This window comes from Aethalodelphis obliquidens, unplaced genomic scaffold, assembly GCF_003676395.1.
Source record: "Aethalodelphis obliquidens isolate GAN/ISIS:26980383/991018 unplaced genomic scaffold, ASM367639v1 scaffold63, whole genome shotgun sequence".
Taxonomy (NCBI): Eukaryota; Metazoa; Chordata; class Mammalia; order Artiodactyla; family Delphinidae; genus Aethalodelphis; species Aethalodelphis obliquidens.
The window spans coordinates 4,436,495-4,497,442 of NW_020838007.1; the positions used below are offsets into that span (position 1 = coordinate 4,436,495).

Genomic DNA, 60,948 nt, shown 5'->3' on the forward strand with positions numbered 1-60,948 from the left:
TGGGGAGCCAGGGACCGGGAGGTGGTGAGCATTCAGTCAGATGTAAGAGGCACCAGTGAGAAAAGGCAAAGGATGGAAACACAGGGAGAAGCAAGCATGCAGGAAGTGCGCCGTGTGTTATAAAGCATGCCATTGTCTTGCCAACGGTCCATCATTCCTGTCCTCCCCTTATGGATCTGGGTTCAACTGAGAGTAGAGTGTATCTTGGCTAAGACCTGCGGACCCAGCCAGCTGAGGCTTCTCGTTTCCGTGAGCACCTTTCTTTAAAATCCATACACTGGGAGGTGAGCTGTGCTCACTGTGTCTTGATTGGAAATAAACACCAGGCCCCGTGGCTGGGAAGCTTGATGGGATTGAAAACCTCTGCTCAGGAGGCTTTAGCGCCCTGGGAGCCGCAGCCCAGCCCACCATCTCTGCGGACCAGACAGATTATCCAGACGGAGCAAAGCCGATGGAACACGGGGGAGCGAGGGGGCGTTTCCCCCCACGTGCCTGGATGCGTGGCTGTGGGTGCCCTCGGGAGGGCGGGGAGTGGGATGCTGAGACCAGGCGGTGCCCGTCCCTGTGTCCCGACAGTGAGCCCACGCAGTGCACGATGCTGTACTCGCGCCAGGGGACCACAGAGACCATAGAGGAGGTGGAGGCCGAGCAGGATGAGGAGGTGCCTGAGGACACCCAGTCCCCGCAGGACCCCACGCAGGACGGCGAAGTGGAGGCCCCGCCGTCCTACAGCAAGGCCGTCAGCTTGGAGCGCCTGTCTTTTGACTCCCGGGACGACTCGGGGGGCCAGACCCACATGGCGGTCAGCCCCGACGACAGCCGCTCAGACCGCCTGGAGGCCAGCATTCTGCCACCCCTGACCCATGAGCTGACAGCCAGCGAGCTACTGCTGAACAAGTAAGAGCCTCGGCCACAGCGAAGGCCACAGCCGTGAGTGTCCCTTAGTGCCCGCTGGGCTGCTGGGCGCAGAGACCCACGTGCAGGACGTCCACTCGGATGCTTAGAGTCCACGTGCTGCTTTCAGTACTTCCTGCACCGCAAGTAGGAGCCAACTTGGTGCTTCTACCACTGAATCGTACAACCAGCAACGCGTCTGTAACAGACATGAGTGCTCACGTCTCTCTTTTATTTATTTATTTATTTATTTATTTTTGGCTGCATTGGGTCTTCATTGCTCCATGTGGGCTTTCTCTAGCTGCGGCGAGTGGGGGCCACTCTTCTTTGCGGTGCACGGGCTTCTCATTGTGGTGGCTTCTCTTGTTGCAGAGCACAGGCTCTAGGCACCTGGGCTTCAGTAGTTGTGGCTCACGAGCTTAGTTGCTCCGCGGCATGTGGGATCCTCCCGGACCAGGGCTCGAACCCGTGTCCCCTGCATTGGCAGGCGGATTCTTAACCACTGCGCCACCAGGGAAGCGTCTCATGTCTCTTTCTGTAGCACGATATGAGGTTGACGCCACAAGACACCTGGGGACCCGGGAAGCAGGGAGGGACACCAGGGTCGCACCAAGAGGAAATCAGTCATCTGCGGGAATTAAGACCCACGTAGTGTCACGCTGCTTATTCTAACAGGATGTTCCATGACGATGAGCTGGAAGAGTCAGAGAAGTTCTACGTTGGGCAGCCCCGCTTCCTGCTGCTGTTCTACGCCATGTACAACACGCTGGTGGCCCGCTCGGAGATGGTGTGCTACTTCGTCATCATCCTCAACCACATGGTCTCTGCCTCCGTGATCACACTCGTGCTGCCCATCCTGATCTTCCTCTGGGCCATGCTGTCCGTCCCCCGGCCCAGCAGACGCTTCTGGATGATGGCCATCGTCTACACAGAGGTAGGCCTCGGGCGGAACTGGCCTGCCCGTCACAGGGCGTCACTCTGGGTGGGCCTGCCCGGCTCCAGACAATTTCACATAAACAGTCAGTGAAACTGATGTTCTTAGTGGACACATGATTATAACCAACAGTTGCCTGGTGCCGGTAATTATATTTATCATTTCACACCTCACACCGCATAGGGGCTAACATCATTCCATCTAACAGATAAGGAAATAGCCTCAGTGAGGTTAAATAATTGCCCCGAAGTTACCCAACTAGCGAGTGGTGGGGGAGGCCTTTGAGGTCTGGTGTCTGCCCTGTGGTTTCAGCCACCAGGACGGTAAGTGAAAGGCAGACACAAGCGCGGCCCAGGGGCCGGTGCACAGTCAGTGATGGACATTGCATCAGACAGTACAGTGAGCACCTTGAACAGTTTGACGCAGCATGCGTTTCTCCCATTTTTAAACCTAAAGGCAATTTCCACACATCAAAACACAAAGTCACATACCCACCTCCTTAAAAGTCTGAATAACAGAAAAGGAGAATTGCCACCCTGTTTTCATCACCCGTGAGGGGACAAGAGGCACTCTGCCCAAATATATGAACCTGCCTTTCTGCCCTGCCCTGTTGTGTACGTAGCAGTTCACAAATTCCCATGGCAACCGTAAAACTGGGAGTAGAAGGGAGGCTCTTACGGACATTGCTCCTCGGGCCGTCACGGTTCTTTGTCATCTTAGATTTGTGAAGAAGCCCCATTTTCTTACCTGGCTCAGAAGGAAAGTTTTCACTAACAGTGGAGCTGTAACTGCTTCTTCAAGGATAGTACTCATCATGGTGTAGAGTTAGAGTCTAGAAATTTTATAGGTTTACAAGTAATTCAACAGCAAAATTAAAACAAAGTTATGTATTAAATCATCTCCAAAGTATTCATTTTAAAGTATTGCTATCATGCATCTTATTTCCATAATAAAAATAAAAGATGTGAAGCCAAATACATACCCATGACTTTAATTAGTCTGTCTAAATAATGGCTCTTAAATATTACTTCCATTGCATAACTTGGTGATCGGGGCATAAGTGACTCCCTGTTTGGGGCCTGGAGATTCTCCCCAGCGCCTCTGCAGGAGGAGCTTCTTACCTGACTTGAGGTAAGGGCAGGTTCTAGGAATGTGGAGAAGGGAGAAAGAGCCGCTGGTGCACAGCTTTCGTCTTGAAATGAGATCTTCCCGATTCAAAGTGGGGCTCTCCATTTTCTCTGTCACACTGAGGCGTTGTTGACGTTAATTCCCTCCACAACCCAGACTTTGGGCCACAGCTGGGGGCTATGCTGGGCAAGAGGAAACAACAGAAAGTTTTAAAAAAATGGTCGTTCCTGTTTCTCAGTGGTTGCAGGTTCCTGTAGCGAACTGATGAGTGTAAACGGAGAATTGCCTACAGTTCAAAACCACACGGCATGGGTGGGCACTGGTGCAGAGCGCGGCAGGCGTGTGGCCTCTTGTAGCCGGGGTGGGGGGACTTGTCAGCACAAGGGGGTACGTGGGAAGGAGAGAAGTTTGGCAAAGGACGAAAGCAAAGTGAGTCCAGTCCTTGCGAAGAAACGAAGGCGTAAGACAGCCCGGCGAGCGCAGGACGGACGGGCCGTGATGGGGCTGCAAGGAGGCTGGAGGGGCGGGCAGCAGAGGCGCCCAGGGATGCCTGTCCACGGGGTGTGAGCTCAGCACTCGGTCCCTTGGGTTGAAGGAGTTGAATGGGACATGACTCCGGCAAGTGTGTGTTTTAGCAAGTTTTCATAAAGTGGAGGCTTGGAAAACAGCCGGGGTGAGAAATATCACGGTCCGGACCAATGTCACCGCATGGGGGGCTGAGAGGAGGGGGCAGAGGAGCAGGTTCAGGAAGGGACACTGGGTGGGGTGCAAGGGGGGTGTGGCTGGACTCTGGCTTCTGTGTGGGTACCCAGCGCTGGGTGCAAGCACCAGGGTAAGGGACGCAGGGCTGCTCTTCACAGAGGCTCGACTTTGGGAAGAAGTGTGAGAGGAGGAGGGCTGAAGGGGGACTCTAGGTCAATGGAGGACTTGTAAAACTATTTTTATTGATGGATTATGTGTAATGAATTAACCCCTGATGACGCAGACGTTGGACGATGTTTCAGTGTCCATCTCTGCAAACATCTCCACGTTTGCACCGTGAGCTAGTTACCAGCACAATTGGCAAGATTTTGTTTCATTCACTTTTATTTCTTGAGCACTTCCAATGAGCAATAAAATGGTGAGAAGAGAGAGATGAGAATAAAGTAATATCGTGTACAGCGAGCCTGTGTGGTTTGCTCCTAAAGATTACAAATTAAAGCAATACCCTAAAGTATAAAGATAAAGATCTTCCTGTTCTTGTTGGTTCTAATTACCATAGTTAATAGCTGAATACTTGTGTAAATATCTAATTGAATCAGTAGAAATTAGCCAATTCCTCAACAGTAGCAGAAGTCATTTAAGCCGAGTCAGAAGTAACATAAGTGGCCCTGATGTATCCGTAGTCACAGGCCCTGGAGGTGGGCTTCCCTGGTGGCGCAGTGGTTGAGAGTCCGCCTGCCGTTGCAGGGGACACGGGTTCGTGCCCCGGTCCGGGAAGATCCCACATACCGCGGAGCGGCTGGGCCCGTGAGCCATGGCCGCTGAGCCTGTGCTCCGCAATGGGAGAGGCCACAGCAGTGAGAGGCCCACGTACCGCAAAAAAAAAGGCCCTGGAGGTGAGATTCTGCGCTTGTCCTAAAGTCAGAGTCTGAGAATGAGAATTTGTTATTCCACATGGTGTGTGCATTCCCAGCAACAAAACTGAGACTTTTTCCCCTTAATTTTTTTGTGTCACTGTTTCTCCTATAGAACTATTCTTAAAAGGACTCGTTTTTTAAAAATTTCTATCATCTGTGTGCAGGTGGCAATTGTGGTCAAGTATTTCTTCCAGTTTGGGTTCTTTCCCTGGAACAAGAATGTGGAATTGAACAAAGACAAGCCTTACCACCCACCCAATATCATCGGGGTGGAGAAGAAGGAGGGCTACGTTCTCTACGACCTCATCCAGCTGCTGGCCCTCTTCTTCCACCGGTCCATCCTGAAGGTACTGCCCGTTCACAGCCCCTGAAAGATTCCTGAGAACCCGAGCATTGCGATCGGCATGGGGCCGAGGGTCCGTGGGGTGGGGTCTGTGTGTGTGCTCTTTTTTTCCTTGTTAACAGACAGTTGTGTTCATTTCATTCATTTTCTCCAACACTGTGTGCTCAATAATGGAGTTTGTAATAAGGGGAAATTTTCCCGTCTCTACCCTGGGTTGAACACAGCCTAATTAACCCAACACCCGAACGGTGAGCAGTTCTTACCTCCTGATCCACGGCAGATCATCAGGGAGCCGCAGTTTGGGGTCTCCTCTGCATCCTGACCTCGGCCCACCCCCTTCTAGTAGCATTGCTTCTCTTGTAGTTTCTTGTCGTGAAACCACCGGCTTTAGTGAGAGACCGTCTACGTGATGGGCCCGGGAAGCCCAGGGCTGTGCTCCCAGAGAGCACAGGCTGAGAAAGCCATTCCCTCGTTGCTCTGGGAAGACCTGTCTACAGAGTGACCTTCTCGGGATCAGTAACTCCTGTCATCCCGCTGAGCGTCTGTGGGGCTTTTTCTTCTCACACACTGTGAATTATAAGCTAAACTTGTAATATGCCACTCAACTCTAAAAATTAGATATTGATGTGCCTGTGGTCACACTCTTACTTTCCTTCTCTTATTTTAACCTTGTCTCGTATAACGTATTTTAAATTCACTTTATCAAGTAGTATCTTTATTCGTTCCTTTTGAGAACAAGCTTGGCCTCAGTTAATGCATACACACACATACATGCACACGTACATGTAACAGTATGTTCAACTTCTGTCCTATTCAGTGGGCTGTTTCAAACAGGCTTTCATTGGTGTACCATGACCAAGACCTTTACTCTGCCTTTTGTCACCTTGCAAACTGCAAGTCCCTAACCCTTCACTTGGCGGGGGGTGGCTTACCTGAGTCGTTGGGGTGGGGTGAGTTTGCAAAGGTATTTATCCACAGGCACCCATTAGCCAAAATAAAATTTGCTTAATTTTTCCAGTTCTTCTGATGAATACGGTAATTACCTGAATGTAGCCAATTTACTAATTCTTGACGAACATATTAATAGATGTTTAACCTTATCTTTTTAGTTCTAGAAATTAAAGTTTTAAATTTCAGCATTTAGTATAATTTTGGCCGCTTCCAGTTTCTCTTGCAAATTCTGAATCCTTTTGCATGTCATTTTAAGAAAATTATAAAACTTTAGATATTTTTATTACTTTTTCATCAACATTCAGATGGTTTAACAGCTATGATTTTATATTTAAAGCACACAATAAATGAAATTTTGGTGTTTCATATTGGTACACTTACTCTGATTTCTTCTTTGAAAATGTCTTATATACAGTGAATATATTTGAGGTACTGTAATGCTGAAATTTTGGCTAATGGTATGAAAAATGCTTTTTGTAATGATAAATCCTTTCATAAAAAGACAAAACTATCCTACAGCTTTTGAAAAAATCATTTTTTTCAACCTTTTAACAATGCTGCTTTGAAATCCAAACAATTAAAAACTGCAAATTTCAAAAGTGGTTAAAATTATCCTATTTATATGAATCACTATAATTTTATAAACAATTGGAAGAATTAACAAACCTAAATAAATATGCTACTGAGAAAGCAGTGAAAGAATCCAAATATGTTAATAAAATGTTAACAAAAGACAAAGCCACTTTCAAAATGATTTGAAAGAAATCAGTATAAACTGAAAAATCCCATTACGAGCATCTAAAATGTCTGTTATAAGAATACATTCATTGAATGTGTTTAAGAAATAATATATCTGTACATAAATATTTAAGAATAATCTGTAAATTACGTGACTCTGTCTTTGGATGAATGGGTCGTTCTCCGAGTTGGTTTGGCAAATGGGCCTGGAGCTCTTATTCTCTACAGAGTCAGACGGAGGACTGGACGGGGTCCTGGGGATAAATGCTAGCCTGGCAGCCAGGGCGCTCAGGGGGCGGACAGCTCACTGGGCAGCTTCGTCCAAGGTCAACACCAGGGCCACTTGTGGTCCACGTAGCATCTCATTCCAGGAAAGTCCTGCTTCCTCAGCCTCTCTTCTGCAATCCTCCCTCCTGTCCTTACCGGCCCCCTTTATCCCACTTCCTTGAAGCAAAAACCAGGCTCTGCAGGACGCATCACAGACTCTCACACGTGGGCCAGCATTGTTGGAGTAGAGAATTTGCAGGTCTGTTCCTGGGTCAGCCGTGGTGATCCCAGGTGATCCCAGGATTCAGGTCTTGTGGTGCGGGCTGGGGGAGGAGCAGCACCGTAATTCCAGTACAGATATTAGGTGAGCACGGGGCGGGGATCAGTTCACCCATGGTCACTTCAGCTCGGTACTGCCGGTGCACGCTGTCAGCACAGCAGTGTGTGCTGGAAAGCACTTCCGCTCAGGGAACCAGCTGCGTTGATTCTGTTTGACTTCCACCCCATCATCTGTTTGCATCTCCACTGAAGAGCCAAATGCTATGGTCTATGCCCACCGCCTCCACTCTGCTGGGACCGTTGGAAAATTATAGATGATGCTCTTTTCTTAGAATCCTTTGCACTGCTTTGGGTTTCTAATCTTTTTTTAAATTTCAGTTTTATTGACGTATAATTGATGTATAATTGACAAAGTTTTATTGACGTATAATTGACAAATGAAATTGTAAGGTATTCAAGGTGTACATGTAGTGATTCGATAAACGTATACATGGAGCAAAGGCTCTCTCCCTCTGGTTAATTAGTGCATCCAACACCTCCTCACCTGCCTCTCTGTCTTTGTTTGGTGACAGCATTTAAGTTGCACTCTCCTAGCCAGTTTCCGCTGTACAACAGTGTTGTCAGCTACAGTCGCCCTGTTTTACGTTTATCCTGAGGGACGCTCTGGTGGCTGGGATGTCATAGGGCAGAATCCCAGCCCCCTCCCCGGAACGGCGAGCTGAGCTGTCCCTTCCTTGCCTTCTCAGTGCCACGGCCTGTGGGACGAAGATGACATCGCAGACAGTGGCTCTGACGAGGTGGGCTCAGACGACGCGCTGTCCCTCAGCCACGATAGGAGGGGTTCCTCCGACTCCCTGAAGTCCATCAACCTGGCCGCGTCCGTGGAGTCGGTGCACGTGACCTTCCCCGAGCAGCCGGCCGCCATCAGGAGGAAGCGCTCCAGCAGCGGCTCCCAGACGTCCCAGGACTCCAGCTTTTCCTCCAATAGGTCCAAGAGAGGTATCTGTCACACGGTGTCCCCAGGCTGAACCATTTCCCTGGTTCCAGTGGGTCCGGGGCAGGGGAGTTTGTTGGGTGCTGTCGAGGAGACAGATATTGTGATGTGAAAAGAATGTACTTTGCAACCAGACAGACGGAATTCCGAGTCCGGGCTGAGCTGTTTGTGTGGCCCGGGGCGATCACATCACTGTCCAGGGTGTCTGTCTGAGTCGTCCCCGGGACGAGGATTCCAGGTCGTGGAGAAAAGTGGCCAGCACGCCGCCTCGTACCTAGTGGGTGTTGGATACAGGGTAGTTATAAATCATATCCAGAGATTCTGCTGAGTATACATCACGATTTATTTTGAAAATACATTTTAATCAATGGGAACTTTTAGCCAAACCTTCTTAGTTATTTCCTAAGCTAGTTATTAATTTCTTACTCAACGGCCAGTAGTAGGAAAGTACATATGCGTTCCAGTTGCCCCTCTTGGGGTAAGTGGGCTTTTGTGTTGGTAGTGCTTCTGTCTGAAGCCTTCCAGACACTCTGTATTCATCAGCAGAAGACATTTTTCAGGCAAGCACTGGCAGGTCATCTCATATTTGTTTTACAGTTAGAGAAATTTGGACCTGAAAAAAGGCATGGGTCCTGGACCCAATCTAGAAAACCCGCAACAAAAACCTGGGACCCCACTGAGCACGATAAGAACTGTTCTCAGTCTACTTCCTCCTGGGACAGAGGTCCCACCGCGGCCGAGGAAAGAGCCAGCAGTGGGTGTGAAAACCCACGGATGCCTTTGGCTATGGAAGCAGAGTTGAGGCTGCAGATTCCAAGTTCTCCGCCTCTGTTCTTACGGGCATCTGTGTGTCTCACCTTCTAAACAGCTTCAGACCATCCTCTGTCCTGGGGGCGGCGGGGCTTCTGCAATATTTACGTCGACAAACCTGCAACTCACGGTGCATCTCGGTTTCTTTTTACTTTCAGGCAGCACAAGCACCCGAAACAGCAGCCAGAAAGGAAGCAGTGTTGTGAGCGGCAAGCAAAAAAGCAGACGGGAACTTTACGTGGAGAAGCTTCGAGAACACTTAATCAAAGCAAAAGCGTTTACCATAAAGAAGTGAGTGCGTGAGAACGCCTTGGGGCTGGGGAGCTGGTGTCACTTACTCCACATCAGCCAGAGGTGACGAGTGAAGTGACTTGTCCCACCACAAACATAATCTGCTTCAGGCAGAACGAAATAGCCCATCGTGATACTGCTTTTAAAAATCACTTTCCAATAAGGATGATTTATTTTTACATCCACTGCATTTCTAAACACACTTTTTCTATTTGAACACGGGCTCACCGTGTGTATTTCCAGGCATATGAAAGAGTCCAACCAGACAGAGAGGGAATGAAGTCAAAGCTGGAAGGTCCTTAGAGATACACTTACCCCATAGAGGGAAACCGAGGTGCACGCGGGAAGTGGTTGGTCTGTCACGCCGCCCAAGTTCACCAGCCGAGTTCACAGGCCCCTCCCCCAGGTGACAGGGATGCAGAGACAGGAGTGGAAACGGGGGAGGTGCAACAGGGCTGGCCCTGAGTCTGGGCTCTGAGACCGAGGGCGCTGCTCACCTGAACGTGGCCTTGATTGAAGGTGGAACCCAGAGCACAGTGAAGATAGGGGGACAGGGGCTGTGCAGACAAGCCAGGGCCAGGGCACAGGGCCATGAAGGATGGAGCGAGGTGAGCTCCAAAGCCCAGGGCGCTGCCCGGGACCCGGGGGACACATGGGGTCGGAAACGGGAGGAGCAGGGGCTGCGTGGCATTTCCTGGGTCTCAGGCAGGACCACAGGCCCCGTTTGCTCTCACCGCAGCCCGGGCCTCCCGCCTCATTAGTTATCACACCTTTTACAGAAGCGCAGAGGGCTGGGTAGCAGGATCAGGGCCTCACAGGTGGAGAGTAATCGAATCAGGGGATAAACCGGCCCCTCATTTCCGGGGCTACCGCTCCATTATGCTTCAAGGAGAGAAGAGGTCTGTGGTCCCGTCAGCCATGAACTAGTGCACAGTCTCTGTTGGGGCAGGAGCCCCCCTTCCCCCAGCAGACTGTCCTGAGGTCGGGGGCAGGGGCTGAGAGCTGGTGGGAGGAGGGAAGCAGAGGATGGAATGCTCTGATCACTGTATCCAGCGGCTCCTGCATCCCCCTCTCCGGGTGTCTGTCTGGCAGGACCCTGCAGCTCTACGTGCCCATCAGACAGTTCTTCTACGACCTCATCCACCCCGACTACAGCGCCGTGACCGACGTGTACGTGCTCATGTTCCTGGCAGACACCGTCGACTTCGTCATCATCGTCTTCGGCTTCTGGGCCTTTGGGGTAGGTCGGGGACCAAGGCCACTGCACACCAGGGACTAGCGCTGCTGTCCTGTGGGTGCCACCGGGCCTGAACCTGTGGTCTCCCCCCCAGAAACATTCAGCCGCGGCCGACATCACCTCCTCGCTGTCGGAGGACCAGGTCCCGGGGCCCTTCTTGGTGATGGTCCTCATTCAGTTCGGCACCATGGTGGTGGACCGGGCACTGTACCTCAGGAAGACGGTGCTGGGGAAGGTCATCTTCCAGGTCATCCTGGTGTTCGGGATTCACTTCTGGATGTTCTTCATCTTGCCTGGTGTGACCGAGAGGTAAGGCCTTCGGAAGCTAGAGCCGTGCGGGCCGCTTTCACGCAGACATTTGCATAAGGATCAGCCCGTAGGAGAAGGGAAAGTTAGGGAGTTTAATCAATGCTAAACTCAGTGTGAAGCCAAGGTGTGAGCTGATTCCTCAGAAACGTTATCACTGCATTTTATACGCATTCTCAGACCTAGTGCTCTCAGATAGGGAGGGGACGGGCTGAGCGGTCAGCGCACACCTGGGGTCCTCGTGCTGTGACCTGAGCAGTTAGAGAGACGGACTGGAGTGCGGTGTGAAGAGCGTAAGGGGATGAGAGGACGCAAAAGTGGGTCCTTCTGAGGGGTAAACACAGCAGCCCCCGTGCCGCTGCTGCTGCAGTTAATACAGCTGTTGCTGTGAAGGTGCCTTGGAGGCCGAGGACTTGGGTAGGGAAGGGCTGGCGCTGTCCCAGGAGGGGGCTGGAGGCCATCTGTCCCTTGAGCCCCCAGCTCTGGCCATGCTGACCCTCGTCGGTGCCTCCTGACAGCCTCTCCCCTCCCCTGGCAGGGCTCCCCTCCCCAAGGTCAGATCTCAGACCAGAGGGCACGCCTCCACCCAGAACAGTGCTGGGGCCAAGTTGGTGCTTCACGCATGAGCAGATGAATGAGTCAGTCCAGGAAAGAAAAACCAGGGAGACCCCTATCAACAGGAAATGCAGGCAGACCTTGGGGATACGGCGGGTTCGGTTCTGACCACCACCACAAATCGGGTGGCAGGAACTTTCTGGTTTCCCGGTGCCTATAAAAGTTACGTTTACACCAAACTGTAGTCTATTAAGTGTGCAATAGCATTATGTATTAACAACACAATGTTTATACCTTAATCTAAAAATACTTTATTGCTAAAAAATGCTACCCATCACCTGGGCGTTCAGTGAGTTATAGTAGTAACATCAAAGATCACTGACCACAGGTCACCACAACAAATACAATCGTAATGAAAAAGCCTGAACTATTGCAAGAATTACCCAATTGTGACACAGAGACACGAAGGGAGCAAATGCTGTTGGAAAAATGGTGCTGACAGACTTGCTGGATGCAGGGTGGCCACAAACTTTCCATTTGTAAAAATCACAGTATCTGTGAAGCACAGTAAAAGGAGGTGTGCCTGGTATCGGCTCTGGTAGACGATGAAAGCAAAGGGTCTGCAGAAGGGGAGCAGGGAACTGTCCATATAACATGAGAGGAGTGACCTTTTTAAGAACATGTCATGAAAAGTTCTTCATGTGTACCATCAGTTTGATCTCTTTATCAGACCTCATGAGTCATTCACAGCCAAGCCTTAGGAATAACCTGTCCGTCAAGCTGGTGAGCACCGTTTCTGGAGTAGCAAGTAATGCAAATGGATTTTCCTAATGTTGTTCAGAAACCGACTCAAATGTAATTCTCCACGAGGAAACCAAGTCTCTTCTACCAGTGGCTAGACTGACGTCTGCCCCCACCTGAACGTTCAGGCTGACTTTTTGACCTCAGTCTAGGGAATCATTGCTTTGTGATAATAAATGGTGGCAATGAAAATATTTTAAAAGGAAAATTGGAATTAGGATAATCTTTCCTGAGTCTAAAGTAGAACTAACTATATAAAGGGTTGTTACTCAGAAGACACCCAGTAGCTCCGTAAGCCTTCCATTCCACGCCGCAAACTAGGGGAGGAAAGGTAGCTCACATGATAAAGATAATTCAGAATAGGGCAAGCCGTTTGTAAAAATACTAGAATTTGGTCATAAGAACATTGTGAATCTTATTTTTTTTTGAAGAGTTGTTTTTTTTTTTTAATTTATTTTTGGCTGCGTTGGGTCTTCGTTGCTGTGCGCAGGCCTTTTCTAGTTGCAGCGAGCGGGGGGCGACTCCTCGTTGCGGTGCGCGGGCTTCTCATTGCGGTGGCTTCTCTTGTTGTGGATCATGGGCTCTAGGTGCGTGGGCTTCCGTAGTTGTGGCACGTGGGCTCTGTAGTTGTGGCACACGGGATTAGTTGCTCTGTGGCTTGTGGGATCTTCCCAGACCAGGGCTAGAACCCGTGTCCCCAGCATTGGCAGGCGGATTCTTAACCACTATGCCACCAGGGAACTCCCTTATTTGTTAGTCTTTAAAATAGAATAAGTACAATTTTCTCTGTAAATATTTAATTATAGCTATCTCTCAAAGCAGAGAAATAGGCCAAATTTAACACCCAGGATAGCTGGATGGTGAATTTTGGTAATTTGTCTGATACTTAAAAGCATCAAGGAGGCATGCTTCAGCAGCTCTCATTGAAATTCTTAATTTCAGAGAAGAAAAGACCTTAAAAAGCTTTCTAGACCTACTGTCTAATTTTCCAGATGAAGACAGGTGAGCCCATATGGAAGTGTGACCTCCCCAGAGTCACTCAGCCAATTACTGGAGGGACCAACCCCCAACCCCAGGGCTCTTGGCCCTACTGTGTGCTGCAGCTACTGTATACTGCACCTACCGTATACTGCACCTACTGTATATTGCACTCCTGCCTCCACGGGAAGCATCCCGTACTTGCTTCCAGGAAGATTTTTTTTTTAAGGTAACACAACCTATTATTTCACTCTGCAGTGTGAAAAGGATTTGATTATTCCAGCCAGTCCCAAGAGAGAGTTCCAGAGCCCTTGAGCCTAAATCTTTGCCATGTCCTGACAGGGGGTCCAGCAGAGACCAGAGCTCCCAGAAATACTGCAACAGTGAAGCCACTGAGAGTCCTTTTAGCATTTTAGTCCTTTTAGGTCAAATCGGCCAATGGTTTGGTTATTCCTGCTTGTGTTGGTGTCCTGTTGCTGCCGTAACAAATCACTACAAAGTTAGGGTTTAAAGCAATGCAGGTGTGTCGTCTTGCAGTTCTGCAGGTCAGGGGGCAGACCCAGGTCTCACTGGACTGATTCATGTGTGTGGGCAGGGCTGTGGTTCTTTCTGGGGGCTCCAGGGGAGCATCCCCCTCCCGCCCTCTTCCAGCTTCTAGAGATGCCCATGCTCTGCACCTCTCCTCCTCCTTCAAACCCAGCATCTGTTCCCCTGCCGCGTCTCCCTCCACCCATGGCTGAGCAAGGCTCTCTCCCACTAAGGACTCACTGACTGAGGCCACCTGGACAGCCCCGGTTGCTCCCCCTCTCCAGGTCCCCGACCTTAGCACGTCTGTCAAGTCCTCTTTGCCATGGGAGGTCACACGTTCCCAGGTTCTGGGGACTAGGACGTGCACGTCTTTGGGTGGGGGCTGGGGGCATTCTTCTGGCGACCACGCTGTCCTGCCAGGCTTTTGAGGAGGTCAACAGCCTAGCGACAACGCCTGCCAACCAAACACGGCTGAAACATCTGCTCTAAGGACCGAATGAATGAGAGCTTCTCTGGGGTGTCTTACAAATCGTGCATATTCAGTTCAAGTTCACGTTTATCGAGCACCTCTTAGGTCCAGGGCAGCAGACCAGGAGAAAAGGGCTGTGACACCCACGTGAATAAAGCCAGGACCTGTCGGCCTTTCACGGCCTTTCACACACGGGGCTCCCAGGCTCCCGACACTGTGAGAGTCACCAAACTATGGCCACACAAGTCCTCTGTTCTCCTGGGATCTCACCTTTGGGTCTCACCTAATGGCCATCCCTAGTGCGACAGACTAATCTGTCTTTGGTTTTGGATCTTTAATTCAAGATATATTAGGATTGGTGAGCCTCCGGCATCACTGCCGGCATGTCAGTGACAACATAATTTCTTGACATTTCAAACTGTGCTGCTACTTTTTTTTTTTTTTTTTTTTTGTGGTACGCGGGCCTCTCACTGCTGTGGCCTCTCCCGTTGCGGAGCACAGGCTCCGGACGTGCAGGCTCAGCGGCCATGGCTCACGGGCCCAGCCACTCCGCGGCATGTGGGATCTTCCCGGACCTGGGCACGAACCGTGTCCCCTGCATCGGCAGGCGGACTCTCAACCACTGCGCCACCAGGGAAGCCCTGCTGCTACTCTTTAACCTCCAAAATTCATTTTTCTTCCTTCAGATTTACTGAAAATTTCATTCATTGTTTAAAGAGAAACCATTGATTAATAGTCATATGGTCTAAATCCTTTCCAGACAAGGAAAGCATAAGGGGAGAAATAGATTAGGAGTCTTTTAAGCCCTACAGAAGAAAATTAGGGCTACCGGTCATAACATTGAGGACAAGGAAGCTCGGATATCTTGAATAATTTATCTGATAAATGGCTTTTTCTGTGTGTATCACACCATATAGCCCGCAAATATCCAAGGGTTCCCTACAGTCTACACAGCTCTGCACGGTAGGTGCCGAGGGAGACGGGGAGGGCGTGACTCCAGCCTCCGGGAATAAACCATGCAGAGATGCCACAGACAAACGCTTCCCAGTACAGGACAACCTCAGTGTCCCTAATTACAGTTAACGTGATTGCTTCAGGATCTGTAGGTTAACTAGTACTCATTCCAAGTTGACCCACTTTAACATCATAGAAAGGGAATTTTTTTTAGTAGGTAAAACAGGGGTTGGACTTTTTATAAAGAATAGAAGGCAACACAGTTTTAAGTCTTTGATTATAATTTTGATAAATATAGAAGAATTCTTTCCCATGTAGTTTTTATATCAAGTATCTGTAAAATCAAAGGGCATTTTCCTGGAGAGATTAAAATAAATGTGATTTCCTAGAGTTCTACCAATATGGACGGTTCCTAGAAAGATGAGGAACTGGATAGTTGATGGGGGCTCTCCGTAAAGTATCTGATATCTTACTGGTAACTTGTCAAGCGCCCACCATGGTCAAATGCAGTTAAAGTAATTCATTAGGTCCTGAAATACCAAGGCTGGGTTTCTCCACAGCAGAGACACTCAAAAGCAACATTTCTGAGATCTTTAGCTGCCGACATCCACGTGGAGGCCTCTAGGCCCCCAGACACATAGGCCCACATGCTCCTGGCTTGTTCTTAGATCTTGTCAACTAAAGAATAGCTGTTCTCAATGAAAAAATAGTACATGTTTTCTTCTGATAACAAAATTGAAAATTAATAAGACAAATCCAGGATACATACAAAGAGTAATACACTGCTTTGTCTAAAAAACTTAAAGTATCGCTCTTAATTTTAAACACAGGGAAGATTATACTTAAGTCTTACTGAGTTGAAAGTCGGATTCATTTTTAAAAATTTGTACTAATCATGTTTAAGACTCACAGGATGCCGCATTTATCCAAAGGTAAAAATGATCCTATAGGTCATCATTCTTTGAAAATGTGTTCTAATTTTTTTTCCAGTGTGAAATTTAGTTCCACTAAATTTTCACTCAGACTTACGCTAGCATTCATGAACTGTTCAACACTATGGGCCTCTTCATTAACTGTCCACCAGGAGAAGGAACTACCATCTCTAGCTCTGAGGATGTCATTAGAAAAAGGCAAGTTAGTAGATCAGAGAGTCATGGATTTTTAGAGCGAGGGAAACGTTTCATAGAGACATTGATGTTTAGAAAAATGATGGCTTGAGGAACAAACTCCATAGCAAACAGAACTGGAACCAAAATCCAGGTGTCAAAAATGTATTAATCCCTGACCTGTCTTATGTACGTATAGCAAAAGAAAAAAAAATGGGGGTTCATTTCTCAGAATTCTTTCTCCTACATCTTCCAAATTATGCATCTTGTCAAGTAAAAACCACATTTTGGTTTTTTCTTTGTTGAGCTTCAATCTGGACCATGATAGAGGCACCATCAAAGTCCTGAGAAAATGTTTACTAGTAAATCCACTTAACAGTCATTTATTTTAATTATGGCTGAAACAACTGAATCATGCTCTAATAAATTGGGGGCACATTCAGAGCAATTTTTTTTAATCATTAGATTTTCTGACCCCACCTCTTGCCTTTTGAAGAGATCCACTATGTAGAGAGAATTTACTGAATTGTCTTTAAGTGCCAGATGGGCAATTAGGCTTTTTTAAATTTATGCTAAACTGGTGTCCTTTTGTTCCAGAAGAGTATTCCATCTTCCACTTTTCTGTGTTTTCACGTCTCAGGAAATTCAGCCAGAACCTGGTCGCCCAGCTTTGGTACTTCGTGAAATGCGTGTATTTCGGGTTGTCCGCCTACCAGATCCGCTGCGGCTACCCAACGCGGGTCCTCGGAAACTTCCTCACCAAGAGCTACAACTACGTCAATCTCTTCTTGTTTCAAGGGTGAGACGCTCTGTGCTGTCACAGCCACTCACAGAGCGGGGCTGGCCGCGGGACGGCATTGTGTCCCCTCCCTGGGAGGGAGTGGAGAAGAAGCTGGTGACCTCAGCATGTGGGTCCCTGCAGGGCTCCTACAGTGTTTGACAGGAGAGCATGTGTGGCCCTTGAAACGCCTTTTTGTGTGTGATTCCACCCACCTGGCCAGGATGCTGCTCTAAAGTCAGTCGCGTGGGTTCGTTTTCTATTTCTGTATCGTGTATAATTACACTGATAATATTTCAGGATGAAAAATTGGGGTCCATGATCCTAAGTATTAATATATTCTGGGCACAGTGCAACAGAATATTTGGAATCTGGAGTGTTCCAAAACGCCTCTGGAATTTTGCTTGTGCAACAAGCCATCCATGGGAGGGGCATTGATTCCACTAATGTCGCCTAATGTCAACCTGAATGCCACGCGACTTGCCTGTTCCTGGTAGGAAGTTATTACCACTCACACGGACATGTTCGTTCTTCTGTGTGAGGGTTTCAGTGTGAGCATCCCCTCCCGGTTCCCATGGAGATTATACCACAGGGTGAAGGGTCAGGCTGCTGGGGCACTGCTGGCCCCTGGAGCATTGCTGGCCCCTGGAGCACCAGACGTGGGGACTGGGGACTCAGTCATGGAGGAGTGTTGAGTGTGCTCGGGTGTTGAGAACCACCACGCATGTCAGAGTTTCACTGCATGCTGCCCCGTGTGGGGAGGGGGCCTGACACGTCTTCAAGGGGGTGGAATAGCACTCCCTTCAAAGCTGAGGAGCTCAGGGGAGAAATCCGGGTGGCAACCCAAGCTGCTGGGAGGGTCTGGGATGAGCCCCAGCCTGGAAGGAGCTCTGTGTCGGTCAAGAAACAAGGACCAAACCCAGACCCCAGAGGAGCCCAGGCCATCCCACTTCCAGCTGAAATACAAGGGACTGAGCCAGGGTCTCGATAGCCTCAGTCACCTAGTAGGTCCCCCAGCCGTGGGCCCTGCTGTGCCCCTGATGACGTGGCCACGCCTGATGACTTTTCTCACCTCTCCTCATCTTTCCCCGACCAAGAGTATAACCTTCCCTAGCTCATTCGACAGCAAAGCCCCCATAATTCAATAATCCTACGACCAGCAGATTCTCATAGCAGAAGCAAATGTTTAAAATGAACTTATTTACAAAACAGAAACAGACTCACAGACTTAAAGAATGAACTTATGGTTACCAGTGGGGAAAGGATAGTTAGGGAGTTTGGGATTGAAATGTACACACTGCTATATTTAAAATGGATAACAAACAAGAACCTACTGTATAGCACAGGGAACTCTGCTCAATATTCTTTAACAACCTAAATGGGAAAGGCATTTGAAAAAGAATATATACATGTATATGTATAACTGAATCACTTTGCTGTACACCTGAAACTAACACAACATTGTAAATCAGCTATACTCCAATATAAAATAAAATTTAAAAAACAAAAAATGTTGAGTGAAAGAAGGGCACCAAAATAAGAAGAAAAAAAATGAGAAAAGAAAAAAAACAAAATCAGCAACTTGAAAAAATAAAAAAGTAAAATTGTGTTTGCAGATGATATGACCTTTTTAAAAATTTTTTTTTAACTGAGGTATCGTTGATTTACAATGTCGTGTTACTTTCTGCTGTACAGCAAAGTGATTCTGGTATACACACACACACACACACACACACACATACACACATAACCTTATAGGTTATTACAAAATACTGAGTATGGTTCCCTGTGCTATACAGTAGGTCCTTGTTGGTTAGCTATTTTATATATAGTAGTGCGTAGATGTTAATTCCAACCTCCTAATTTATCCCTCCCCCCATATGATCTTTATATAGAGAAAATCCTAAAGACTCACTCAAAACCTGTTGGAACTAATCAACATTTTCATTCAGTGAAGTTGCAGGATATAAAATCAACATATAGAAATCAGTTGTATGTTAAATTTAGCCAAAGATAAATGTAGCCAAAGAAGTGAAAGATTTGTACAATGAAAACCATGACTTTAATGAAAGAAACTGAAGACCCTTCAAACTTATTTGAAAAGGGAATTCCAGTTTGTTAAGACCATTAGCAAAAAAAAAAAAAAAGAAAAAAATTAATCTTAAGAATGAAAAAGACCTTTTTCAAAAAGGTATTTTTGTCAAAAGACAAAAATCCTTTATTGGACTTACAATGAAAAGCAGTTGTATTCCAAGTTGGATTTGACCATAATGGTCACCTTGAGAATTTTTTCTAAGTTGTAAGGGCTGAAACAATCAGGACCTCCATGAGCCCTCGGGGTTGGCCAGGTGATGGGGGCCCATCCCACAACTGTCCCTGTAACAAGACATGGTTCCTGCTAGGTTCCGCCTCGTCCCTTTTCTGACGGAGCTGAGGGCCGTGATGGACTGGGTGTGGACAGACACGACCCTGAGCCTGTCCAGCTGGATCTGTGTGGAGGACATCTATGCTCACATATTCATCCTCAAGTGTTGGCGGGAGTCGGAAAAAGTAAGCCAATAATGATGCCTTAGCCCTATTTGTTTCTCTTAGATACAGGCTGTTATTAATAGGAACTTATGCAAATTTTCCGGCCAAATAAATGAAGCAGAAACTACTAGGACCTATAAATGCCCCATTGATTTCACCCCACGCGAGTTAGGAATCTTGGACCTGCTGTTGCCTTAGTGAGAATAGCATCCAGATTTGTTCTTCTTCTGGCAGCTGTATATTGTGGTTAAGAAGAAGGTGTATTGCTGTACAACCCAATAATTCTGAAGTGGCTCATTTGAGAGCAAGAGGGAATGAGATGTGCTGGAGAAAAGTGGGGTCAGGTGGCTGGGACTCAGGGTCAGCCTCTGATTACTCTTTGATGAGGGACAGACAATGTAACATCCTGTGCAAAGGAAATTGAAGTGCAAATATTTGCATATTCTGCTAGGTTGGATATTAAGGTTGACATATGGATAGAATTACTGTTATTTAAGGGATGTAGTCCAGCCTCCTGAGTAGCCCTGAAGGGAAACAGGTCCTGGAGAAGCAGCAGCTAAGCAAGGAACAGGCCTGTAGACCGAGCGGTTTCCACAACACGTGGCAAAGCTGGGCCCTCCACCGCCCGCAGCCTGAGCTTGGGGCTGGGGAGCCCTTGATGCAACAAACAGAGGTGATTCCAGCTTGGACAGCGTGGTCCTGACAACGTGTGTCATGAATGAAGTTAAAATGTTTTCCGCCCACCATGCTGGGGAGGAGCCCGTTGAAAGGCACAGGTTTTGAATATTCAGGAATTTAAAATATCCTTATCTCGCCTGATCCCTTAAAACCAGAGGTTTATTCAGCAGAGGCTTTGGTCCCTTGGTCCATAGGTCAGCCCCCAGCAAACCCACACAGCCCTGTTAAGGAGAAAGCCGCTCAGGCCGTGACGGACCCTGTGTTCCGTGTAGCGGGATCCTCGCAGCCCTGCATCACTGCCTGCCTTGTTCCCGGGTTGGGACAGAGTGGATTCAGAGCAGATTCAGGGCGGACCCCGTGGTTAGAGCGCCCGCCCTTCCCCCACCCGCTTCTCCCCGGGGACCCCGCCTGAGCGCGTGGCCCTTCTGTTGCAGAGGTACCCGCAGCCCCGGGGGCAGAAGAAGAAGAAGGTGGTCAAGTACGGGATGGGGGGGATGATCATCGTCCTGCTCATCTGTATTGTCTGGTTCCCTCTGCTCTTCATGTCTCTGGTCAAATCTGTCGCCGGGGTCATCAACCAGCCCCTGGACGTCTCGGTCACAATTACCCTGGGCGGGTACCAGGTAACCGCGCCTCCCTCCGGGGTCTCCCCCCTCCCCCGGCCCCTGCCAGTGCCTTGCCCAGCCGTGCTTTTCCCCGATAACCACCCAGAGGACTTACTTAGGTTTTGCGGACATATTTTCTGTCTGAATTTTGACTGTTCTGCAAATATGTGATATGTGAGCTAAGGTGCAGAAGACAGTGAAGGGAGAGTTCTGTTCTAGTTGTGGGTGATACACGACCTAATATTTTTCTTAGAACCCAGGATGCAGAGAAGTGCTTTGGAATAGTAACCATCCTGTGTGTCTTTGTTTTCCAGCCTATTTTCACAATGAGTGCCCAGCAAAGCCAGCTGAAAGTTATGGACCAGCCAAAGTTTAATAAATTTATTAAAGCTTTTTCTAAGGACACTGTAAGTAAATGCATGGAGTCGGTCTCGATGAACACCTGTCATATCGACCAGCTGACTGTTGTCACCTTATTTATTCACCACTTTACCATGGCCTGAGCCGGGGGGCAGGACTTTCTGGGGGTTATTAGTCACACACAGCAGGTTCCTGGCCACTGGCCGCTTTGATCATCTAAGATGTTATGTCTATATTATCAGACGTGTGATAATAAACATATTTCTAATTCAGAGTATTTTCATGATAAGCACAACAGGTGTTGATCCTTTATAAATTTTTTAAATTGTGGTAGATATTGATCCCTTTAACTGGTAGGGAATCTATCCTAAGGAAATCATTCAAAATATGGAAAAGCTCCAAGAGGTGCCTGTTTGTGGTGGCACGCTCCGCCTTAGTAAGAACTAGAGGCAATTTGGGATTCAACAAGTAGGGAATGAGTGAATCAATTACAGCAGATTTTTCAGGCAACTTCCTTTGTAATAAGATAATCATTACAAAGATGATTTCATGGCACGAAAATTTCTCAAAATGAAACATAACTTTAAAAAGACATTATTATTTTTAAATGATTTAAAAAATGAAGATATGCATCCTCTACTGTATAAAACAGGGATGATGTTCTGGTGACAGAGCTGTGGTAGACATCGTCCTTCTCTCTACATTCCATGCTTTCAATAAGATGGTAGCATGATTCTTCATAATTAAAATGGCTTTACAGATGATGCTTTTTATTTAAATAAAGTGATTAGGCAAACAGATGCTGTTCTCTTTTGTAAAATGATCGGCCTGTAAGTGCACACTGTCAAAAGTAATCTTGAGGAGTGCACAGCTGTGAGGAAGGGCCCCGATGTCCTGGGTGGATTAAATTTGACTCTCATGAGATGGACGTTCCCCAATAGCTGATAAATGTCTTTCTTTAGTGGGAAGGAAAAAATGACACTAAATCATCTGATTTTTCTTTACTGTTTCATTGGAATGATTCCATGGCCGTGGGTGTGGCACCATCACCACTGAGGTTTGGTGATGTGACTGGAGCTGACAGTGTCAGAACACACCAGGCAACCCATTGTAGGGAGGTGCCTTTCAGAGGAAGAGATTCCCCCTGGATACGGTCAGTTAAAGGGAAGAGCAGTTACTTTCTTACACATCCTCAAGTATGTATCTGTTTATGCAAGTGTATTTGTGTGCACACAGGGTGCTATGCAATTTCTGGAAAATTATGAAAAAGAAGACATAACAGTAGCAGAACTGGAAGGAAACTCAAATTCTTTGTGGACCATCAGCCCTCCCAGTAAGCAGAAAATGATACACGAGCTCATGGATCCCAATAGTAGCTTCTCTGTTGTTTTTTCATGGAGTGTGCAGAGGTAGTTACTGTATTTCCATGCATAATTCCCCCTTCCCCAACCTGAACTCGGGGCGGGGGTTGGGGGGTGTGGAAGGATACACACCTCAGATTAATTCTGATTTTGGTTCACATTACTTCCTGGGAACATTCATTCGATGCTACAGCTAACATTTTTGTTTAGTAAATAATGATTTGCCTGGGAATCATTGACAAAACGAAGAACTTCTTAGTTTTCCTTTTTTCTACTAACTTCAGCTTTAAAGAGGCTGGCAGTGAGATCTGTGACCAAGAGAGAAAGGTGGAGAGAAAAGAAAGAGGGTGATGACTCATAACATGAAACTGAGTCAGGTGAAGTGTAACATTTCCCCGAGCTTGGGGGTCTGGTCTTAATCACAAAGGACTTGCAGCGCTGGGAACCCTGATTCTCTCTTGCCGGCCTCCAGCACTTGGGGAGCCCCAGCACCTCTTTTCTCCAAGCCTGAGCTGGGAGAGCCTCTGGGCAGTCCCAGGACGGGAGAGCAGGGAGATTCCTTCCCACCCCATCTGAGCCTCTGGCCAGCCTGCAGCCACCACGCAGCACGTCTCGCAAAACGTTCTTGCATCCGAAAGCCCGACGTGTCCGGGGGGCCGTTGGGGGGCCTGGACGTAATACCCGGTCTGATTAGCTCAGTTTCCTTCATGACAGGCTGTGACTCAGGACTCTGGGCAGTCCCGTGATAGGTTTGTTGGGTCCACAATACCAGCTTCTTGGTTGAAATTAAGAAAGAATCATGATAGGTAAGGAAGAAAGCCTTCTAGAATCTGACATCACAAGGAAGTAGTAAGAAGTATTTTGAAGGAGGCTGCTCAGAATTTAAAGAACTCCTTCTTTAATCTTATTTTCTCCTTTTAAATGTCCCAAACTCCTCACGTGGAATTCTGTACTGGCAAAAATGCACTTCCTAGCCCTTCCTTTGAAGAGCCACCAAAAGAAATTAGAAATCAATTTGATTGAACATTCTGCTTTTGATTGAGATATAATTGACATGTAGCATTATTTTAGTTACAGGGGTGCAACATAATGATTTGATATTTGTATACGTTTCAAAATGATCACAAGAAGTCTAGTTAACATCCATCACCACACAGTTACCAAAAATTTTTTCCCTGTGAGAACTTTTAAGCTCTACTCGTTTAGCAACTTTCAAATATACAGTACAGTATTATTAACTGCAGTCACCATGCTGTACATCACATCCCCAGGACTCACTCATGTTATAACTGGAATTTGTGCCCTTTGACCCCCTTCACCCATTTCATTCACCACCACCCCACCTCTGGGAACCACCAATTCATTCTCTGTATCTATGAGTTCAGGTTTTGTGTTTTTATTTTTAGATTCCACATACAAATGAGATTATATAGTATTTCTGACTTATTTCACTTAACCTGGATGAAACCTGATGGCATTAGGCTATCACGAATAGCAAGATTTCATTCTTTATGGCTGAATATTCCTGTGTGTGTGTGTGTGACATCTTCTTTATTCATTTATCTGTCAATGTACTTAGGTTGCTTCTGTATCTTGGCTATTGTAAATAATGCTGCAGTGAACATGGGGGTGCAGATATCAAGTTAGTGTTTTCATTTGCTTTGGAAAAATACCCAGAAGTGGGATTGCTCAGTTACATGGTAGCTCTATTTCTAACTTTTTGAGGAACCTCCAAACTGTTCTCCATAGTGGCTGCAGCAACTTACATTCCCACCAACAGTGCACAAGGGTCCCCTTTTCTCCTCACCAAGAGCACTTGGTAACTCTTGTCTTTTTAATGATGGGCATCGTGCCATTCTGACAGGTGTGAGGTGATATCTCATTGTGAACGTTCTTTTTAAAACATAGATTCTCTGAGTCCCCATGGAGACTAACGTCACTGGGTTAACATAAAGTGTTTCAGAATCCCTGTTAGATCATCAGGGATTTCTCTTGTGTCCCCACACTCTCCTCCTCACCTGTATCTGTGTTAAAGGTGTCTGAGGCCTCCCTGGATGTCTAAGAGGCTGGCTGTAAAGGTGAGGAGGACAGGTTGAGGTTGACGATTGTGGACACAGTGAAACTTGGTGAGATTAATAGTTCAGTGAGTTTTTAACCTCTCCTGCAGACTTCTGAATAACCACTGACATTGAGCTCTTTTTTTTTCCTTCACAGAAACATGAGTCTGGGTGCAAAAGCCGAAATAGCAACAGATAAGCTTTCTTTTCCTCTTAAAAATACGACACGAGAGCACATTGCTAAAATGATAGCTGGCAACAACACAGAAAGTTCCAAAACGCCAGTGTAAGTTGATTGTCATTTTTAATACAGTGTTAGAAGGTGTGTGTATCTGGTCCAAATCTCCTCTACAAATACGTGTGTGCAAGAAACGCCATTTCTTCCTTCTTTGGTAACTCAAGTGAGCCTGTACTTAGAGTCCTTGATGGGCTGGATCAAAGCGCATCTGCTCTCCTCCCGCCCCCCCTGCCCAGCTCGTCCGGGGACGACTGACCTCTTCTCTGGGGAGCAAACCTTGCTCTCATCTGACCGTAATCACCAAAAGCCAGGGAAAGGCCCTGGGAGACCCTTTTCTACTATTACTCCTGTCCCTGGGGCACCAAATGCCTGGCTAACAAATGGGCATGAGAAGAAGGCAAGGGGGTGGGTGGAAATTTGAGGGGAAAAACTGTATCTTAATATATTATCCTGCCACACAATACTCCACTCCAAACATCTGAGCTGTGACGTTTAGATTCTAACATGAGAACCAGCAGGAGAAAAACACTGCCATTGGTCCAAAACTGCTAAGTAAAGTATTCCAGACGCCCACCAGCCGCAGCCCAGCTCTGTCCCCTGTCTGCCCCAGCCCCAGGTCAAAGTGCTGAGTGTGAGGACTGCCACGATGCAGCCCTCAGACATGGTCCCTAAAGCACCCCTTGTCAATCACTAAACACTAAGGGCCCCTGAGAACCGTCGGATCCTCCCCCATCACTTCCTGGATGAGAAAACAGCCCTGGAAAGATGGAGTGGCCCGTGCGCAGGGTGGGCTAAGGGCTAGGATGCCAGTCCTCTGCCCCCCCGCCCCTCACTCCCGTCTCTGGATCTGCTCGGGCAGCCCACTTCACTAGAGAGAGTTTTGGAATCCCAAAAATTAAAATTGGAAGAGTGGTAGGATCCTAGCAAGAAAGACAGCCCCTGGCTTCAGAAAAGTCACAGATGTGGGAAAATCTCTGCAGCAGTTTTTAAGCCATTAACCAGCTTGTGTACAGAGTTGGCATGAGTGTCTGGTTAGAACCTGGTGAATTTATTCGGCTTCAGAGACTTCTCATTTTAATGGAAACCGATAAACTATGATGACTGCACATCGCGTAGTTATAGGAAGACTCTCCCCATTACTTGTTTGAGATGAGGTCAAAAATAGCAACAAGAACAACAAAAAAACAATTTTGCATGGGTAAAACAACTAAAACCTAATTATCCTTTTTTCTCTTAATGCCCAGGACCATAGAAAGGATTTACCCATACTACGTGAAAGCACCCAGTGACTCTAACTCCAAACCCATAAAGCAACTTTTATCTGGTAAGAACGAGAAGGAATTGTTTCAGAACGTTTCTTAATCTTTCTTTTATTCAATGTCTGTAGTTTGCCTTTTCAGCCTTTATCAAGCTCCTTTCCAGTTTTCTTCCCCGTGACATGGTTTGCAAGAAGCATAAGGCTCTGAGCTGTGTCCACCAGCAAGAAGGGATCATTTACTCACCTGGGGGCGTGTTCTTCATCTTCCTTTGTTCATTGATACAGAACTTGATTGACTTAAATCCACGTTCAGTGACATGTTAACTGATTCATCAGAATCTGTTTGTTTCTATTAGCAACCGTATCTTGGGCAGAAAACTGCCTAATACAGCGTTAACTCTGAAGGCCCCACGATAAGAATAAAAAGATGGCAGGAAATGGACTTGATTCAGCCCGAGGGTGACTGAGTACCAGTAGTAGGGCTCCATCTATTAAAGCTCTCAGCCAGCAAAAAAGTCACCTCCTCTGGGAAGTCCTCAGGGATCATACCACCCAGAAGCGGTCGCCCCCAGCTAACAGACCTTGTCAGTGCCGGGGCTTGCCACGTGCCCATAAATAGTGCTTGTGTGCATGGCCTTTCCCATTGAACCAGGCTGCGTGCAACCTGGTGACCCCTTAGCACCTCCTGGAGCACCTTCCTCCTGGAAGGCACTCAGTAAACGGTGGTAACATGAAGGAATCCATCAGTTCCATCAACAGTCAGCTACTGGGGTTTTTAAATGTCTAATTAGTTGTTTGGAATTGTCAGCCAAGATGCTCCGGTGATGGGTCTCCATTCACCCTGTGACTTTGCTGCTGTCTCATGTAGCAACAGGACTGGCCTCTTAGAGAAAGAGAGAGACCCCCACGGCCAGGCCCCCTCCTCCTTTTCCTCTCACAGAGCCGATGTGCCCGTGTGTCCCCATCCTGGAACCAGATGCCATGGGTACCAACCAGGCCATCCTGGTTCATCTGAGAATGGCTGAAGTGCATTAAATCCATAAACTCTCCTGCTAATTTGATTTCATGTTTCTCCTTCTCCAGAAAATAATTTCATGAACATCACCATTATTCTGTCCAGAGACAATACAACTAAATCCAACAGTGAGTGGTGGGTTCTCAACTTGACTGGGAATAGAATCTACAACCAGCATGCACAGGCCCTGGAGCTGGTGGTCTTCAATGACAAGGTCAGCCCCCCAAGCCTGGGGTTCCTGGCCGGCTACGGGTAAGGAACCATTTCACCATTAACAGTTACGAGATCCCACTTATGTATCACACCAAGTTGAGGATGGCAAGTCTTTTATCTTCTTAGAATTCTAAAATTCTATAGCTGCATTATTAGAATTCACAGATCCTTGGCCCTTCATTTTATTTTATTTATTTTTAAATTTTATTGAAGTCTAGTTGATTTACAGTGTTGTGTTAATTTCTTCTGTACAGCAAAGTGACTCAGTTATTCATATATATATATTTTTTTTTTTTTCTTTCCATTATGGTTTGTCACAGGGCCCTTCGTTCTAAAAACTGAGGAACCAGAGTCCCAAAGAAGTCAAAAATGCCTTGTGTGAGTCCCACCACCAAGCATAGGACCAGAAGCCATATTTCCAGCTTCTTAACTATTCCTTCCTGTTACAGCACAGTTTAGTGCAATTCAGGGCTTAAACTAGAAATAGGCAGAGTTCTCTCTTTTCTGCTAACATTGCCTTCTGACCTGAACAGATGGAGAGTCAGGTAGAAATCACAGTTTGGGACATACCCGATGTTACCATTTCTCCATGTTCTGACACTTCAACCCTAGGACAGGCACACCCCCTACAAGATGCTAGTACAAAGTTTTCTTCTTCCCAGAACGAGCCTCTTAAGAAATCACTGTCTATCCAGAATTTTATTATAAACATGAATCCCTGAGAAAGTCCTGGGTACAGAAAAGTGTATAAAATAATTGCATTTCTATCACATATATATATTTTTAACATCTTTATTGGATTATAATTGCTTTATAATGGTATGTTAGTTTCTGCCTTATAACAAAGTGAATCAGCTATACATATACATATATCCCCATATCTCCTCCCTCTTGCATCTCCCTCCCACCCCCCCATCCCACCCCCCCATCCCACCCCTCTATCTACCAGATATGTTACGTAGCTTATGCATATAATATACGCAGTAAAACCACCAGAAGTTCATACACGAAACTATTAACATTGGTTGTTTCCAGAATGTAAGAAAGATTTCAAAGGACTTTCATTTTTCAAGTCCCACAGTTCTGTAATGTGTAATTTTTTTAAAAAAAAGCATGCATTACCCTTTAATCAGCAGAAAGGTCAATGTTTTCACCAAGGGGAAACAACTTAAGCCTTGGTAAGTCTATCACGTCTTTTATGGCATTTGAGGGAAAATGTTCAATTTTTTTTTCTTTTAGGCATGTTCTCTTAACCATATGTAACGGCCAGATACATTTCTACCTCATTTTTTTTTTTCAGTATCATGGGCCTCTACGCTTCAGTGGTCCTGGTGATTGGGAAGTTTGTCCGTGAATTCTTCAGCGGGATTTCTCACTCCATCATGTTTGAAGAGCTTCCGAATGTGGATCGGATTTTGAAGTTATGCACAGATATTTTTTTAGTTCGAGAGACCGGGGAGCTGGAACTGGAGGAGGACCTCTATGCCAAATTAATATTCCTGTACCGTTCGCCAGAAACCATGATCAAATGGACCAGGGAGAAAACAAACTGACGCCCCAGGCCACAGACCACAAGCCAAGTTCACATTGGAATTTTCCAAAGAAAAAAAGAAAAGCACAATACTCTCCTAAGAGCTAAGCATTTCTAATTCGGTGGAAACGGTCTCTCTTCTGACTGCTGCAGAAGGACTGGGCTTCCTTTTGCCCTCAGAGCTACGAGCAGAGGTACTCTCGAAAAGTCCTTTGTAATTCCATTCCTCTGAAATCAGGGCTACTCGCTTTATGTTTTAGTGCCGGTGTCTTGCAGTCTGATGGACTACGTGTTGGAGTCACTGATGGGTCTCGTCCCTCAGAGGAACAGAACAGGAGGAGGAGAAGGAAGGAGAGGCCTTCTCCTGTGAGGGGCGGCGCCCTCCGAAGAGACGCTACAATGCAACGCAATGCACGGGGCTCTGCGGCCAAGGGGACACTGCCGTGAGGAGGACGGGGGCCCTGCACCCCGAATACGCAACAGAACGGGGACTGAAAACTCCTACCCATATGTCTAGAGGGGAAACAGGGAGGGGGCCAGTGACCCATGGCGATGCCAGTGGAAGGATAAGCCTCATCCTAAGCAAAAACATAACATTAGTGACACTTACTGCCTTACCTTAACTGAAGACTAATGAGACGTCTTTCCATTAAACACCAGTGACCTCTCAGGAAAAAACAGCAGCAAAACAAATACGTGGACATGGTGTTGCTGAGGCCCAGGTGGTGGGTGACTCACTCTGACCTGGTGGTTTTCTGGTTCAGAGAGTTACTGCTCTCCGTGAAACACCGACGCCCAGCTGGAGGCGGGGTCCTTGGACGTTGTCACCTTTACTGACTGAGGTCTGAGCTCTCCTCTGCCCCACCCCCACGCTTCCTCCCATTTCCATGATTCACGGCAGTGGTTTTCCCAGTATGTGACATTTTTTCCCCCTGTTTTTCAGGTCTATCAACGAGTTTACATATTCCAATTCACATTTTTACATCTGAGACGGGTTTTTTTAAGTTCAAAATTATGGAAGAAATATGTATATTGAGCTTGGGGAAATAAACAAATGGCCTTTTCTTAAATTATTATTATGGGTCATACAACCTCTTCATGAAATAACAATGTAGCATGAAAAACTGATGATTGAAATGTAGTTTTCATTCCATATTAAAAGACAGTTTCTGAGAAGAATCATCGAATGGACTAGACTATGTCCCCCCAAAAAAAATGATCCTCTGTAGTTTGGGTTCAGGACTGACAAAATAAAGCACATCCTGCAAAGTCACCTCAAGAATCCTCTTCATTCTGCCCTACTGCGTGAACTGGGAAAGGCGACTTCTCTGTCCTGTGTACCGGGAGCTAGAAAAATCAGCTAAGAATCCACTTCTTGTTGGTTGCATTGTGGGTTTTCTCATGTGGGTGCTCTATGGGAATAATAAAAGCAGGAAACAACTGGTGAGAAATTAATTTCCCAGAAGGAAACCATTACAGTGAATATGGATCTTTTAAGACATATCAGAGTTCAACTGATGCCCCGTGGCTTCTAGGGAATCAGTGCGAACCTGTGCTTCAGCTGTGAAAGCCGCGTGCCTACCCCCTGCTTAGAGAAATGCTCGTCATCTTAGCAATAAACTCAGAGCACTCAGGGAGCTCTTCAGCCCACACATGATTTCCCAACAGCAGGAAGCGTCTTCCTGCACGTTCCTGGTTGTGAATTCTTTCTTTTAAAAATGTCAGCAAGGGACCTCGAGAGAGCACATTACGGCATATTTAGGAAGAGAAGGAATAGGAATCCTTCTAACAGGCGTAGAGGTAAAGGATGCCAGGATGGTAAACAAGTCCCATGGTTCAAGAAAAAGCCTCAGGTGTGGAGGAGGGAGGACACAGAACGACACAGAGAGATGTAGAAGGACCAGCCCTGCCGAGGCCTGTGTCGGAGTGGGACTCCCCAGAGAAGGAGGTGCCTCTGCTGGGACCCCCGGCCAGCCCGTCACGACCCTGTTCAGCCCAATTATCTGACAACGTGAAGGGGTCAGCAAGCTGTAAACCGGCTTAATCCTCAGCCTCAAATGAGTGCCGGACCAGGCCCAGAGATGAGGGACACATGTCCCCTTAGAATATGTTCTCTGGAGACAGCTCTGAGAGGGGCCCCGTCCCCAAGGACCTGGGGGGGGGGGGTCTGGCCAGCGAGGAGGGAGGACCAGGCAGAGGGACGTGGGGCTTCACCCAGCCCTGGGGGTGCTGGTGAGCTGGGGCCGCTCTTCCAGGTCCTGAGCAAAGGCCCAGCATCTGGGTGCTTTATGCATAATTGCCAAAATCTTGGAAGCAACAAAGATGTCCTTCGGTAGGTGAATGGATAAATAAATAAAACTGTGTTAGAATCCAGACAATGGAATAGTATTCTGCAGTAAAAAGAAATGAGCTCTCAAGACATGAAAAGACATGGGGGAAACATAAATGCATTTTACTCAGTGAAAGAAGCCAATCTGAAAAGGCTACATACTGTATGATTCCAAATATATTACGTTCTGGAAAAGGCAAAACTATCCAGACAGTAAGAGATCAATGGTTGTCAGGGGTTAAGGCGGAAGGAAGGGAAGAGGCAGAGCTCAGAGGATTGTAGGGCAGTGAAAATACTCTGTATGAAACTGTAATGATGGATACATGTCATAAAATACATTTGTCCAGACCCATAGACTGTACACCACCAAGAGTGAACTGTAATGTAAACTATGGCCTTTGGGTGACAATGATGTGTCAATGTCAGGTCCTCATTTGTAACAAACGGCCCATCTGGCGGGGGATGCTGATAATGGGGGAGACTGTGCATGTGTGGGTCCGGAAGTCTATGGGAAATCTGTGTACCTTCCTCTCAATTTTGCTGTGAACCCAAAACTGCTCTAAAAAAATTGTTTCAATAAAAAAAAAGCCACCTGTAATGTTGATAAATATTGATAAAACTCAGCGGGGGGAATGAATATGAAAGTGGGGAGAGACCAGGAATATTACAGTGATGCTATTCTTCCCCATGGAAAAACCCATGCAGAATAGGGGAGAAAAAGTCCTCCCAGATCTTCTCCCAGATCTTCTTCTTTAAACCCCTTAATCATTAGCCCCTGATTAGCCAAGTATGTGGCCATCCTCCCTGGAGGAAGGAAGCCAGCCTGGGGACCCTCTAACTCCCCTGAGCCCACATCAAGTCCATCCTCCATCACCAACATCATGGGACCTCCAGTGGTCAGTTTAGATTTTGTCCCCAGAAGGCTCTGAAATGGCTCAGAAACTCCATCAATTAAGTGATTTCTATACCACTCCACACCTAAGACCAAACTTTTAGTCCTTATTCAATTTCCCATCACAAACTACGGTCCAGGCACTTGGTCCAATGTCACCTCTGTGAGGATGTGCAGAGAAATAAAATGACATCCCTAAGATACGTCAAAATAAAATGCTAACATGGAAATACTTCAACCTTAAATGCAAGTCTCCTTTCACAATTTTTCAGGGAGAAACGAAAGTTAAAACAGTAAATCAAGTTAATGTCCAAGGATTAAAGAAGATGGATTAAATTATCTTACCTTCATGAGTTAACAGTCAAAGACAGTAGAGCCGTGTCCCCATTCTTGGGAGGAACACAGGCCACTTCAGGGAAGAAGCTCGTGGCATCTTCACAGGGCCTTTTGGTACTTCAGATGTTCATTCCACTCAACACCAAGTTTCTGATTGTGCCTCATTTTTAAGAGTCCCAAAATCAGTAAGACCCACAGAACTTGCTCATAATGACCAAATTTCAAAAGCATTTGAGACAAGTCCCTGCCTGCCCAGCTGTCCAAGGCCAATGCGTGTCTCAGAAGCATAAAGGGTATTTGCCAAAACCCAGAGCAGAAGCTCAACGGAAGCCTGGTGGAGTCACGTGGGTCCGAGACTGGCTGGGAAGCCTGTCTGTCGAGTCAGGTGAGCAGAATCCAAAACCCTGACCGTGACCTTCACCCAGTGCAGGGCTGCATCCTGGTGCGTGGTGACCTCTGGCTGCTGCGTCTGTCTTTGGGAGAGATACCCCCATTGCACCCCACCCCCTCTCGCAGAGGCACAGCTGGAGGAGCCGGGGCTGCCCGCGGGACGCAGCTGCCCTGCAGGTCCAAAGCAACGGTCTTTAGGGTTAGATTTAGGGGAGATTTAATAGGTTGCAGGGAGACTTTCCCCAAAGCCGCTTTTCCCCAACGTTTATGTGCACGTGCCCGCATTTGTTCTTTCAGGCGGAGCAGGTGAGGAGCGCCAGCCAGGTGGCCGAGGAAATGGGGAGCTGCCAGGCGTGATTGAGGCGCCCACCCGACCCTTGGCCGGAGGAAGGACAGAAAGGAAACGTCCTGGAGAGCGACAGCGGGAGGATGGAAACGGCAGGCGGCACTCAAGCAGCTCTGGGCCCCCATCTCCCTGCCTCTGCATCCACCGCAGTCTGGGAAAGGACTTCTGAAAGGCCACAGACACCCAGGAGACTGTGAGATACCCAAGCGTCCAGGAGAGCGGGGGTGTGTGTGTGGGGGTGGTGGTGGAGGAAGGGGCTGGGGACCAGGCTGGAGGCCCAGGCCGGGTGAGCAGAGCGCACAGGGACTGGAGCCATTCGCATCCAGGGCTGAACATGTGGCCACAGCCGCAGAGCCTGGCCCATTCTTGGTTAGCACCCAGGATGCCCCTCACACGCCCCGCATCCCCGCCCTGTCCTCCCAGGGTCTCCGCTTCCCGCCAGGTCCCGCCCATCGTCCTCCCGGCCCCTGGTGGGTGCGGCCATCCTCCTTCTCCAGGTTCAGGTTCAGGGCCAGTTGCTATTCCGGAGGGAGAGAGGGGGAAGGGCTGGGAAAAGGCCAAGGGCTGGGAAAAGGCCAAGGAAGCGGGGTTTTCAGGATAGAGAGGGAGGGATTAAGGTTGGTGTGATCTGACCTCCAGGCAGAAACCCTAAAGGGTGGCGGGACTGTCCCCCAGGAGGCCCCATGTCTCACAGGCACAGCCCCTACGTCTCTCACACAAACGTGTACGTCTCCTTCCCAGTGAACGTCGTCCAATGCCAGGAGGAAGTGCCTCTAGGCTGGTTGGTGTCACCTTGGGTGTCAGGGGGATACCAGCCAGTCTCCCAACCCGAGGGAGGGGTTCAGATGCTCGGAACAGCCCGGAAGAGCTTCGGGGCCCTGGGAGGAATAGGCGGCCCGGCTCTCAGCGGAGGGTCCTCATCGTAACCCCTGCCCTGCAGGCAAGACGTCATCCAAGGGGGAACAGAGTCTTCCTTTCAAAAGTGCCTAAAGTCAGCTCCGAAAGCTTTCCTAGGAGCCCTCTTCCTCCTGGTGGTTCTGTCTCTCTCACCAAGCTCGCTTCTGGGTGACAAACGTCACCATCAATGAGGGATGTCATCCGGACTGAATGCCCGTCCAGGCAGGCGCTCTACACTGATTTCCTTCCTCGGCGTCTGTCTTGCCTTTTACCCACTGCTCAGATGGATCCTAGATGAAGAACCCACAGGCACTTCACATTCACATTCAGGACCAAAACCAAAATCATGATTTTCACCCCAACGCTCTCTCTCTTTCCTGCCTTCTACTTGTTAATACTCATTCACTGGGGCAGAGGGGCTCAAAGGGTCTGGGACTTGCTCAGGCCATGAAGTCAACAGATACCTGTTTGGTCGACTCCCCTAAACCCCTGCCCCTCCAGTCCGGAGCCCCGCTCCTGCCCTGTGCAAGCCATTCTTACTGCTCATTACAGCAGTGGGCTTGCAGCCCTGGTCTCCATCCCGTGGTCCTGGAATTTCATCAGAACCAACAGAAGAGCTTTGAAAAACCATAGGTTCCAGAACCCTACAAGACTCACCGATCAGATCATACGGATCTAGGGCCCAGAAATACCTCGTTTCATCAGCGTCCCAGCTCTTGTCATGGATCTGTGTTTGGGGACAGGATGTCTAATCCATGCGCTCCTAACACAGACTAATCATCAGAATCACCCCCAGTTCTTGTTAGAAAATACAGACTTCTAGACTTCACATGATCCCACAACTCTGACCTGGGGTCCGGGGTCCAAGCATCTACCACATTTCAACCATCCAGGTGATTCTGACATCAGCCAGGTTGGAGGACGCTCCCTTCCCGTCCTGCTTCCGAGGGATGCTCTGGAGACACACACAGAGCTGGAGTCGTGATTCCAGGCGAAGACGCTTGGGAAATGTTGACCCTTGCCTTCTAGCCAAGCTGTCGTCTACCCTGCCTGGATCCAAAATTTCATTCCCCCACCCCCACGAAAGGGGCGTCTAAAGCAATTGAGAAACTAAAGCTCAGAGAAGGAAGGTCTGTATCCACGTCCCTCACATTCCCCTCCTGATCACTTAACACTTTCTCGGCTGCTGGTCAAAGGCCTGATGGGAAAACTAGGTCAAGCTTATGGAGAAAAGTGAAGAATTTTTGCAGCCTTATAAAAATGATGGCTGACAAGGGACGTCTCTAGGCTTGGAACTAAGTAGCCAATCACTGGAAATGTCTGGTCTGCCTCATTAATAAATGATAATAAGTGAGGCTTAGTCGGTGGCTCCAAGCCTGGGCTCAACCCTAGAGGGGGCAGTGAGTCAGTCACCCACTTGGTCTGGGTTCAGTATCACTAAGGAGACTCTCAGACCTCCCATGAAATCACTCCCCACCCACTGGATTAGATTATTTTGCAAAGACAAACTACATTTGCTGTTCTGCGCTAGAGAGAAGTCCCAAATGGAGCAGCCCCAGGGCAGGGGGCATGTTGCCTTGAACTTACACGAAGGGTGGATGGTGTCCAGAGGACAGTGGGAAATAGGAAAGGGAGGGCCTGGAGGGGACAGGAGTCACCGGCGAAGGACACCGCCTGGGATAGAGCCCAGAACACCTGGACCAACCGACCCGATGCCTGCACTGCTGGGCCTGCCCCGATGCAGCCGCAGGACCCAGGCCCTCACTCACTTCCCAGGACGCAGACCTCCAAGTGTGCCAGTGTAGGCACTTAAAATCCTACTAAATAAAACCGGTTTCCATCTTCTAACTGTTTTCCCTGATGCGTTCATCTGTTTAGATTTTTGGTACCACCTCCATCACAGCAAGTTTCTTCCAGGGAAAACTTCACATACGCAAATGTTGTTCCATCTCCACGTAGGAAGACTTTATGAAAACAGAGGCCAGCTGAGCCGTGGAAAGTTCTGGGGTAACCTCTCTGGATTCCCGGTGCCGTTGGCTGGCTGGTGGCTCGGCCCCGAGGGGCTGCCCAGAGCCTGACCGGGAGGCTGCCAGCACAAACGCTGAGCGCTCCAGGGCTGGGCCTTCCTAAAACGCTAACCACACATTAAAGAACCACACAGCTCTACGAAATCATGAGCGATGTTGCTCCGGGGCATCTGGCTGATGCAAGGTGTGAAATATTAATGAGCCTTGCAGATGGTTCATTGTTCAGCGCTGCCCGGAGCCCCAGAGGCTGATGACAAGCACCTCTGCCCTGCACGGCCCTTGGGGCATGAAACCCAGAAAGCATAACAAAAAAATCCCCCAAAACCAAAAAATCAGAAAATATAAAATAACCAGAAAACAGAGGAGAGACCCTGTGGTGTCAGTACTGAAAATGTACTGAATGTACATTTGTACTAAAAACAAAGTAGTCTTGCAGAAGGGCCGAGGGGGGCCCTTGCAGACCTCAGTCGTCGTGGGAGCCTGGCCGGGCCGCCTCCCATGCTGGGGTCTCGCCAGAGAGAGCGCCAGGCTCAGGCAGGCTCCATGGAGACACCAAGGGGGATGGGGGGGTCACGAGGTCACGAGGAAGGTGTTTGGGCTCAGCACTGCTTTGTGGGACCCCTGATGAGAATGACCCAGGAAATGAACTACAGAAAAGGGAGTACATTCAGGGAAGGAATCAGAAGGAAGAAGGTTACAGACCAGGGACCCCCACACACACGCCACCCCACCCCACCCACACCCCACCCCACACAGCTTGTATCCCTTTGTCCCTCTTGGTCCTGGTGTTGCTAAGCCCCACTCTGCGCTAGGCGCTGACGATGTACCGATGAACGACGGACACATCACCTGCCCTCAGGTAACTGCCCTGCAACTTGGCAGAGTGGCAAGACACAGTTTGAACAGCTTGTTTCCATAGTACGAGTATTTGCACACACAGAACCACCAAAACAGCTGCTGGGGAAAATGGGTCTTTCATGGTTGTTTTGGCCTCAAACAGCAGTTTGTCTTTTCTGAGAGCAGCATGGGTGGAGGAAGGAACTGGGCCTTTGAGGATCTGGTCTGGGATCTGTGTTCAGGAATAAATCAATAATATTGCAATGGCCTTACAGCCGGGCTGGGAGGATAAAATGAAATCCTGGCCATATGCTGTAGTGACAACTAGCACCAGTTAGTAGTGAATTAGAGAAGATGGCCAGTATATGAGCCCTCTTGATCAGTATTTTTATCATTTTTGGTAAAAATTAGGGGTGCAGATCAAAAGCATACAGTAATCAAACCTAACCATGTCACCTTCGAAATACATGGACATAAGTGCAAGGAGAAACTGATGGAATCAAAGTCATGGCCATGGTGAGAGATTAGAAGAGTCTTCTTGCAGAATCTCACAGATCAAGGTGAATAATTATTCGAACAACTCAGCTCAGAAGTCTGATATGTCCACTTTTTACAGAGCCCAACCCTCTACAAATAGAGAATACATAAACTCTAGGGTACACGGAACATTTACGAAACTTGACCAGGTTAAATTTAAAAAGTATCAACAAATTGCAACCAAAAGTCCTCATACTGCGCTGTTTACCCCACACAGCTCTCCCCTCTTCCAGGCACGTAGCAGGACTGCATTTCCCACCTCTGCCCCTTGTGATCGGGTAGGGCTTTGTGATGAGTTCTGTCCCTAGTGGCCTGGAGCTTTCAGACATTCTTTCCTCCTCTCTCCTGGAACCACTCACACAGCAACTGGTAACAGGGTGCCCAGGTAACTACCAAACTTTGATGGTCCCATAGTGTAGGTGAGATTAAAATTGTGCTGTTTTAAGCCACAGGGATTCAGGGGTTATTCATTCTGGCAGCATGATCTAGCCTGTCTTGACTCACATGTTCTTAAACCAAGATTGAAAAATTACTAATGACTAAGCAAAAATAATTTTAAAATCATGGTAGGAAAATGTAAATTCCTAAATAGTTCATGAGTTTAAAAAAATGGAATGCAAAATTGTTTAATTCATCAAAAGAAAATGACTACATTTCAAAATTTGTAAAATGTAAGTAAGGTGCACTAATCAATGAGACTGAAAATAGATGAATTAAGCTTTTAATTCAAGATGGAAGACAGAATAGATAGAATGAAACAGGTAATAATAAACATAAATAATAGATAAAGGAAGTCAAAGGTAAGAATATTTGTAAGAGAGAAAATACAAGAAAAAATGCAAGAGAGTAACACTAAAATCAAGTTGTTTCTGAAGAAAATAAACTCAAACAAAGCTCTACCAAGGCTGACAAAAGAAAAAAAGGGAAAAGAAAAAGAGAAAGACAAAGCATAAATTTAAAAACAACCATAAGGAAATATTATAAACAATTATGTACTAATATACTTGAAAACTTAGATCAAATAGAAAATTTTCTTAAAATGTATATGTAAATGATAAAATTCAACTCAAGAAGAAATAGAAAAATACAAATGGAATAAAGCAATAAATACTGATTTGAGAGCCAGAAGCTGAGGGACATCACTCCAGATTTTCCAGACATTAAAAGGATGATGAGGTTATATATTATGAACAAGTGTAGGTCAATAAATTTTACAACTTAAACAAAATGGAAAAATTCCATGAAAGGCATGTATTGCAAAAACCGACTCAAAAGAAAATTTTCAAAGAAACAGAATAGTCCTATGCCAATTAAGGAAACTGAATTCATAATTGAAAACTTTCCCAGAAAAAAAAACTCCAGGCAAGATGAATTCATTTTTGAATTCTGGCAAAAATGTAAAGAGAAATACCAATCCTTCCATGAACTCTCTTAGAAAGCACAGGAGAAAGGAACGCTTCTCAGCTCATTTGCCAAGGCCACGGTTACCCTGGTGCCAAAATCATCAAAGACGTTTCAAGATAAGGAACTTAAAGAAAGATAGCCCCCATGAGCACAGACACAGAAATCCTTAACAAAGCATCAGCAAATCCATTTCAGCAGTACACTAAAAAAAACTCATCATGATCAAGTGGGTTTAACATCAGAAATCATGTCATTGTAATTCATCATGTTAACAGAATTACAAGTGCAAGTTCAGGAGCTGCTGGGAGACCCTGGCCCCTCTTCCACCTGCTCACAGAACATGAGTTGTCTTCTCTGGAAGGAGAAGAAAAGACCAGGGAAAAGACCTTCAGCTCCTCAGCATCCTGGGATCCCCAAAAGAAACTTCCAAACACGTGTACAAATCACCCTGCATCACAGCCCTTCACCCATAACCCTGCCCACAAACAGCCTCCCGGCAACCCCGGGTAGCTTTTAGTGCCTCCCTCTCAAAGGTAAAGAGTCACAGAGAATCACCAGACACTTGGGAGTGCCTTCAACACAAAGACAGAGGCCAAAATGCATCTCAGGGGCAGAATTTGAAAAGCAGGATAATCGGCATTTTCCAAAAGATAATACATGATATTGGGTTCAGGAAATAAGAATAGTTTATGTTAGGAGTGGAAAAAGGAACAATTAGAAAATGAGGTAAGAAGGAAGAGCTCAGTGCAAATTAAAAATCTGAGACCTTAAGCGGAAATGAATGGAAGGTTTGAAAGATAAAATTGAGAAAATGTGTAAAAGATGAAAAATAGGAGAGAAGAGGTAATAAAATTAGAGGATTGAATCGGGCAGTGCAACACACCACTAATAGGAAATCTAAGAAGAGAAAACTGAAGAGTGGAAATTACTTTTAAAAATAAAGAAATGAAGAGATTTTCCCAGCATAATCAATGCAAAGAATCACTCCAGGGCACATCTGGTGAAATTTCAGAGCACATCCGAGGTAATTTCAGACAGAGGAGAACTATCAAACGGGCAATGGACTTGGACATGGAGCTAGAAGGTAATGGAGCAGTGCTTTCGAATCCCTGAGGGAAGAGGATTTCCAGCCAAGGCACAAACATTACGGTGACACAGTGCAGACAGCCAACAGCTCAAAACAGTCCCTCTGGCCCCATTTTCTGGGAAATTCCTGGAAGACGTGCTCCACTGAAATGAGGGAATAAACAAGGAAGAGGAAGATGGGAACCAGGAAGCAGGACCCTGGGGAGAGGGAGGGGCACAGAGACCCCTGCGTGGGGAGGGCGTCTGCACACAGCTGCTCACAATGCTGGACACCAGGGAGGCTGGGGGCTGGAGGAGGGCCCACGTGATGTATCACTGCAACATGGAGAGTGTGCAGAGGGGTTAAAAGCCCTTTGGGAATTTTGAAAAGGATCAATTATAATTATATAGAAATACAGGCAAGTAAAAAAGTGAGGCTATGATTAATTCCAGGCAATTATTAATTTGGGGAAAAAACAAAGGATGAACAAGAAAGAATACACAATTGTGGCTCTCTATTTTCTCAGATTTACTCACTTAGCAAGGATCTAATGTGTAACGATTTCAAGCCAGGCACGGTTCTAGGCCCTGGGGATAAGACTAAGTCCCTGGGTTGTATTCTTGAAGGGAGGAAAGACAAGAAAAGACTATGGAAAAAAAAAATCAGGGTAAGGAAGGTGGAGAAAGCCTTTGGATGTTCAGGGAAAACCTCTATGCTAGTTACGGAAAAATCTGATAAGCAATAGATGTTACTTATATATGTAAAATATGAAAACATAAGGCACTAATCAATCAAAACTGTATTAGCTGAGGCAGGGGGCTGCAAAAAGTCCTAGGAGAAATCTCAACTTTCACCAAAGGAACTTATTCAACACTTTCTAAAATCTAAAAACCAAGGAAGAACATTATAAACATGTTATGTTATATTATAAACATGTTATTTAGAAGTATACATAAAAGAAAGAGAAAATGTGAATTTGGTCATCACCAGAAAATTGGATTGGGGTTTGGGGGAGTGTAGGCGGAGTGTATTTGACCCTTAGGTTATGTGCATATATTACTTTGATGAAAATAAATTCATTTAGAATTAAATATTCCTGAAACGATGGCACATTTGACTACACAACCTGCACCGTGAATATATAAACCCCATGTAGAATTATCAACACCCAGCTTAGTCCAGGGTGGGAGCCCCGGGACAGAGGAAGAGTCAGGTGCATCGGGTGGAACGTCCACATACACACAAGGGGAAGGGCTGGTTGGCTCAGATTCCTCCCATGCAGTTTTCACGGCCAGGAGTAAAGCAATATTAACAAGTTTCTGAGGGGGGAAGGTGTCACCCATAAGTGTTCTACTTAGCCAAGTTGTACATAAAGTAAAAAGACACAAGGCAGATGCTGTCATGTAGGCAATAATTCAAGAAATCCATGAGCTTTTCTTGGAAAAAGAGAAATGGTGAAATTTAGCCAATCAAGGGATGAGTCAAAATCATTTTTTTTAAAAAAAGGAAAAATAATGGTTAAAAACTGGTGCTGGTGAGCTCTAAACCCATTTAAATATAAATTTAAGATTAAGTTTTTAAGACTAAAAAAACCTGAGGGATTGTGGTTAAAGAACAAGATGTAAATGTTACAAACCTTGAAAATGGGAAAATTAATAACAAAAAAAATCAGAACACATTAGGAAAAAACAATCCAAGGGGGTTTCCCTGGTGGCGCAGTGGTTGAGAGTCCGCCTGCCGATGCAGGGGACACAGGTTCGTGCCCCGGTCCGGGAAGATCCCACATGCCGTGGAGCAGCTAGGCCCGTGAGCCATGGCCGCTGAGCCTGCGCGTCCGGAGCCTGTGCTCCGCGACGGGAGAGGCCACAACAGTGAGATCCCGTGTACCGCAAAAAAAAAAAAAAAAGTATAGGAGTTGTAGAAATAAAGTGGTGATTTGCCAGACTTTTAATCATGCACGACCTGTGCAGTTCTACGACTGATAAAAAATGTTGATAAAACACTGACAAAAAATGTTAAAGATCCTCCTAAGAAACTGGGCATTTCAGGCAGAGTCACAAACCTGCTTGTTATTAAACAAGCCAAAAAGGGGGGGGAGGAGGGAGACAGCCCACAGATAAAGGCCATCAACTGCGGGGGGGGGGGGAAAGCACAACCTAAAAGTTGAGAATTATGTTTTACTCAGCAGACTTTCTAAGAACTTCAAGTCGGGAGGCAGCCTCTCAGATACCTGTGAGGGACTGCTCTGAAGAGGTAAGGGAGAAGCCAGGATACAGAGGGGGTTTTGCAACAAACCCCAGGTAGATGGGACATCAAAGATCACTTAATTAAAGAAAACCAGACATCCGCTTTTCTGTGAATGGGAAAACGCCCCAGTCCGGGCTCACTGAGATCACTCCTCTGACGTGCACCTCAGCTCTCTGGCGCAGCATCCTGTGCTTCCCCGTCCTGAGGAGCGGGATGGCTGCAGTGGCTGAGGGCCACTGGTTTACCCCCCACCCTCAGCAGCCTTCCCACTGGTTCTGGGGCATCTCCACTGCAGACTGAAGAGTCTGGGTTTCTTTAAACCTCTGATCCCCTCCCCCCACCCCAGGGGGGCCTCCCAGCTTAGTAGTAATTCAAGGAGGCTGGCTTAGTACCAGCAGGAGAAATGCCATTTGTTCCCTGGGCAGTAAAGGGCCTGAGAGGCCGGAGGGCTTCTGGGCTGAAGGATCAAATCCATCCACCCTCCTGCAATGGAGCCCGGAACTAGACCCCCAGGGCCTGGGGGAGCTGCCCCAGGCTGGAGTCACATCCAGGGTAGGGTGCACATCCAAACAGGAAACTGCTGCTGCGGAAGGAGCACGTTTACACCTGCACCCAGGCCGTCTGCTGGCTGCCCTGCAGTGGGGCCCGGCCCAGACAACCCTGCTTCCGGCGATCTCTGCAGTGGCACAGGGCCCGCAGAACCCAGAGGGGCCATCCCTGAGGTCACCTGGAGTTTAAGAATTTTGCCTTTGGGTTTGTGTTTTGTAAGCGAAGTGCTATGGGGCGTTGGGGGATGTGCTGGGGCTTGGAGCCTTAGATGTTGGGGGGCCCCCCGCCCCTGTGGCAACCTCTGGGCCGAGTTGCTGGCAGGGCCGATGCCCCCATGAGGTGCTCTCCCCAAGGACTGGCCCTGAAGACAAAGGCGGGGCAGGGCGGGGCAGGCAGAGGGACACACAGGAGGGGAAGGCGGCTTTCTGCCTGAGTTTGGAACAAAGGGCCCTCCATTTTCATTTTGCCCTGGGCCCCGAAAATCATGAAGCTGGCCCTGGCTGAAGCGCGCCTCCAAGCCCATCACTGCTGCCGGAGTTGGGCGTGGGTCGCGCGTGGACACCCTCGGGGAACAGGGTCTGTGCACCTCCTAGACGATGATGCCTGCAGCTCAGAGACGACACATTCCTCTGGGTGCCCAGGGTCAGTCTGACCCCCATGAGATGCAGTGACTTCTGTCACCCAGTCCCCAACCTGACATGAATTTACGGTAAGCAGTATGTGCCCGTGACCGATTCCTGCACTGTCCATGGGCCCAGCGGGATGAGGGGCAGGGCCAGGGCCACAGCCACCACTCTCTGGGGCCACATGGCTCTGACTCAACCCACGGTCATCGGGTGAATAGGGCCTGAGGGTGTATGGATCCTCCACCGGCCGTGCAGGCGACAGTGCTCACTGCCGAGGTCTTCAGGGCAGACCGCTGCCCTGCTCCACGCGGGAAGCCCACCCAAGAGGGGCTGGCGACGGGCTCTAGGGAGGAGTCATGGACAAGCTCCAAGTGCCAACAGGGCAGGTCGAACAAACTCTGTTTCTGATTTCTCCTTCTCTCCCGACCACCACGCTGCCCATGTATCACCTCTGGGAAATCACAGCCCGAGCCCAGCTTAGCTTCAATCAACTTTATGGTTTGGCTCCGACATTCCGACACCTGGAAACCTGGAGGCCAACAATCACCCGAGACAGCGTGGCTGGATCCTGGGGGGCAGGGACTCATATGCTTCTTGAAACCTGAGGTGTGGGGTACACTCAGCCCCTCTAAGTGAGGTGTGGAGGGTGGGCGAAACCACTCCGTAAGGTACAGTACGTTTCCGTGGACTTAGCAATGTTACATCCATTTGGTTTGAAAGGTGCTAGATAACGGTGGTAACACAGAGTGACAGAGCCTGACGAGGGGCCGGCCAACTTCAATGAACAGAGCCGCCTCCGTTGAGCGCTTCTGTATTTGTTAATACTGGCTCAACGTCCGGAGACTTGCTGCCCGGGAGAGAATCAAGGCGCCCCCTGGCGGAGGTCACATTCATTCACATTTACAAACAATACACACAAGATTTACTGTACGTATACAAGTTAGCTAAGTGCTTACTGAGATTTTGAAAGCTAAGTTTTAAAACGGCCCTATTTAGGCCTCTTGAAAGCTTTGGGAGAATCAGAAATAAAAGATTTATAAATATAATTTAAAATGTTCTACCTTAAATTCGAAGGGGATTTAGTTCACCTAGTTTGTAAGTGGGGCTATTTTTTAGGGGAATTTTAATCAGTACCACTGACTGTTATTAAAAGCCATGTAAGTTCTTTCCATGGGCAAAGGCCCCTTGACCATTTAAAAAAACACTCAAATGGAAAAGGGTTGCTCTCCTTTTTCGAAAGGGATGTTTGCCTCAGTCCTTTTTTCCTTCAAGACATTTTTTATGTCCTTAAATTTAGTATCAAATTAAAGTCGGTGACGAGCCTTTTCTTGATACCAACCTAATGAAAACATGGGGGCGGGGACAGAGGGAGACAGAGGGAGACGGCTTCTGTTGTCTTTCCCAGCTGACCCGTCTTCACAAACGCCAGGGGGACCACAAGGCCACTCAGAACACGCCAAGGTGTCCTGAGGGAAACCAAAATCGCATTGCACCCAAGCCCCTCCGTCCCCTGCATTCTCTCCACCTCTTACTCCAACTTCCACCAAATCCTGGTGTCAAATCCTACTACCGATCCCCATTCCCCAGAGGACAGGCCAGCATTACACAGCACTCGCTCAATAAACGTGTGATTAATTTTGGTAAATCCGCTGGTAACTAGGGTGTCAACTATGTATAAATGCAAACAATGCCATTTCAGTTTTCTCACCTCCTGGGTATTGTTCTCTCACTTAACTCGACGAAAGAATTACTCTCTTGGAAGGTGTGCTGAAGCCTCCCACCTCACCAAGGCCAGAGAGCACAGTGTGACAGTAGCAGGATGACTGGCACCTTAAAAAGCTCCACGCATTTGAAGTAACCCCCAGAGGGACTTAACTGACTCCCGGCATAAGGCACAACTTACAAGAACAGACGAAATATTGTTCTTGTCCAGCACGGCTGGGATCATGTAAATAGCTGAAGATGTATCTTTGGAAAAAAAGGGAAATAAACCAAGCAAAATGAATAATAATAAAAAGAATGATCATACTTATAGAGTTTCAGATTTTATTTTCATAATTATATCCTATAGAAGCAATAACCTGCATTTCCATATCACATTTGATATTATTCATCAGAGCTGGAAATAAGAGGAATAAAGCAGTTTCCATACACAAATACCATACTCTGCATATGTACAAATAAATTCGATATATTACCTAGACTCTGTAGCCTGCTTCGCTTACAACACAACAGAACGCTGACGGCTGGATCCTGAGCACACCCATGCAGACAGACGCCCACTTTGGTAAAGTGATGACATGAGCTCTGGAGACACCTCTTCCTGCTGTGAACACCAGTTCCCCACTTCTGAGTGTCCCCTCAGGGTAAAGGCTTCTATGAGGGGAAAACGAGATGCTCCTCACTAGACACCACGCAGAACAGCCGTGACGTCAGAGACACCCACACGCCCCGCACACGAGTTCTGACATGAAGGCCGAGAAGGGGCTGGTGTGGAGGACGCCCCAGCTCAAGCCTCCTGTGCTGTGAGGCCCAGTCCCACGGCTGCTACAGGACCCTTCGACTCAGCCCTCATTTTTGTTTAATATGTAAGAAAAGAGAAATAAAAGCTTTTTTCCAAAGCTGTAATGGATAATATGGTCTACAGGAAACGGTCTAAAATACCTTTTAAGTGTTGCCGAATCTGTTGATAGGGATTGTTAAGTAGCTCAAATGCACATCAGCATAAGACTCCTGAAGTGTGACTAGATCTGGAGGGCACAGCAGGAGGACGGGGCCTCAGAACTCTTAACACGTCATTAACCACAAACGCCTAAACATGGCTTTACTGAGACCACCACTCAGTGTCTCCAAACAGTGACTGGAAGTGCGCAGAGCCACGCAGGCAACAGGGGGACTGGAGAGATTGCGTGGATTAGCGTTCTGCACCAGACTTCTGATAGAGTCCATCCCACTGCCCAACCACTCCGGCACACGGGCCCCGAGAGGACGTTCCCCGAACCCGCCACAGAGCCCAGCGTGGCTGCGACCACTCATGATGACCCACCCCAGGATCCCAGGGAGGCCAGCAGATCCGAGCCCGGGAAGCCAGGCGGGCAGCGTCTCCTGCAGAGCGCACTGTGGTGTCTGGGCCTCTTTCCAGTCAGGGGACAGGGAGATGGCTCTGTGCACAGGGAGAGGAACGCCTCGAAAATGACCCGTCAGGAAAGACCCAGAAAGCACTAGACAGCGGCAGCCCAGCCCTTGAAACTCAGCCCCCGCCTTTCAGCCACATGCAGGAGGTTTACAGACAGCACCTCCTGAGTCAAGCTGCTGTCCTGTCACAGCCCTGGACGATGCAGAGGGAAGCCACGTATGCACCCCAGCCTGATGGAAACCACCACACTGTGCAAACTCAGGACAAAGGTCCTCATTAGTCCCAGTCGGTCAACAACCTGGTGGGATCAGAGACCATCACTATGTGTTTCAGGTGGAAAAATACCCATATTCCAGAGACAACTGAAGACATTTACAGAATCACTGTAATGTGCCACCCTTCAAAATGTTCAAACTTACACATGAGACTTCAGATGCATCTTGTATTGAGATAAGTAACATTGTAAGGCTCAAAACAGCTTCCTGTCCCAATCTCGCCTCTGAAGATTGAACAATTTAAATGCCTCTGATTATCACGGGGGATAAATTTCCTTCTGAAGGCATAACAAATGTTTAAAATACTATTTTGTTTAACCAGTAAACATCACTTTTAATAGCAATTATTAAATAAAATGCAAAAAAAACTTCTCTAACAATAAATTACAAGAGCCCAAGAGAAAAGGCTATCTAAGACTATCTATGCCTATTACCTTTGTTTACAATAGATCTGTCTAGAATTTGGTTTGCCAATTTTAAAGTCAACTGTCCTAAAATGCGACAGTACATTTCTCTGTTAATGCCTGCTGGTGTCTGAGAAGAGCTCTTATCATGGAAAGAAAAAAATGCTTCACAGGCAGTGGGCAGGACGGGTGGTCCAGGAAATGGGAGCTAAGACTTTGTCTTTACCAGCATCAGAGCCAGGATGGCGTGAGGTCTGGCCGCGCCCCGGGCCGTGCGGCGACATCCGGGCCATGTGGGGTCTGTGAGGGGACAAGTGCCTAGCACAGCCCCCCTGCATACTCGTCCTCCTCGTCCTCAGCGGCGGGGGCGGCGTGGCCTTTGGGCGTGGCCTGCGGGGGGGCCGCCGCCTTCTTCTTGACTCCCCCTCCTGGGACCAGCAGGCTCAGGCCCAGCTTCGCATACTGTCAACGACAAAGCACTGCTCAGACTGGACACTCAGGCCTGACCCGCGACGCCTCCCCGGAGTCACCGTGAGACGAGCCTGCTCTCCGTCCCCAAAAACCCCGGATACCACTCAGACGGAAAGACCACCATAAAACCCAACGCTGCTCAGCCATCGGGGCTTGTGACCAGGGTGGGGCAGGGGCACGACGAGGAAAACCTCAAATCTACGGCACACTGAGGAATCAGATAACCAGACACACGAGCTGAAGGACGCTTCTGGTCCTTACGAAATAACCATCTGCTGAGTCAGTGTTGAAAACACAAACTTACAAAAGCTGATGCCAGAATTTACCTAGAAAAGCACTGGTTCCTCCAAGTACATCATTTTATTAAGAAAAAAACAAACTACCAAGGTCTTACACTGATCTGATACCATCACAAGACTAAAGCCACCAGACCAAATGCAATGAGCAGGCGCTCATGAATCTACTGAACAGGGAAACTGGGAAGAAGAGAAGCCTGATCACAGCGGGCGTCCCACTGTGGGGGGACGGGCCCCTCCCGACTCATCCACTTGTCACCACAGGCAGCAAGACGGGGGCCAGCTGCCCCACGTTTACAGATGAGTAAACTGAGCTTCAGACCGTCAGCCACCACCCTGCACCCCACAGCGGGTGCTCTCAGAAGTGGGATTCCAACAGGCCTGCCGACCCACAAAGGCCACGCACCATGGGCCCTGAGACCGTGAGCCTGAGAGAAACTCACTAACCCAGCACCCTGGAGGGAGGCCAGCAGACGGAGGAGGAGTGGGCGTCGCCCACGGCAAACCCCCCAGCAGCCGGCCAGCCAGGCAACGCGCACCCGTCGTGAGCCTCCTCTCTGAGCAGCAGCTCCAGGCGAACAGCAGAGGGAGAAACCTTACGAGCGCATGGGAAAGGGAGGGAGGGCCGAGAGGAGGCACTCACGTCATTGTCCATGTACTTGAACAGGGGCGAGTTGCAGACCTCGGCCACCTGGTCCTGGTCCTGCTGGTCGTAGCCCTCGAGCAGCTGCTCCAGGGCGGTGCAGTCCTCACTGCCGTTGAAGCCAGGGATGCTGCGGGGAGCACACGGCACGTCTGCGTCCGGCCCTCGGCGCACCCACCCACACCGGACGGCCGACAGCGGAGAACCCGGGGCCCCGGAGCCAGGGTGCCTGGCCTCAGGCTGCTCGGTTTAAACATGGCCAAGGAGAAAACCCCTTATAGCCTGACCTTCCTGTAACATACAACCTGAAGACTTTTCTTTCTCTTGTTATTTTTTTCTTAGATGGCAAATATCACAAAATCACTCAATTCCACAGAAGCCCCCAGGAGAAAAACACAGGAAAGAACACAACTCATAAAAATTCTGCTGCAGAAGCTGAAATTCTAGCCACGCACTCATATTGCTCTGAACTATATTAAAAACAAAAAAACAGAAAACAAAAACCCCGTTCCACAGCCAGGACTGCCTATCTAGGCAGTGAGCTGGGGCGGAGAAGCAGCCGTGCACTGGCAGGTCTTACCTGTAGCTCTCCCGGACGCAGCGCTCTGCGGCCACGTAGTCATTTCTGTGCAGATGCACTAAGACTTGGGCAATTGTTTTCTAAAACAAAAGAGGTGATTAGGCCAAGATCATATCCCTGCAGAAGTCAATTTCCTGACACCTGGAATTTGACTCAGTTTGCACCTGGAGAGACTCGTGAATTCTGCAGCCACCTCCACAGGACACTGGGGGGAGAACACCCCAGAACACCGCACCTCAAACTACAATGCGCACACCCCACCCGGGGGTCTTGCTGGAGACAGTGGAGCTGGTGGTGGGGAAGCCTGAGAGTCCACTGCTCCTCACCGGCTCCCAGGTGGTCGTCGTCCCGCCAGTCTGAGGGCCACACTTGGAGAAACAAAGCCCCAGAACACAGCCACTGCACAATTTACAGAAAATTTCCTCTAAATGCTTATATAGGTTTCATTTTGAAAAGGGAGCAAGAAGCAGGGGGCATAACTCTGCAATTCTACTTTGGAATTTTTCAAGAGATACAAGGAAAAGATAAATGAATGGAAACTTCATGTAACAGAAATAGACACTATTTATAAGCCAACAAAAGGACTGAGACCACAGACACAACTGATAAGATCTTATCGGCAAAAGAGCTCTTCATGAAGTATTTTTCAATCTTTTTTATATCTATTTTTTCAGACAACTTTTATTGATCTTTTGTCATCTCCGTTTTCAGATTAAGCCCATCTGCTTATTTTATTTATATAAAAGCCCATCCGGTATTTTATTTCAGACACTGCTTTTTCAGTTCTAATATTCTCATTTAGTTCATTTATAGTTTCTATTAAAAAAATAAAAATCAGTCCTTTTGTCCATTATTTCGCCCATGTTCACCTCTGCCACATGGAGCAGCTGTGACAGCTGCTTCCTGGTCCTGACCTGGTGACTCCAACATCCGGGTCCCCTCTGTGGTCCTTCCTCCTGACAACGGTCACACTTTCCTGACCCGTTCTATGTTGAGTCACCTGGGACTGCCCCCTGGACACTGCAGGGCCCTCCCACGATCTCGGGCTCAGGCTGCACGTTCTGTCTGCTTTCTGGGCAGTGGCTCTAGTCTTAGTTCAGCCACCTGCTCCGCTGCTCTGGGTGTGCCCTGCACACGCAGCTGGAGTGCCCCCCCCCCACTCACAGCCACACACACACACACACACACACACACACACACATACACACGCACACGCGCGCGTACTTGGGGGGGCGGGGAGGGCCCACTTCCAGCCCTCCTCTCTGGGCTCTTCTCCTGGCTCTCTGAGCTCATCTTCCCAGCTCCTCCGACTGGGGCAGACAGTGTTTCATCCGCCTGCACCACCGTCCCAGCTGCAACTCCACGACCAGGGCTCAGCTGCAGAGGAGCCGAGGGAGAAGGAGCAGGAGACGTGGGGCCTCTCCTCTGAGCCCCTCTGGTTAGACAGATGGGGCGGGGGGCCCTCGGGGAGGAAAGCCGCCCTGTGCTCCCTGCCCTCCAGCCCTCTTGGCTGCTCACTTTTCAGGGTCCGAGGGGCACAGCCTTCTGTTTTGCCTAGCAGTGTTAGCTGTGATCAGGAGAGAGATGATAGTGGGCTTACTCCATCTTGGCCAAAAATAGAGGCCCATAAGGTATTATTTTAAAAATAAACAAACATTCAGGGAACCCGGTCTTAGGTACACAGTTACACCAATATGAAAAATGATCTAAGGAAAAGCCAAATATAAGCACTTTCAAAGCATACCTTATAACAAGTTGGATAATTCTCAATTTCCTTATAAATATTTTTTTCTTTCTGAATAGAGAGTGCCGCCTCATCAAACCTAAAGACAAAATAAGAAATGCAGAACAAGGCGGGTCTAAGTGATCCACAGCAGAGGTCCTATAATGTACTTGATGTTACAGGTTTTAGAGAAGTAAAGACCACATCAGGCACTGTAACGACTGCTCCATAACCCGTGTTTCCGTAAGCTCTGCTCACTCGGCTTGCCTTCTAAATGTCAGACTCGCCCTTCTAAGACACCAAGCAGACAGGGCGAAAGAACTCAAGGACAGGCCGCTTCATATGCAGAGTTTTAGGTCTGGTAAGGACCATCCATTAATGAGCACCCAGCAAGTCCAACAAACCGCTCTGTGAGCATCTGTGAGACGTGCCGGAGCCCACCCCTGACTCAGTCACCGCGGATCCCTTTCCCTCACTGAAAGGCCGTGCAGACGCCCCAAGAGCACTGGCTCCCAGGAACCAGGACCCCCACCGGGCCCTCACACGCCCACCGCGGCCTTCATGACCCCGACAGCTCCTGGGGCCAGAACGCGCAGCAGGGGAGAGTAGACAGGGAGAGGCGAAACAAGGTCCTTCTTGCCACTTTGACCCTCAACAGTCTTCTTCCATCTACTCTCACATATTTTCCTTTGCAGAATTTTATTAATAAGGGAGATTGTTTACTAAGCTTAAGTTGAAGTAAAACACAAAAGGAAAATCCATAGGATTCTAGGTTTCTGGGGTCCGGCTATTTGTGCCATAGGTCCTAAGTGTGAAGGAGAAAAAATCAGTACCCTGCCTAACGACGCTATTTGGCTGTCGTAACCTGTCAATTTTCCTGGGTGAGCACTTAGGGCATCTTGTCACTTAGCTCATATGGATACTTGTCCTTGAGAGGCATCACCACCCACCCAGACAACAGAACAAGACAACTGCCCCCTCCCAAGTTGCTGAGTCAGGGCTTAGCCAACAAGAGCACAACGCACGATACATTTTGGGATGACACTTTAGAGAAGCGGCAGATCTTTCAATATTTAATCCAACGTGCTGCTGTCTTGTAGCCTGGTGTGCCCATGGTTACACCAAAAGATTAACAAGCCTGTCCCTGTGGCCAGAAGGTCACAGGGACACAGGAGCACAGCTCTATGACACGTACCTGCGCCCTCGCACCAGCAGCCTGGAGGCCTTTCCTAGTAATTCAACTGCCTGTCGTAAGCGCTCTTCATTCTGCAGGAATCCAAGAGAAGGGAGTGTTGGCTGCTTCAATGTAGGAATCTTTTTCTTCCCCTAACAATTTCTGATAAAAAAGTAATGGCACTGGGGACTTCCCTGGTGGTCCAGTGGTAAAGAATCTGCCTTACAATGCAGGGGACGTGGGTTCGAACCCTGGTCAGGGAACTAAGATCCCACAAGCCGTGGAGCAACTAAGCCCACACGCCACAACTACAGAGCCCACACGCCCTGGAGACCGCACGCCACAACGAGAGAGAGAAAGCCCATGTGCCACAACGAAGAGCCCGCACCGCCACGAAAGATCCTGCACACCACAACTAAGACTTGATGCAGCCAAAAATAAATAAAATAAATAATAAATAAATCTTAAAAAAAAAAAAGGTAATAGCACTGGATCGGGGGGTGGGGTGGGGGTGGGAATTCCTCCAAAGCTGCTAAGCCATCTCACTACTAACAGAAGAAAACAAGAGTTCAGCTGTGAGCACAGAAAAGTTTTCAAAGCAGCCACTGCATTTCTCTGTTTTCCTATATATCATGAACATAAAATTCTATATACTCAAAGAAAAAAAAATTCAAACTTACTTCAAACACATTAGCTGTCTGCTGATACAACTGCACAGCCTTTTCTGGATCCACGTTTTCTATAAGCCTAAATTAGACAAGAAAATCTGACTTACATGAGAAATAGAAAACTTGTTTTACAAAGGACTTTATTAAAACAAAAAGACTTCCACGCAGAGACCTGTGTCCACACACTCACTTTCCAGCCCGCTCCAAGGCCATGGCTGCTGTGTCCGGGGTGCCGTTCTCCAGGTACATCATGCTAGCTTTCTCAATCAGCTGAACAGCCTCCGGGAGTTTCTGCATCTCCTTTAGGCAAACAATACAGCATGGACCAGTAAGTGCAACAACTTAAATACAGAATTAACAATCTGAAATTCAAGAAAGCAAAGGACCCAAAACATAATACAATAATAAACATATTGAAAATGAAATGCGTTCACATGGTCACTCTCTCCATCAAGCTTCATTTTGCTAAACCAAAAACGCATCAGTTGATTTCTGCAGAGTTCATCCCTTCACAGAGTTTCAGGGAAACTACACACACAGTAGAAACCAAAATACTTGCTCTTCACAGTTTTCTAAGCATTTACAATTCCTGGAATACTTATGAGCTCCTACTACATACAAGGCCTGTGCCAAAGGCTGCAAACTGGCAGCCCAAGGGCTGTGTGTCATTTCCGAGGATGGCTTGCTTCAACCCTCCATATCTTAAAGTCAGATACTTTCACAGGAGGTCTGTTCTGTGGCTTCGCATTTTAAACATGTCATAGGCTACGGCATCTGCAGGCCTGCGCCCCACATGGCACTGGCGAGTGGGGCTGTGCAGCAGCCGGCCTCCTCCAGGGGCGTGTTTCTCCCCACTTCCTGCACACCCAGGCCGGCCTCCTCCATCTCAGCAAGCCCTGCGTTCACCTGCGCCTGCAGCCCTCTTACTCTGAGCGCCATCAACAGAGTAACCCTACGTATCTTATTAGTAAACTCCAAGTCTCAGCATCATGTGCTCCTTATGTCTAATATCTCCAATTCAAAACTTTTTTTAAAAACTGAAGAAAAATCATGTAAAAGCTAGATGTAAAGATTTTAGGTATTATCTATTTAGGGTTGACATACTGTATCTCCGTGCTGACCTTGCACAGGTTGTTTTCAAGTCTGTCCTTCACTAAGTTAACAAATTCTTTAGGATACAAAACTTGCTGGTCTTGTTCTTATGGGAACTTCAAACTGTAACTCATTTTACCTATAGAGCAGCTGTGACACAACGGTACTGACCTTCAGCATCATGCCGGCTTGTTCATAAGCTCTGCAGAGAGAATATAAGTTCTCAGATGAGATCTTGATGAGATGGGGGAAGAGAAGCTTTCTACCACAGACATGAGAAGCTTCATCAATTAAAACTGGCTCAGACAACACATACTTACTTTAGGCTCTCATTACAACACAACATAATTTTTCTTCCTTTTATTTACGTGGGCAATAATGCCTTGGAAACAACAGACATCTGAGGTAAAGGGATTTCACTTTGCAGATGCAAAGTTAAGTAAAGGTCAGAGAGGTTAAATGACTTTCTACTGTACTTGACAAACCTAAATCCAAGTTTTGAAACAAGTAAGTGTTTTTCTCCACAAAAGCAAAAGAAAGCTTCCTGCTTCTCTCCACAGGCACCATTAACTATTAAAAAAGAGGGAAAAAAAGAGATTCTAACTCGTTTTTTCATAGGTTATTGAACAAAACGGTCCTAAAAATATGATGGTGATTTAACTTAAACACTGAATTATCTTAGGAGTGACTTCATTTTTAAGGTTCAGGTGAAGACTGAAACAAATGGAAATGACTATTTTATTTAAATCAATACAAATTAATTCACTATTTCTGAATTTATAACTTAGGAAAAATTTACTGACCTAAGAAAAAGCAACATTTAAAACATAATAATCTACAAATACATGAACACATGGAGAATATTTACTTACTTGGCAGCATGAAAAAGACTGAATAGATGTAACAAAGTCAAAATTAAGGAAAAAAAAGCAAATCAATAGTTTCTAAAGATCTATTTAAAAAACAAGGTTAACTAAATCACTGTCCCAGTTTGTTTGAAAAGACGAACCCTACAAATCAGGAAAAGAAGAAAAATTTATCACCTGTAGCTGTCTCCTAAAAACTATGTAATTCACAAAAGCACTGACAAAACACATCGATTTTTAAGCTACTTCCATGATGCATTAACTTGAAGTTTTACTAAAATGCAAGGTTATTATATCCATAATCTGCAAGTGAGGTAAAATAAACATTTTTTAGTTGATAAGATTATAAAATACCTCAGGAAAATTTGTTTTAAACTACTTAAAAATTTTATTTCAAATATCGGAGGAAAACTACATTTTTAAAATATTTATAGAGCAGTTAACATGTCTCTAATACCCGTGCCACTTCTTCATTTTTCAGCACCTGTCTCTGTATCTCCCTCACTTCATCCCAAGTAAAACCATCATGAAGCAAATCCAGAAACAACAGAAATAAACTCTCAAACGCAGCTCTGCAAAGCAGTGTGGACCTTATGACCAAGTCTCTATAAATGCACTTTCAGAGTTTAGACATGCAGTATTTTTCTAAGTGGCTTCTAATTTAATAGCACTGTACTCCACATGCAGCAAATTTATAACAATCTCTAAAGGCTGAAAAGATACGCCCTGTTATTCTCGTGGGCGACAGCTTCTCTCAGGCAGGCGTCTTTTGCTTGTTCAAACTGTTTGGCATTTTTAAAAGCAACAGCTGAAAGAGAGAAAAAATATATAGACTGTCTATTTCCATCATTTAAAGAAACCTCAAATAAATCCTTACCAAAATGTGCATGACATGTGAAGTATCAGAAAATAAACTTAACACTTATTTTAATCAAATACTTAGGAAATTTCATAAAACTATAAATACTACTTTTTTCTAAGCCATTTTCTTACAACTTTTTTGATTATCAATAACTTACAAGTATTTTCAAAAGGTTTTTTTTTTCTTAATTGTACACTATTGGCAATAAATCAGTACTCCTTCCACTCAAGCCCAAGTCTTTCTAACACCACCATCTAAGCTTGGGAAACTAAGACGGCATCAGTCAAACCAACACACCCAAACTACAGGCACTGTCACTAAAACAGCACCTTACCTCACCAGTTTCACATTTAATAATAGAAACAGTGCTTTAGTTATGGCTTATTCTATCTTTTAAATTATTCTGAAACTGAAGTCTAATAAACACACTCAATATTTTTATAATAAATCTTCCTTTTTGGCACAATCTTTAAATACGATCTTACAGACTTTGGAAAACTTACAAAGTGTTGCTTACAAATAAATGAAAAGGATACTGCTTTAAGAAAACATTGTTTGTTAAAAACACACTCTTAGGGCTTCCCTGGTGGCGCAGTGGTTGAGAGTCCGCCTGCCGATGCGGGGGACACAGGTTCGTGCCCCGGTCCGGGAAGATCCCACATGCCACGGAGCAGCTAGGCCCGTGAGCCATGGCCGCTGAGCCTCTGCGTCCGCAGCCTGTGCTCCGCAATGGGAGAGGCTACAACAGTGAGAGGCCCGCGTACCACAAAAAACAAAACAAAAAAACCACCCACACTCTTAAAATTACATTTAACAAAATGTAGAAAATAAACAAATGACAAACTATTTTCATCCCTGCATTTCTACATTTTTCTCTTTGAAAAATTTACTGATGAAATGTATCTTGCATAACCCCTTAACGAAAATAAACAAAAGATGTTTTCATGGGAAAATCTGACTTGAAATATTCATTTCTGAAAGCAGCTCATGGTCACAGATACATACATAACAACTCTGTGTTAAATTTCCCTCATGGAGGATACTTGCAAAATGTTGTGCCCTCCAGTTACAAAGGTGTTCTTGTACAAGGTGTCCATAAAATCCATGTAAAATTTGAACTTCTAATAATTTTCCTTCTAAATATGAGGTACAGTAATTTCCATAATGCAACAGAGAATTTACTCAAGACTTAAAGAAAAGCGCTAAAGATTAATTTGTTGTCATTTCTTTTATTATCTAGAAAATACATCCTACATTATGCTTATTAGTTTCAATTTATCTGACTTCTTTCTATTAGTTTCAATTTACTGATTTCTTTCTTCTTGGTGACATACTAAAACTAAAGTTTGCCAAAAGCACATTTCCTAGGTGATTTCTACAAATGTGATCAGGGCTACTGCTGAAACACACAGTAAAATGTGTCCAGGGTATTTCAAAATCGTATTATGCTTTATAACCAAAATAATCACGGATATGTTGAAAACTATCATTCCATAACTTAAAATGCTAAATTTTTAACAAATTCCCTTTCTGTTGCAAATTTCAGGTTGTTTTTATCTCATATGCAGATAAAGGCAATAAAACATGCATATGAGCTTAACTCTTCATGAACACATATCAGTGCATCTCCACAGGAGGGTCATCAAGAGCGAGAGCCAAACACGCTCCGTGCGCATGCGGAAGATAAGCCTAAGGTTTTAAAAAGCCAACGAGAAAAATCTTTATTCAGTAATAGGTAGGAAAAAATATGACCAAACTCCCAGAAGTAGTATCAACTGAGTGAAGTTCAAGAACATATGAACGATGTTAAAAGCCTGCAGGGGCACCCGCCGTGCCATCTGCACTCGTGGGAGAGGGAGAGGCGGCTGGGTCTACAGCTCAGAACTCGACATCTGAAAACAGGAAGTGGAAAAGCGCAGGGTTTAACAATGCAAATACTATATAGGAAGCATTAAGAGTGAGAACTATGCCGAGATGAAGTTACCAGCCTGCTTCAAGATTACACACTGCAGGGACAGGGCTACAGTCACACGTACCTGCTTTTCCATACTCAGAAGCGGCACTGTCATAATCTGGCTTCCATTTTAAAAAACCAGTTTTCAGGCTAAAATGAAAGAGAGACACATTTAACAGAAGTTACCAACCACACTCCTAAGTCAGAACCCTGCTTATAAGGATCTTGTAGGTCATTAAAAAGGGAGGGGGGGGACCATCAGGTACACAGTCCCCATCTCGCCCACCTCCATCCAAACTTACTGACAATTACAAACAACCTCACCACTTTCCCTCCCACTGTCATAGACATGGTTTCCCCCTTTTGAAATGTCTGTATAGCATCCAAGGGGAGTGGAGGTTCTCAAGGCCTGATCCCCAGATGAGCAGCATCACGCAGAAGTGCGCTAGAAATGTATGAAGTGCTGAGCCCCAGCCCAGCCCTGCTGAACCAGGACCCCGGGAGTGGCAGCAGCAGCAATCCAGGGTGTAACAAGCCCTGAGACGCACAGAAGCTTGAGGTAGGCTGAAGCACAGCAATAAGCAGGTGGACTCGTGAGACTGCAGCTCAGGAAAGGCCGGAGATTACCAGAATCATCAGCACCTGTCACACCCGTGAAGACCCGCAGGGAGACTGGAGAGAGAGGCCAGAAAGACTACAGAACCAAACACTCAGAGAGACACAGGGAATCAGCAAAAAAGACTGCAGTTAACCACCAGTGAACAGGAAGGACAACCAGAGACAGGATGACGGGAAAGCACGACAAACTGCTTTCCAGGATCCCAGGATCACACGGCATCTTAGACACCGCACCAAAGGACAATCAATTGAGTCCCTATCTAATTTGCCCTTTCTGAAACTCTTTTTAAAATTTTATTATAATTTCACATTGTCAAACTTGGGTGTGCATAAGAACCGCTAAATAAACACCATCTTAAATTCTACATTTGAATTCAGTTAGTGAAAGCCTGCTTACGTGTAACAGTGTTACCTTCCAAAGAATCAGGGAAGCCCCAGAGCCTGCAGAAGTACACCCTTCATTTTGTTCCTTTTAATTTTCTGCCAATTAAATTTATTTAACATTTGTGTTTGTCTAATACTGTTATAAGATTCAAATTTGTAAACAGTTCTCAAGCTTACCAAAAACATTATTGTTCGGAAAAATAAAAGCCTTAAATTGCAACCTGTCTACTCTAATCCACCAACTGAGGAAGTGCTGCAATAAAGCAAAATTCTAATCCACCACCTCTACCCCAAAGCCCTCATTATATTCTGTATCTTAACATAATTTTTAAAAACCCCACCAAAAACAAGATACAATCTCTCAATTGTCTTATGTGCTACATACACATGGGAAAAGCTAAAGATTTTTAAATACAGTTGGGCCTGGAAGCCGCCCAACGCGCCGGGAAGCACCGGCATCCCAACTGCCGACGCGGAGAGCCGTGCCCGCGACAACGGCGGCGCCCCCACGGCCCCAGGCAAGATGACTTCTGACGTCCGACGGCAGCGCTTCCGGGGCGCGGCGACCCCACCACGCCCGTCCGGCCCGCCCCACCCCCCGCCCCAGCACCCCCCACCCGGTGCTGACTCAGACCGGCCTCGGAGGGGCCCGGTCCAGGCGCCTACCCAGGGCAGCGCTGGGCCTCTCACTCACTATTTCTCTGCTTTGGCCAGGTGCTCCAGCCCCTCGTTTATCTTCTGAGCCGCCATCTCCGCGGCGCGGCCCTGACGTGGAGGCCGAGAGTTCGCCGAATGGGCGTGGGAACGCCGAAGAGGAGGCCGGTACTGCGCCGCAGCCGCGCTACCAGGGCCCGTAAGGCTCAAACCTAGTGCAGAGAAGCGGCCCAGGAGCCGCGCAGGCGCCGCACAGGCAGATGTTGCGCAGGCGCAGAGCGCCCGGGCTGGCCTCAAGCGTGGCCCAGTGCGCAGGCGCAGTGGGTAGTAAGGGGGTTCGCGATTCCATTCGCCAGTGCAACGCAGTTTTGTTGAGCACGTTTTATGTATCAGGCGCTGTTCTAACCACTGGCAGGTCGGCGGGGAGTGCGACAGACCGAACCCTAGCTCCGATAATTCGATAACTGTTCACCTTCAACAGAACTCCCGCCTTTTGCCGTCCCTCTGCCCCTATTCACCCGTCCCTCTTTACCCAGCGTGGGTTCCGTGCTCCATCACTTTAGCTTCCCATCTGCGTGTCCTCGAAACACCCCGGGTTCTCTGTGCCTCTTTTCTCCTTGTTTGGGGAAACCGCAGCTCTCCACCGACTCCGGAACTGCTCAGAGCAGGTGAAGGGGGCTGGAGGAAAACAAAGCAGCTGCTGACATGACTCGTTACTCGAATTAATGCTCACAGACATCCAGGAGGCCTCTGTGCTGCTGAGCGACTGTACATTTTCCCGGTCAGATAACGCACCCACTCGCTGGGATGGCTGTCCACACGCACTTCCCTTCAGAACTCCAACACAATCTCCCTGCCTCCCCGCCTGACTGCCGACTCTTCCTGTTTAATAGAAAATAGCAATTAAAAGAGACCTTCCTTTCGGGCCCACCACCCTGTCTCCCAATCTACCTGCATCTTTTGCAGATGTGCTGCGCTTCCTCTGGTGTCTGGGTGAAGTGGCCTCGGCCCTTCCCCGTCCATCCTCACGTCCTTTAGGCTCTTGGGTACAGTCATACCCCGGCAGGAGGCCTCCCGTCGTCCTGTCCTCTGGCCACAGCAATCCTAGAGGGGCCAGTGGAAGCTGGGCCTCGGCTCCTGGGACCAAGTCCACTCCACTTCTGCCCATTTTATTGGTCAAAGCAAGTCGCAAGGCAAGACCAGATTCAAGAGGTGGGGACACAGGAGCTGTGAAATGTGGTGGCCGTGACTGCCTGTCCACCGCCGCTCTGGGGTGACTGGGGAAGTACAGGAGGACCGTCTCTGATGTCTTTGTCCAGAAACAGAAAACCTTACGTCTTTGAGTGAAATCACACTTAACTAAACACCCAATGTGGTCAACCTGTAAAACCAAAGGGTGAAAGGGTGCAGAGTTCTTCTAAAGGATTTACACTCAGAGTCTGTAGCCTCCTCCTCGTTGGCCCTTGTTCACACATTCCTTTATTAATATTTCCTGTAACTACTCTGAATGGGCTCTGTTCCTACACACGCAGGACACAGTGGTGAGCGTGGAACCAGATGTGCCTTCTGGTGCCCATCTCCTTATGGGACTCCCATGTCACCTGAAATGTCTATTCAATGAATCTGTATGCTTTTCTCCTGTTAATCTGTCATTGTCTGTTTCATGTTCAGACCCAGCCAGGGATTCTAAGAGGGTCGAGGCTTAAAATAGAGCTTGCTACCCCAAATGGCTCTCCAGGGGTGGGCTGCCATCTGGGAGAGTTCTCAGCGTCCCCAGACTCCTTGCAACCACAAACTTGCCCCACCCCAGTCTGGTCTGATGCCTGGAAGCAAGATTCCTAGACCCACCTCCCTCTGCTG

The 60,948-nt window shown here is 47.3% G+C and overlaps 2 protein-coding genes across 6 annotated transcripts in view; one reads left to right on the plus strand and one right to left on the minus strand.

Annotated features, from left to right (window-relative positions):
- LOC113610435 (piezo-type mechanosensitive ion channel component 2) overlaps positions 1 to 28,122 on the plus strand; it is a 100,761-nt gene extending 72,639 nt beyond the window's left edge. Inside the window, exons 25-39 of the mRNA XM_027088579.1 lie at positions 577 to 897; positions 1,570 to 1,828; positions 4,740 to 4,922; positions 7,900 to 8,152; positions 9,116 to 9,248; positions 10,341 to 10,488; positions 10,580 to 10,794; positions 16,823 to 16,981; positions 19,363 to 19,510; positions 20,602 to 20,790; positions 21,087 to 21,179; positions 22,369 to 22,541; positions 24,708 to 24,836; positions 26,033 to 26,112; positions 27,130 to 28,122. Coding sequence (XP_026944380.1) covers positions 577 to 897; positions 1,570 to 1,828; positions 4,740 to 4,922; positions 7,900 to 8,152; positions 9,116 to 9,248; positions 10,341 to 10,488; positions 10,580 to 10,794; positions 16,823 to 16,981; positions 19,363 to 19,510; positions 20,602 to 20,790; positions 21,087 to 21,179; positions 22,369 to 22,541; positions 24,708 to 24,836; positions 26,033 to 26,112; positions 27,130 to 27,317 — 2,671 coding nt within the window. The 3' untranslated portion in view covers positions 27,318 to 28,122. The remainder of the gene's footprint in view (positions 1 to 576; positions 898 to 1,569; positions 1,829 to 4,739; positions 4,923 to 7,899; positions 8,153 to 9,115; positions 9,249 to 10,340; positions 10,489 to 10,579; positions 10,795 to 16,822; positions 16,982 to 19,362; positions 19,511 to 20,601; positions 20,791 to 21,086; positions 21,180 to 22,368; positions 22,542 to 24,707; positions 24,837 to 26,032; positions 26,113 to 27,129) is intronic.
- A 1,983-nt stretch (positions 28,123 to 30,105) lies between these two features.
- Positions 30,106 to 59,260, minus strand: NAPG (NSF attachment protein gamma). Of its 5 annotated transcripts, none has more exons than XR_003429106.1 (13): positions 59,129 to 59,260; positions 57,515 to 57,582; positions 55,340 to 55,424; positions 54,623 to 54,640; positions 53,922 to 53,952; positions 52,849 to 52,958; positions 52,671 to 52,737; positions 52,012 to 52,082; positions 50,838 to 50,916; positions 49,094 to 49,173; positions 48,514 to 48,643; positions 32,372 to 33,263; positions 30,106 to 30,217 (listed from the first exon to the last, which is right to left on the minus strand). XR_003429106.1 is itself a non-coding variant. In XM_027088705.1 (12 exons), exons 1-12 carry the CDS (start codon positions 59,182 to 59,184, stop codon positions 47,422 to 47,424), a joined length of 939 nt encoding a protein of 312 aa, XP_026944506.1. In that variant the 5' UTR covers positions 59,185 to 59,258; the 3' UTR covers positions 45,321 to 47,421. The 5 variants fall into 5 exon arrangements, 2 of the variants coding, with proteins under 2 accessions (XP_026944506.1, XP_026944505.1); XR_003429105.1 differs by having other exon boundaries at positions 53,922 to 54,012; XM_027088705.1 differs by lacking the exons at positions 30,106 to 30,217; positions 32,372 to 33,263 and adding an exon at positions 45,321 to 47,565 and having other exon boundaries at positions 59,129 to 59,258.
- Positions 59,261 to 60,948: the final 1,688 nt, after the last annotated feature.

What these genes read in the sequence shown, in the direction of transcription:
- NAPG (XM_027088704.1), bottom strand. Translation starts at nt 58,893, where the DNA reads ATGCCGGTGCTTCCCGGCGCGTTGGGCGGCTTCCAGGCCCAACTGTAT. An exon ending in AAGCCGGCATGATGCTGAAG is followed by an intron (nt 52,959 to 53,921) that starts GTCAGTACCGTT and finishes GTTTGCCTAAAG; the next exon opens with GAGATGCAGAAACTCCCGGA. An exon ending in TCAAGTACATGGACAATGAC is followed by an intron (nt 47,566 to 48,513) that starts GTGAGTGCCTCC and finishes TGTCGTTGACAG; the next exon opens with TATGCGAAGCTGGGCCTGAG.